The sequence below is a fragment of the Aegilops tauschii genome, chromosome 2 (genome assembly GCF_002575655.3).
Source record: "Aegilops tauschii subsp. strangulata cultivar AL8/78 chromosome 2, Aet v6.0, whole genome shotgun sequence".
In the NCBI taxonomy this organism is placed as follows: domain Eukaryota; kingdom Viridiplantae; phylum Streptophyta; class Magnoliopsida; order Poales; family Poaceae; genus Aegilops; species Aegilops tauschii.
The window spans coordinates 542,018,055-542,089,254 of record NC_053036.3 but is presented as its reverse complement, the minus strand read 5'-3'; the positions used below and the strand labels follow the sequence as shown (position 1 = coordinate 542,089,254).

General features: G+C 49.1%; 3 protein-coding genes and 1 long non-coding RNA gene across 20 annotated transcripts; all 4 read right to left on the bottom strand.

Moving 5' to 3' along the window:
* Positions 1-38,525: 38,525 nt before the first annotated feature.
* LOC109755894 (cation transporter HKT1;1) lies at positions 38,526-41,578 on the bottom strand. Its single transcript, XM_040399649.3, is given in 5 exon segments — positions 38,526-39,181; positions 39,340-39,564; positions 40,266-41,274; positions 41,277-41,448; positions 41,450-41,578. Coding segments are annotated over 5 exon segments (1,782 nt in total). The 3' UTR covers positions 38,526-38,934.
* A 971-nt stretch (positions 41,579-42,549) lies between these two features.
* On the bottom strand, positions 42,550-48,659 carry LOC109755909 (probable cation transporter HKT1;4). 2 transcript variants are annotated; one of them, XM_045233253.2, is made up of 4 exons: positions 47,672-48,659; positions 43,277-43,501; positions 42,927-43,155; positions 42,699-42,845 (listed from the first exon to the last, which is right to left on the bottom strand). In XM_045233253.2, exons 1-3 carry the CDS (start codon positions 48,583-48,585, stop codon positions 42,957-42,959), a joined length of 1,338 nt encoding a protein of 445 aa, XP_045089188.1. In that variant the 5' UTR covers positions 48,586-48,659; the 3' UTR covers positions 42,699-42,845; positions 42,927-42,956. The 2 variants fall into 2 exon arrangements, with proteins under 2 accessions (XP_020170379.3, XP_045089188.1); XM_020314790.4 differs by having other exon boundaries at positions 42,550-43,155; positions 47,672-48,658.
* Positions 48,660-63,089: 14,430 nt separating this feature from the next.
* On the bottom strand, positions 63,090-64,211 carry LOC141041762 (uncharacterized). Its single transcript, XR_012203271.1, has 2 exons — positions 64,104-64,211; positions 63,090-63,306 (listed from the first exon to the last, which is right to left on the bottom strand). It is a non-coding gene; the product is annotated as an uncharacterized lncRNA (long non-coding RNA).
* Positions 64,212-65,249: 1,038 nt separating this feature from the next.
* On the bottom strand, positions 65,250-69,776 carry LOC109755830 (uncharacterized). 16 transcript variants are annotated; one of them, XR_012203269.1, is made up of 10 exons: positions 68,974-69,074; positions 68,489-68,592; positions 68,110-68,179; positions 67,961-68,001; positions 67,250-67,324; positions 67,070-67,171; positions 66,825-66,949; positions 65,997-66,128; positions 65,563-65,714; positions 65,250-65,482 (listed from the first exon to the last, which is right to left on the bottom strand). XR_012203269.1 is itself a non-coding variant. In XM_073508970.1 (8 exons), exons 1-8 carry the CDS (start codon positions 68,978-68,980, stop codon positions 65,624-65,626), a joined length of 615 nt encoding a protein of 204 aa, XP_073365071.1. In that variant the 5' UTR covers positions 68,981-69,074; the 3' UTR covers positions 65,250-65,623. The 16 variants fall into 16 exon arrangements, 1 of the variants encoding a protein (XP_073365071.1); XR_012203262.1 differs by having other exon boundaries at positions 65,997-66,124; XR_012203258.1 differs by lacking the exon at positions 65,250-65,482 and adding an exon at positions 66,289-66,559 and having other exon boundaries at positions 65,508-65,714.
* Positions 69,777-71,200: the final 1,424 nt, after the last annotated feature.

Here is a 71,200-nt window from a genome sequence, read left to right as displayed (position 1 = left end):
GCGCAGCTGGCCACCTTCCGGCAGGAGGCCGGGTCGGAGCTAGAGGCTTTGAGGTGCAATTGCCGAGTACGCCGACACTGGCGTCTTCATCTCGGAGCGGGACGAAGAGGGCTTTGAGGTGCTGCCCTCCTGGTTCGGGTTGAACTCAGAGGAGGGGGAGGACTCGGCGGAGGAGATCGCCTCCAGCGATGAGGGAGAGGAAGATGAGGACGAGGAAGGCGAAGATGGTGCTTCTACTATGTCATGACAGCAACCGGAACCAGGGCGGTTGGGTTGGGAGGTGGCGGGTCGGAGCCGGCCGCTTCTTGCTGCATCGTTGAAGTCCCCGGGCCGACTGCTGCAATTCCCGGGCCGGGTTCTGAAGTCCCCGGGTCGGGTTCGAGTGTTGCAGCCCCCGGGCCGCCTGCCGAAGTCCCCGAGCCGGATCCGACTGCTCTGGGGTCAGCCAACACGAAGATGGATTCTGATTCCGGCGAAGGCTTGATAGACGGCTTGCGCAGGCACTAGAGTGAGACGCCGGCTGGTATTGCTTGCCGGGTGGAGCCGACCCGGGCTAGGGCATCGGCTGGTTCGTTGTCGGCCCGTGCACATGGAGGAACTCGCACCCGTCGAAGTGTCCGCTGATCTGCTGGACGAGGAAGCGGTAGCTTGCCATCTTTGCATCCTTGGTGTCCCAGTCACCAGACGATTGCTGGAACACCAAGTCCGAGTCGCCGTAGCATAGAATCAGGTGGATGCCAACCTCCTTGGCAAGCCGGAGCTCGTGGATGAGTGCCTCGTACTCGGCCACATTGTTGGAGGCGGCAAAGTGGATCTGCAGCGTGTACTTGAGCTTGTCGCCTTTGGGAGAGGTGAGGACGATGCTGGCTCCCAAACCGGTGCGCATCTTCGAGCCGTCAAAGTGCATCCACCAATGAGTGAAATCCGGCGCTGGCGGCAGGTACTGGGTCTCAGCCCAGTCGACTAGGAAGTCGGCCGGTGCTTGGGACTTGATGGCGGTGCGAGGCTGGTAGATGATGGTGTGGGTAGCCAGCTCAATGGACCACTTTGCCACCCAGCCTGATGCATCTCTGTTGCCTATGATCTCGGCAAGGGGGGCGGTGCAGACAACCGTGATGGTGTGCTCCTGGAAATATTGCTTCAGCTTCTTGGCGGCAAAGTACAAGCTGTAGCACATCCTCTGGTAGTGGGGGTAGTTCTGCCTGGAGGCGGACAACACCTCGCTCAGGTAGTAGACGTGCCTCTGGACCGGCTGTGCCTTGCCGTCTTCTGGATGCTCGACCATGATCACGGTGCTGACCACTTGGCTGGTGGCGGCGATGTAGAGGAACATGGGTTCCTTAGCAGCCGGAGCGGCCAGGACAGGCGGCATGGTCAGCATCCGCTTGAGCTGGAGAAAAGCCTCATCCGCCTTGTCGTTCCACTCGAAGCAGGTGGTTTTCTTCATCAATTGATACAAGGGGAGGGCCTTTTCGCCCAGCCGACTGATGAACCGGCTGAGAGATGCCAAGCACCCAGTGAACTTCTGGACGTCTCGTAGCCGGGTCGGCCTCTGCATCCGCTCAATGGCCTTGATCTTTACAGGGTTGCACTCGATGCCGCGTTCAGAGACAAGGAGGCCAAGGAGCTGGCCGGCTGGTACTCCGAAGACACATTTCTCCGGGTTGAGCTAGATTTGAAAACAGCGCAAATTATCAAAGATCTCCTTGAGATCCTCCAGAAGGGTGACGCGCTTCTCCGTCTTCACCACAATATCGTCTACATAGACGTGGGCATTTCTGCCAAGTTGCTTGAGGAGGCACTTCTACATGCAACACCGTGGTGCCGGCATTTCTCAAGCCGAACGTCATGGTCAGGGAACAGAAGGCTCCGAGTGGTGTGATGAAGGCGGTCTTTAGCCGATCGGCCAGATTCAACTTGATCTGGTGGTAGCCGGAGTAGGCGTACAAGAAAGACAACAACTCGCATCCGGCTGTAGATTCAATCACTTGATCTATCCGAGGCAAGGCAAAAGGGTCCTTGGGGCGGGCTTTGTTGAGGCTAGTGTAGTAGATACACATGCGCCACATGTTATTCTTCTTCAAAACGAGGACTGGGTTGGCAAGCCAGTCCGGGTAGAACAATTTCATGATGAAGCCGGCTGCCAGAAGCCGGGCGATCTCTTCACCAACAATCCTTCTCTTCTCCTCTGACAGGCAGTGGAGGGGTTGCTTGACTTTGCATCCGATATCACATGTAGCTTGTGCTCGGCGAAATTCGTCGGAACACCCGACATGTCCTTGGGGGACCATGCGAAGATGTCCCAATTCTCACGAAGGAAGTCGACGAGCTCGCTTTCCTATTTGCTGTCAAGGTTTGACCCTACGACAGCAAATCTCTCCGGGTGTGCCGGATCCAAGGCAATCTTCTTGGTTTCTTTGGCCGGCTGGAAGGAGCCCCGAGCCTCAGTATCCTTGGGGTTGGATGGCATGTCTGGCTTCTTGCCGGCCATGGCCACCACCCGGTCAAGGAGAAGCTTCTCTTCGGCAATGATGAGGGACTCGGCCAGCCGACTGCTGGCAGCGATGCACGCGAGCGACTTCTGGTAGTCGCCGGCAATGGTGATGATGCCCTTGGGACCCGTCATCTTCATCTTGAGGTAGGCGTAGTGCGGCACCACCATGAACTTGGCGAGTGCAGGCCGGCCCAAGAGCGCGTGGTAGGGGCTTTCCAGATCGACCACCTCGAACCAGATCGGCTCGTGGCAGAAATGGAGCTTGTCACCGAATAGGACGTCGATGTTGATCTTGCCGATTGGAGAGCAGGAAAGTCCGGGTACAATGCCATGGAAGACAGTCCGATTGGAGGAGTTGCTTCTCTTTGATGCCCAACTTCTCCATGGTGTCGCGGTAGAGGATGTTGATGCTGCTACCGCCATCTATCAGAATCCAGGAGAAACGGCAGGCCCGCCTCTTTGTTGAGAAGGTTGAGTCCAGCACCATGGCGTAAGCACCCGGCGATGGCATCACAACTGGGTGATCAGCACGGCTCCAGCTGATGGGCCTCTCGGACCAGTGCATGAATTCGAGGACCTCTAAAGTGACGGCGTTCACCTCCCGGTGGTGCCGATGCCGGCTGTGCTTGTCGTCGGCTTCACTAGTGAAGACGACGTAGGTGGCGTTGGCGTCGGGGAACTCATCTTGGAGCATGCCGACTGGATGGGCCGCCGGCTGCTGAGGAGGCAGAGCCAGCGGGCCAGCAGGCGGAGGCGGCAGGCCCTCGCCCTTGGCAATTCGGGTGAGCTAGTGGCATTTCCGAGTGGTGTGGTTGCACGGCTTCGTGCCGCTGTGGAACTTGCACGGGGCGTCAAGTGCTTGCTAGAAGGAGAAGGCGGGCAACTAAGCGGGCTTGTCGCCCTTCTGACGCTTGGGGACGGGTTGCCCCTCCGGCTGCTGGTCTTCGACTGTCGCAACTTGTCGGCTGTTGGAGGTCGGTTGTTGGGCCTTGCGCTTGTTGTTGTTCGGCTGCTGGCACCGACTGGAGTTACCAGCCGGCGTGTGAGGAGCCGACGGGAGCACCTTCCCGGACGTGTCAACCCGAATCTACGACTTCATGGAGGAGTCAGCGGTGGCGTACTTGTCGGCCACGATCAGAAGCACGTCTAGGGTAGTCGGCTCGTCGCACAAGAGCTTGTGCTTGAGCAAGATGCCCTCTCTGCATCTGGCGGTGAAATACTCAATGGCCTGCACCTGGTGCACCCCTTCGCAGGAGTTGCGCAGCTTGGCCCAGCACGTCAGGTAGTCCCGAGTGGACTCAGTCGGACCCTGAACACACATGGAGAGCTGGCGGGGCTTAGGGGGCCGCTTGTAGGTGCTGGTGAAGTTGCGGATGAAGACATCACCGAAGTCCAGCCAGTTGTTGACGCTGTAGGGCTTGAGGTTGTTCAGCCATGTCCGGGCTATGCCCTGGAGCATGACCGGAAGATACTTCACGACAACGCGCTTGTTGCTGTTTGCTATGCTGACGGCCGTGTAGTAGTCGACCATCCAGTCTGATACGTCTCCAATGTATCTATAATTTTTTTATTGTTCCATGCTGTTATATTATCACTCTTGGATGTTTTATAATCATTTTATATCATTTTTTGGTACTAACCTATTGACATAGTGCCAAGTGCCAGTTGCTGTTTTTTGCATGTTTTTTACGTCGCAGGAAATCAATATCAAACGCAGTCCAAACACCGCAAAACTTTTTATGGATTTTTTACAGACCAGAAGACCACCAATGGCCAGAGCAGCACCTGGGGGGTGCCCCGAGGGGGGCACAACCCACCAGGGCGCGCCTGGGGGCCCAGGCGCACACAGGTGGGTTGTGCCCACCTCGGTGGCCTCCCGCACCCCCTCTTTGCCCTATAAAATCCCAAATATTCCAAAACCATTCGGGGTTAACCTAGATCAGAAGTTCCACCGTCACAAGGCTCTGTAGACACCGAAAACAAATCTAGACCCCGTTCCGGCACCCTGCCCGGGGGGAATCATCACCGGTGGCCATCTTCATCATCCCGGCGGCCACCATGATGAGGAGGGAGTAGTCCACCCTCGGGGCTAAGGGTTTGTACCAGTAGCTATATGTTTAATGTATCTCTCTCTCGTGTTCTTGAGATGTCACGATCTTGATGTATCGCGGGCTTTGTTAATATAGACGGATCATATGGTGTTTTCCCCTCTCTATCTTGTTGTGATGAATTGATTTTCCCTTTGAGATATCGTTATTATTGGATTGAATACTTTTATGGATTTGAGAACACTTGATATATGTCTTGCAATTGAATACTCGTGGTGACAATGGGGTATCGTATGGATTCACTTGGTATATGTTTGGCACTCAACTTGTGGATTCCCGAGGTGACATTGGGGTAATCTATGCATAGGGGTTGATGCACATTCTTGTCTTTGTTTCTCCAGTAGAAATCTTGGGGCACTCTTTGAAGTTCTTTGTGTTGGATTGAGTATTATGAATATGAATTTGCTTTGGTGTTATTTTAGTACGAACTCTAGGATAGATCGAACAGAAAGAATAACTTTATGTTATTTTAGTACAAACTCTTGAATAGATCAAACGGAAAGAATAGCTTTGAGGTGGTTTCGTACCCTACAAACAATTTATTCTTATGTTCTCCGCTAGATAGGAACTTTGGAGTGATTCTTCATCGCACTTTGAGGGAAGGTTATATGATCCAATTATATTAGCACTGTTGAGAGATTGCACTAGCGAAAGTACGGACCCTAGGCCTCATTTTCAAGCATTGCATTACCGTTTTTGTGCCCGTTTACTATTTGCTACCTTGCTGTTTTTATTTATTCAAATTCTAAGAATATATGTCTACCATCCATATTACACTTTTATCACCATCTCTTCGCTGAACTAGTGCACCTATACAATTTGCCATTGTATTGGGTGTGTTGGGGACACAAGAGATTTCTTGTATTTGGTTGCGGGGTCGTTTGAGAGAGACTATCTTCATCCTACGCCTCCCACGGATTGATAAACCTTAGGTCATCCACTTGAGGGAAAATTGCTACTGTCCTACAAAACTCTGTGCTTGGAGGCCCAACACGTATCTACAAGAATAAAGTTGCGTAGTAGACATCACAGTCCTCCGGCTTCACGGAGCCGTTGTACTTGGGAGTAACTCGGGGGAGCGAGAACCCTTTGGGGAAGGGCTCGTCGCGAATGCGGGGGCCGAAACAGGCCAGGCCGATTTCATCTTCTTCTTCTACGGCCAGGGACCGAGAAAGCCGCTCGATCCGGTGGCACGCGTCGTTTTCTCCGACTCCTTCACGGGGGCCCAACCGGCCTCCAAGAGTCGGATGGTCAACAGGTGGCAGGGAAGCGCGCCTCTCTCTGGGAGGGGGAAGCGAACGGTCGTCCCGCCGTTCTTCTGCTCGTGGGCTGCCATGTTGGTCGCGCACAATCGTGAGGTGAGTGCGCGAACTACGGCTAGCAGCCGGCTCCTGGTCTTGCTGATCGCGAGCGCCGCCTGTTGGGGACCGGGAGGTCGCTCCATGCTCACGGCGGGGGGGTGGTTTTTGGCTTGCCTGCTGGATTCCACCACGCAGCGGCCCGCTTCCTACTGCGCGGTCGCCGCGTCGAGGAGCTGCTGGAGGTGCGCCATCTGGTTGCGATGCTCGTCGCCTTCCAAGTGGTCCAGTTTCGTCTGCTGCTGCCTAGGCGGCGCACAGGTTCTCCATCGGGGTAGCTTAGACTGGGCGTCCGACTCCCAGCATGCCGACGATGGCTGCGCTGCGCTGCCAAATCGTGCTGACTCGGCTGGGCTTGCCAGCAGCCGGCGTGCCGCCCGCGACGCGGTCGATCTCGCGCTGGCAGGCTTCAACGCGGCGTCTCATGGCCGCCAACTTGTTGGCACTGTCGAGGAGTGAGACGCGGAATGCTTCTAGCGTCTCCCGTCTGTGTTGGCAACAACGGGGTAGACAGGCCCTGCAGGGCGGCTCACAGCGGGTCCTGGGCTGCTTCATCAGTGTCCCCGCTGCGGGTGGTGACCATCACCTCCACGATGAGGCCAGCGTTCGCTCCGCCGGCGACAGGAGGGAGCGGGTCGTCGATGATCACCACGTTGCCAGGGAAGGCATCGGTGGAAGCCACGTCGGAGTCGATGAGCATCTCGACGGGTGGGTCGGTGGAGCCAACGGACTCCAAGTCGGAGGCGGGCTCGTTGTGGATGCAGAGCTTGCCGAGGATGTCGATGAGGCAGCTCTTAGAGCTGGCTGCTCCCGCATCGGGCGCGGGCTCGTCGGAGAGGCCGATCCCTCTGATGAGATCGGCGAGACAGCTCGCAGCGCAAGTGGCCTCCGCACCGCGAAGCACGCTGACGCAAACGCCATCAGGCGTGCCGGGCTGGCTGCGCTCACCAGGAAGGAAGAGGGTTTCCGTCCAGAACGTGTTTCCGGCTGATGGTGCACTTAGCCCACGGTGGGCGCCAAATGTTGGGGATATCTAGCGACATATGCCAGGGGGTGGCTTATCATGGATGGGGACAGGAGTACGTCGTCGAGCCCTGGAAGCGGGAGTGAGCGAGATCTCGAACGCCTACGAGTCTTACCCGGGTTCGGGGCTCTCCGTGGAGATAACGCCCCTAGTCCTGCTCTGCGGGGTCTCCACATGATGACTATCGTCAATAGGAGGCTACAAGGTTGCTTCTTGAGTTGTTCGGCTAGAGGAGGAAGAAGGGCAAGGCTAGCTCCTTTGCCTCTCTAGCTATGTGAGTGTATGATGGCTTGGGTTCTGAACCCTTTGCATGGGTGAACCTGGGGGTTTATATAGGCCTACCCCCAGTGGTACAATGGTAATCCGTCTGGGTGTAGGACCCGAATGTCAGTGTCTCTGGGGGCCGGCTTCTTTGCCGGCTGGTGGGTCCCGCCGGCTGCCTTTTACTGTAGCCTCGCCCTTGGTGACGGAGGCCTTGTCGGGGGGCGTATGGCTACAGTAGCCACGCTCCGTCTCATCATATTAATGGCGCGCAGACTGTCGGATCACGGGTTCCGGCAAAACCCTCAAGGTTCGAACACTGGGGTGCGCGCGAAGATCTCCTCCCTACCGATCCACGCCCTAGCTCTCTAAGATCTCGCGGACAAACTCGACGAACTCACAAGACAAAGACACAAGATTTATACTGGTTCGGGCCACCATTGTGGTGTAATACCCTACTCCAGTGTGGTGGTGGTGGATTGCCTCTTGGGCTGATGATGAACAGTACAAGGGGAAGAACAGCCTCATGAGGTTGAGGTGTTCTTGTGCTTGACGAACTTGTGTGGGTGAGATGCCTCTGAATGAGTCCTTGACCCGTCCCCCCTACTATGGTGGCTAGTTCTACTTATATAGGCCCTGGTCCTCTCCCCAAATATTGAGCGGGCAGGGAGCCAACAATGGCCAATTTGAAAGGGGACAAGTAGTACAGCTTATCCTGACAAAAGCGGTCTTCGCCTGCAAAAGGCTCTGGTGGTGACGCCGTCTTGGGCTCCATGGTGACCTCCGTATTGACGTCCCGCTGGTCTTGGTCTCGTTTCACTGATATGGAAACCTTTGCTTGATGCCTCGGTACTCCGCGCCTGCGCTTGCCCCCTTGGCACAAAAGAGGAAACAAGGACACTACGCGCGCTGGCGCCCGCCTAGTCTCGGTCGTCATGGCTCACGTCACGAGAACCTCGTGAGGTTTGCCTTGCCTTGATCTCTCCGCCCCTCGTGAGCCTGCCTGGCGAGGCCGCTCCTGAGGAGGTCTTGCGTCGCCCGCCTCGCGAGGCTTGGCCCCTCGCGAGGGTCTTGAATGCCTTGTTGATGAAGATGGGCTGCATGGGCCTGCTAGCTCAGCCACGCCGTGGGCCGCAGGCAGGCAAGTCTGGGGACCCCCGTTCCCAGAACGCCCACAGTAGCCCCCGGACCCAAGGCGCGCTCGGGCTTGGCTTCGAGGCGAAGCCAAAGGTCAAGCGCGGAGCACCGCGGGCCCCAAAAGCCTGTGGCCTCGGTTTACGTGTGGCGGTTGACTGGACGTGGGCGTCTCCGCTTCCCCACGCTGCCTTGGAATCCGCCTGGCTATGCGCCCCCCGCAACCTACACAGTTATTCTCCCATCACCCACGCCTTGCTTCCCCAGTCCCTCTGCTTCCTTGAGACTCTGCTCCTCCTCTCCAATCTGACCTACACTCTGCCTGCTTCATCGGCATGGCGCCGAAACAAGCAGAAAAGGGGAAGAAGCCTCTGTCTTCGCCAAGTTCGCCTCCAGCCGCCGAGCCTGCAGTCGGCCGATCCTTGGTGCTCAACAACGAGGCCATGGACAAGGTGCATCCCATGCTCGCCAACAGTTTCAACGAGTGGGGGAAGACGGTGGCTTGGCCTGCGTCTCGCGCTCGCATTGCTCGGGCGGCCACCGAGGTCCCAATCTTCATTGATGCCCTTTGGGCAGGCCTGATTCCCCCTTTCTCCGCCTTCTTCAACGCGGTGCTTGAACATTACCAGATCCATATGCTGCATCTCGACCCCCAATCCGTGACTCTCCTCGCCGTCTTCGCCTTTGTGTGTGAAGCCATGGTGGGCATCGCTCCTTCTGTGGCCCTTCTCCACTATTTCTTCTCATTGCATCTGACTGATCCCCGGCAAAGCTCGGGGTGCGTGAGCTTCCAGGCCGTGGCCGCGACGGCGGGCACGGGGATCGGCTTCGAGCTTCCTCCATCCACGAGCGAGTTTCGGACACGATGGGTATTTGTCGACACCGGTGTGCTCAGCCCTCTGCTCCACGCCCCATCAGTGCCTGCGTTTCCCACTCGGGCTGGGGCCACGAGAGGCTCGCGAGCCCCCATCTTGTCCCCATCTGGCTCAGGCTGAGGAGGCTGAAGGACCGCGGTACCGCGCCGATGGTGGTGAAGGAGTTCATCAAGCGCCGGGTCGCTCCGCTTCAGCGCCATTCTCTCCCGATGTAGACCTTGCTCAGCAGTCAGGACCATATGAGGTTTCAGGAGTCCGGGCTCCCCCTTGGGACGCAGTAAACGGTGCTCGAGGTCCTGACAGGTGTCCCTTCGCCGGACGACTTGCCTGGGAAGAACTGTCTGCTGTACCGCTGCAAGAACAAGGCTGAATTTGCAGGGAGCATGCCTCCCTTTGACGAGTGGGGGCTGCGCCCGGACGGCCTGGTGGGGTCCCGCGAGAACCCTGTCAGCGTGGTTCCCCTCTTCTCGCCGGCGCCGAGCTCGTCCCGAATGTGGGTGCAGGGGGACGAGCGCCGCCAGAGGCTGGCGGCACGAGTGCTGATGTGCGGACGCCGCCTGGGGCTCCTGGGGCGTCGTCCTCAAGATCCTGTGATTCTGGGACGTCGGTCGCTGAGACAATGCAGCACGCGGCTCCCGAGGCTGAAACTTCGAAGGCCTCGGGAAGTCACGGTGAGACGGTGCCCGACTGTTCTCCATAGCCAGGCACCCCTGAAGTTGTTCTCTCGAGCACTTCTCCGGCTGCACCCCGTACTGGCCGCCACGTTCAGCGCTTCGGTCGGCTTTGCGTGGACTTCGAGGAGCTCCGTGAGAGGAAAGGATCTCCGAGCGGCAGCGGTATCTTCGGGCCGTTGAAGCGACAAAAGTACATCGCCATCGACGAGTAAGTACTGCACCTCATGATTTCTTGATTGCTGCTTTCCTCCCTGACGCTGGATCTTCAGGACCCCCTTTGCCAGGGTTGTTGAGTCCCCCGAGAAACAACCCCCGCCTTCTTCGGCACCCCCATCGGCCTTGAGCATCCCGAGCCTGCATGCCGCGCCTGGAGCCGAGCCGGCCGAGGGGGTGCGCTCGCCTTCATGGCGCTTTGAATCTGCGGCTCCGTTGACCTTCCTCCACGGCTTGGCTTGGAGCTTGGCGGGCGTTCCCCGGACTCCTCCTCTGGTCATGGACAACAGCTGGTTGCCTTCGGTCTTCAACTCCTCCTCAAGCAGCGGGCCCCGACTGGCCGGAGCCCCTCGTGAGGTCGGGCTGGCACCTGGAGCGGCACCAGCCCCCAGCCCCCTGCTGAGAGGGGGTGCGCCGCTTCACGTCCCGCCTGCAGCCCCCGTGGCGGAGGACGAGGTGGGCCGTGCGTTGGAGTTCGAGCGCGGGCGGAGCGTTCGTCATGAACTCTTCCAGGAGGCGATGGGCACGATGAGCCGACTTGGTGAAGAACTCGCGGGTGTCGACTCGCGCCTTAAGGCTGAGGGTCTTCGGCTGATGGAGGAACGGCGTAAGCTAAGGGTGGCCATCAACCTTGGCCGCTACCAGCGTGATCTTGATAATGCGAAGGCCGAGGCGTCCCTCAAGGTTTCCCGTGAGGCTTGCTCCCGAGCCTTGGAGGAGGCTCGTGAGGCTGACCGCCATCGCGAGGTTGCGGAGAAGCGCGCGTGGGAGCTCCACGCCTGGAGTGCGTCCCTCGAGCGGCAAGTGGAGGCGTGCAAAGCCGCCCTTGCGTCGCTGAGGGGGACGCCTGCAGAGGAAGAGGAGGTCCGGAAGCGTGAGGAGGCGTTGGCTCTGGAAGCCGTGGAGCGTAGCCTCAAGCTTGAGCAACTGGAGACGAGGAAGCGTCAAGTTGCCCAAGCGGAAGATGTCGTCGGGGCTCGTGAGGCCAAGGTCCAGGAGGAAGTCGACCGCCGGGTGGCCGAGGTTCGCGCGGATCTTGAAGGTTGGCACGACCTGAAGCTGAAGCTTGCGGGAACTGAGGCAGCGAGCAGGACCGCCGCTCTTAGGCCCAGGTTAGATGAGGCGGAGAGGCATGAGGAGGCCACGGCTGCCGCCCTGGTCACGGTGCAGGCGGACTTGGCCTCCGCCCGCGCCAAGATGCTTTCTCTTCGGAAACGGGTTGATGACGCCGAGGCCGTCGCACGGCAAAACAGGGAGGAAGTGCTTCAACGGCGGACGCTGGAGCGCGAGCACGCCCCCATGCTTCAGGACCTCCGGAACAGGGCTAATACCGCCCTGGGCTATATCTGCGATGAGAACGCATCGCACCCTCACTCGAATGACTACGTCAGTCACCTGAACTTCTTCACCATCATGGTGACGCGCCTGGAAGCCCGGTCTGATAGGGCTTGCCAGCTTGTGGAAGAGAGAAGCTGGGGCCTGCTCGAGCGCGCGTTCTCCCGTGTCTTCAGCCATCTTCGGAACTCCTTCCCCAACTTCGACTTCGACGCCGCCATTGCCCCTGTACTTCAGGCCATTCGTGGTCACCTGGCGCGGTGGATGGAGGACAACGTGGACGCGCTGGTCAGGGCCTTCACTTCCGAAGACGGAGCGGTGGTAGTCGCGGCAGACGAAGGTGACGTGGTCAACGACGGTGACGGAGGCGTCGCCGAAGGTGGCGACGATGCTGGCGAGGCCGGCGACGATGCGAGTGACGCGTCCGAAGGTGATGCGGCGAGCAACATATCTGGCTGATCTCATGTTCCCCTGCTATTTTATCCTGTATGCAAAAACCTGGGCGTGGCCCTTAAAGATTGTGAGAGCATTTTGAGAGGGGGAGCCCCTCATGTAAACAAATCGCAATTTTACTCTGTTATGCCAAGCCAAGTGTGCGCCTTCATGGATCCACGAGCCTAGGGGCAAGTTTTGCTGCTGTGGCTTACCTTGGCTGGGGCGGGCCCTGAATCGAATTGCAAGATTGAGAGTTGCCACAGAGCTCCCGAAAGGCCTGCAGATTCGCCCGAGCAGGCCTCGCAAGGATCTAGCGCCAACTAGCGCGTTCGGTGCGTGTGCCGCGCCCAACCCCGCTCGCGAGGGGGAGGCAGCGAGCACGAGCTTCAGAACAAGGCGAAAACCGGATGGCAAGAAATCGCTTGAACGAGAAAAGGCACCCCCCGCGCGCATCGATGAAAACTCAACTTCAAATTAAATCCGAATCCAGAAGGCAAGGTTACAGAAAAGAGATTCAAAGCAAATGGCCGCATCCGGCACCTAGTCTAGTCTTCTTGTCTTCAAGTCTTCTCACCAGCGCGGAGCTAAGTACTGCCACTAGGCGTGGGAGGGAGCCCACGAGGCCCGAGGGCGGCTCTCCGAAGACTCCGAGGCGTGTATAGCCCCACTCATTATTACGTGAGAGTGTCACGGGCGGCGATCTTCACAGGCACTGGGCCTTCTTCACAGGTACCGGCCTTGCTTCATATCGCCAGGCGAGGGCCCCGCCTTGCGCCGCCCTCGACCACCTTTGAGTCGACTGGCAGCCAGGACGACACAAAGGGGGAAAGGGGACGCCAGCGGCGCCCTCGGCGACCACGGGTCCTCTGCCGGGGGTAGGCTTTTCAGCACCTCCCCAGCAGAGGGCCTACCTCCAGGGGGACCTTGCTCCGTGCGACGTGGCGAGGGATCTGGCCCCCGGCTTCTCTCCTGCTGCCCCCAGCGCGATCCTCCTGGCGGGAGGGAGGTCGCCGAGCTGGGGCAGCCAGCCGCTGTGGTGACCTGATTCTCCTGCGACCCATGGTTAGCATAAGCTTGCTCCTCAGGGATTAGTGGTACCCTGTATCTGTTGTCAATGACGCGGTTGGCGGGGCTCTCCGGCGGCTCCTGGAAGGCTTCAACTCCTAATGCCTCCTCCTCCCAACCTGGCCCGAGAAACGAGCCAGGGTCGTCTTCCGGCGTGTACTCCTGGTCCATCATGCGGGGCACATAGGCTTTCGGGGATGTCACCCCAAACACCTCGCCGTAGTGCCCCACACTCCACGTCGCCTGGCCCAGCGCGGCGTCCTGAGGATGATAGCGCGACGCCTCACTGGGGCCATGGGGGGCAACGCTCGTGCCCATGCTCATCGGAGGCGGCGTGGGGGCAACGGGGGCCCCGGCACCGCCGGCCGTCCTGGTGTCGATGAAGCCCTCAGGCACACCCGAGGGCGCGTGGTTGCGGCGAGGCCCGTCGTGAGGTCCAGTAGCGGCCCGGGAAGGGAGTAGATAGCAGAAAGGCGGCGCTCCTGACGCCGCCGCATCCAACAGCTCAGCGACATGTTCCAGCAGTGCGTCGCGGCCGCTCTCCATCAGCCGGCACCGCAGCAACTCCTGCGCCACCATGAGCGCGGCCCGCATGTTCGCCTGCTCCCACCGGGTGTGGGGCCCCGTTGCTGCGACGTGGCTTGCGGCCCTTGCAGCGGCTCGCGCTTGTCGTGGAGTGAGGGTGGATGATGCCTGGCTGCGCCGCTCGTTTCCCGCAGCGTTAGGTGGCGCTCGTGCTGCCTGGAGCGCGGGGTCGAGGTCTTCATGGGCAAGTGGCGCCGCCCGAGCTGGCCAGGCTGCCCAACGGTCGGAGTTGGCCCTTGGGTCGCCGGACATCGGGGCCGCAGAGCGTCGGCAGGTCGATTGGCGGGGAAGAGGCTCCGGCGCACCCCTACCTGGCGTGCCAAATGTCGGATCACAGGTTCCGGCAAAACCCTCAAGGTTCGAACACTGGGTGCGTGCGAAGATCTCCTCCCTATCGATCCATGCCCTAGCTCTCTAAGATCTCGCGGACGAACTCACAAGACAAAGACACAAGATTTATACTGGTTCGGGCCACCGTTGTGGTGTAATACCCTACTCAAGTGTGGTGGTGGTGGATTGCCTCTTGGGCTGATGATGAACAGTACAAGGGGAAGAACAGCCTCCTGAGGTTGAGGTGTTCTTGTGCTTGACGAACTTGTGTGGGTGAGATGCCTCTGAATGAGTCCTTGACCCGTCCCCCCTACTGTGATGGCTAGTTCTACTTATATAGACCCTGGTCCTCTCCCCAAATATTGAGCAGGAAGGGAGCCAACAACGGCCAATTTGAAAGGGGACAGCTAGTACAGCTTATCCTGACAAAAGCGGTCTTCGCCTGCAAAAGGCTCTGGTGGTGACGCTGTCTTGGGCTCCATGGTGACCTCCATCTTGTCGTCCCGCTGGTCTTGGTCTCGTTGCACCGATATGGAAACCTTTGCTTGATGCCTCGGTACTCCGCGCCTGCGCTTGCCCCCTTGGCACAAAAGAGGAAACAAGGACCCCGCGCGCGCTGGCACCCCCTGGTCTCGGTCGTCATGGCTCACGTCACGAGAACCTCGCGAGGTTTGCCTTGCCTTGATCTCTCCGCCCCTCGTGAGCCTACCTGGCGAGGCCGCTCCTGAGGAGGTCTTGCGTCGCCCGCCTCGTGAGGCTTGGACCCTCGCGAGGGTCTTGAATGCCTTGTTGATGAAGATGGGCCGCACGGGCCTGCTAGCTCAGCCACGCCGTGGGCCGCAGGCAGGCAAGTCTGGGGACCCCCGGTCCCAGAACGCTGACACATACTACGAGGGAAGGGAGGGCCGACTGCTAGAGGCCAGCCCGCCCTTGAGGCCGCCTGGTCGAGGTACGCCGTCTTCTAGTTGCTCGCGGACAGGTAGAGCATGCCGCCTGCGGGCCGTACTAACCGCCCGTCGTGGGAGCATGGCGCCAGCTGACGTAGGCCGCGTCATGAGTCGCGTGGCCACAGTGCCGCGCCGGGTGAGGGGTGTCCGCTTGGTATGCCTGCACTGTGGCCACGTTCCTCCGGGATTCGGGGGTGGCAGGTGCTCCTGTAGCCATGCCCCGTCCCGTCGAACTAAATGGGTGCAAACTTTGAGAGGACGCAGGGCCGCCTGCTAGGAGCCGACTCCCTTGAGGCCGCCTTCTGAGAGCACCCCGTCTTCTAGTAGCCGGTATCCTGGACTAGCCGCCCCGAGGAGCCAGTCACGCATTCGAGAGGTGCGAGGGGCTTTGAGAGCCCCGATGTCTTGAAACGCTATAGGGTGCTCATGAGGCTACCCGTGGTCAATCCCTCCGATAGTCATGAAAGAAAGAGAAATATATTCTAAGAAAATAGAGGGATTGGGAGGACTAGAGAGCAGCCAAACCAGAGGATCTTCTCATTGTTGCATCACCGACATCCACTCGAGCCACATCTTGCTGGAATCGTCCACGCCGTATTCTTCCACCGCACCACCTCTTGCTTATGTTTGCCGTCAGGACTAGCTCCTCATCTTGAAGCACAAATATGCTTGGGTATATGCCAATACCTTGCGACTTGAAATTATCTGAAACCAATAGCTTTATGGTTAGATAAAATGCATCTAGGAATATGGATTGAGGGCTCGAGTATCACACGGTAGTCCACATAATAAACATACAAGTGCAGGACTCAGAGGTTGCTTCTAAAACACATGGCCGACAGTAGAAATATCAACGCACCAACCTCATAGTTAAGGGATCCACCCTCCTGGAGACAACTCGGCTTACCGAAGACCATAATTTTGGCATACAACTTGACTGCGCCATTTGATGGGTTGAGCTCATCCAACCACATTGGCCTGCTCCCCGAAGCACAAGCCTTGCATCGCCATTCGCCGAAACATTCTACGACCCCTTCTCTTTCCTGCCATCCATCTTGTCCATCATGCTCGACCATACCCTTGCTAGCACATTTCCCTGGAAGAAAGAACCGTGTATTATAGTCATAACCATGGCATTGCTTAGCTTGGTGCTATTTGAGCAAATTATCCTACAGAACTACAACTACTGGCATATACATAATATGATTAAAAATAGGACATTTTGATGTTATGCTTTTGAATTAAACAGCACAATCACCTAGATTATTTCTTTAACAGGGAGATTAGAAAATGGACAGAACATCAGCTCTTTTTCGTTGCTAATACAACATCACTCAGAGAAATTTTAGCAAAGACATCGAATTTAGCACATACAATACAAAAGGACATTGAAATTCACTCCTGAATTTCGATAAACCGATAATCTTGCTTTTTAACTAGATCCTTATTTTTTCATAAAGTATATGCTTAAAGTTATTGATTAAGAGCGCACTGTGAGAAGATCTTTGAATTTAAGTTCAAATCCAACAAATGGAAATTAAGTAGTATTGACCCTTAATTGCCAAAAACCGCAGGAAGATAAGCGTGTCATGAAGGATATGGGAATGGACGCATATTGGTTCTCCATGAGAATTCTTCGAGGTATGATATTTTTCAGGCTGGATAAAGGTATGTAAAGTACAAGATATAACACTCACAGGGTTAAATCTACTTCGTCAACGCCCACATAGGCTGAATAATCTGCCCAGCTAGGAAATCCCGAAAGGCATTGTTATTAGACTAATTTGAACTGCGATAACTAATTCAATAGAAACACACACTAACAAACTAAATGGTGCTTTAGTGCTTCACCTCCGTAGTAATACTCGTAGGGTCAGTGTCAGCATATATGTTGGCACTCTTGTAATCCCGATGCCCTATTGTTGCCCACTGCCCTGCGGATGCCACCTAAGGGTTTGGAGATGCCACCACATCGTTAGCCTACCATTGGGTCCTGCCGAGACCTACACCACGATCCAAATTCAGACTATGGAACGCCACCATAACATCATACTGCGACACAGCCAAATGGTACAATAGACAAATGAACGCCACCATGACATCACATTAGCGAAAGAAATGAGCATGCAGAACACATTTGGCACAAACTTAATAAACAACAATAGAATTTATTTATAAACACAATTATTAGCAGCCAACAGATTTAATCTGTTTAGAAATAGGAAAGTTTGATTTCATAACATAATTGTGTTCATGAGAGGCACAAAATCCGAAGCATTTCAATCTAAACTCCAAATAACAATAGCCAACAGCATGGCTAATATGCTATCAAGGAAAAACATGAGGTTCATTTGTTTCTTTAGGCAACAAAAATATAAGATAGAATGACTTCCTGTAGATTAGCAACAGGAGGGATATAAATGAGCATACAGGTTGTACTCCAGCTTAGGTCGCATCACACACCTCCATTAGCTAAATGACCCATGGCAGTATAGTATCAGAAAAGTGAAGTACATCGAATTTTGTAAGCTACTAAGAGCACATGATAAGCTCACGTAAAAAAGTAAAGATTATGGATTTCTTGAATGTCAACAAAGTAATTGGAATTCCAACCGTATGAAGTCTTAATTATTACACAGATTAGAGAAATACTCCCTCTGTTCCTAAATACAAGTCTCTATAGTGGAATCTCTAAAAAGACTTGTATTTAGGAATGGAGGGAGTACATGACAACCATGTAAAAATTTCATGCTATTAAGTATCTTGAAAATGTTTGTACTGCAAAGCATACTATAGATGAGAAGACCATATGCAGCAAAGTTAGTGCCACTAGATAGGTAAAGTTGATTTCTTTCAAGGATAACACCCACTTCAAATCAGGGCAAACAAAACACTTAACAATGCTACAAAAATATGAAATGGATATTTGCCATAGAAATGGAATCCATCATCAGTACTTATAAGCACAATAGCACATCAATGAAATTATGAAAGCACTCCAGAACAAAGCATCACAAACAGAAGTATGTTGGAAAGAGGTTTGTCAATATTTTTAGCGGCGCATTCCGCAATAGACCAGGTCTCGTCGGTCAGCGTCGACGCCCATGACTGATAGGCGTGTGACAAAGAGGGAGGGGAAATAGTTCCTCCATCCTCCTAACAATCATACTAGCTAAAATTTTCATGTATGCAAGCTAATAGCTTATTACAAAAGCAGAATGACCTGTGTAATGGTGTTTTGGACCGCCTAGAGGGCACTATAATGGGTAAGGTGACATACAAATCTCAGAGAACCACATGAGATTCAGAGGTAGGTTGCTATTTGTAGTGTGTTTAAACAGAGGTGGTGACCTATTGTTTGGAATTTCCAAAACCAACATCATCTAATCAATGTAATTAAACTTAAAAATTATTCATTTTAAATCAGGACAAATCAGTTTATTCACTCTCTGTGATATCATGCATGTCCTTCAGTTTATTCAGATGATCATGGGCATGGTGTGTTTGGATTAAATAAGCTAACACACGAAATTATTACAACCGTATGAAGTCTTAATTATTACACAGATTAGAGAAATTCTCCCTCTGTTCCTAAATACAAGTCTCTATAGTGGAATCTCTAAAAAGACTTGTATTTAGGAATGGAGGGAGTACATGACAACCATGTAAAAATTTCATGCTATTAAGTATCTTGAAAATGTTTGTACTGCAAAGCATACTATAGATGAGAAGACCATATGCAGCAAAGTTAGTGCCACTAGATAGGTAAAGTTGATTTCTTTCAAGGATAACACCCACTTCAAATCAGGGCAAACAAAACACTTAACAATGCTACAAAAATATGAAATGGATATTTGCCATAGAAATGGAATCCATCATCAGTACTTATAAGCACAATAGCACATCAATGAAATTATGAAAGCACTCCAGAACAAAGCATCACAAACAGAAGTATGTTGGAAAGAGGTTTGTCAATATTTTTAGCGGCGCATTCCGCAATAGACCAGGTCTCGTCGGTCAGCGTCGACGCCCATGACTGATAGGCGTGTGACAAAGAGGGAGGGGAAATAGTTCCTCCATCCTCCTAACAATCATACTAGCTAAAAATTTCATGTATGCAAGCTAATAGCTTATTACAAAAGCAGAATGACCTGTGTAATGGTGTTTTGGACCGCCTAGAGGGCACTATAATGGGTAAGGTGACATACAAATCTCAGAGAACCACATGAGATTCAGAGGTAGGTTGCTATTTGTAGTGTGTTTAAACAGAGGTGGTGACCTATTGTTTGAATTTCCAAAACCAACATCATCTAATCAATGTAATTAAACTTAAAAATTATTCATTTTAAATCAGGACAAATCAGTTTATTCACTCTCTGTGATATCATGCATGTCCTTCAGTTTATTCAGATGATCATGGGCATGGTGTGTTTGGATTAAATAAGCTAACACACGAAATTATTACAACCGTATGAAGTCTTAATTATTACACAGATTAGAGAAATTCTCCCTCTGTTCCTAAATACAAGTCTCTATAGTGGAATCTCTAAAAAGACTTGTATTTAGGAATGGAGGGAGTACATGACAACCATGTAAAAATTTCATGCTATTAAGTATCTTGAAAATGTTTGTACTGCAAAGCATACTATAGATGAGAAGACCATATGCAGCAAAGTTAGTGCCACTAGATAGGTAAAGTTGATTTCTTTCAAGGATAACACCCACTTCAAATCAGGGCAAACAAAACACTTAACAATGCTACAAAAATATGAAATGGATATTTGCCATAGAAATGGAATCCATCATCAGTACTTATAAGCACAATAGCACATCAATGAAATTATGAAAGCACTCCAGAACAAAGCATCACAAACAGAAGTATGTTGGAAAGAGGTTTGTCAATATTTTTAGCGGCGCATTCCGCAATAGACCAGGTCTCGTCGGTCAGCGTCGACGCCCATGACTGATAGGCGTGTGACAAAGAGGGAGGGGAAATAGTTCCTCCATCCTCCTAACAATCATACTAGCTAAAATTTTCATGTATGCAAGCTAATAGCTTATTACAAAAGCAGAATGACCTGTGTAATGGTGTTTTGGACCGCCTAGAGGGCACTATAATGGGTAAGGTGACATACAAATCTCAGAGAACCACATGAGATTCAGAGGTAGGTTGCTATTTGTAGTGTGTTTAAACAGAGGTGGTGACCTATTGTTTGGAATTTCCAAAACCAACATCATCTAATCAATGTAATTAAACTTAAAAATTATTCATTTTAAATCAGGACAAATCAGTTTATTCACTCTCTGTGATATCATGCATGTCCTTCAGTTTATTCAGATGATCATGGGCATGGTGTGTTTGGATTAAATAAGCTAACACACGAAATTGTGTACTTGCACAACGTTAGATCACTGAATAACATCACATCGTAGCAAAATTGTTTGATGAAGTTGATTCAAATGAAGGTACCAATTACTCATTCATGAATCTAGTTCACATTATACAAAAAAATCATGTCCTTCCATATTTTTGGATGGCAGTAAAATTCTTTGACCAACCTGACATCTTGCCTTTTCTCAGGAAGCCTCCGCGTGGATCTCGTCCTCCACCATTGCAACTATCCATTTGAGAATAATCGGACCAAAGTTAGCTAGATGTACGACGAACTCGATGTAATTGGATTGATACAACTACCATTACAACGGGTGGATGCAACCGATTTACCTGGCTGCTTGTACACCACCTGCTCCTCCTGGAGCATATGAAATCTGCAAGGTACCAACAATGGCATGAAATAGGGACATTAGAAGATGGTTGCCGGACACAGTGGCAGATAACCAAGATGTTGTAAGATCGCAAAACCTATCTACTAAACCACAACATATGAACCACTCACGGGTCACAATTTAGAAAAGCATACAGGGGAACTGAACCATCATCAACCATCACTATAATTAATGCAACAAATCCCTACGTCCAAGAAGCTAAGTGCCAAAATGAAGGAAGAAGTGTGTCACTTTCTTGGTCGGCACCGGCATGTAAACCAGCGACATGCGCCGCGAGTACGGCGGGTTCATCCTTCGATCCTGCATGAAAAATCAAAGGAACCTTGATAGTTCGATGAGATGTTAACGACCATTCCATATTGCACCAATGATTCTCCACCAGATGATTTGCACTTCACTGCAATCGAATCAACAGAGACCTTTATCTCTTAATCATGTACTCAACTCGATGCCATCTCTTTGGAACTTTATTTGAGCAAACACAGCTATCCTTTAGTCAACCTATACTATAGAAATAGATATATCATCTCACAGTAAACATGGAGAAAAGAGAAGATCTACTGACACTACAACAAAAGGCATGGATACTGAAACAATACGCTAAATTTCAGTGTCAAACCAACGAAACATATCATTGTCCAGGAGAATGTAAATATTACTATGTCAACGAAACGAAGCTAGATGCTCAGTTTGTGAATAATTATGAATATAGCATCATAATTATTCAAAATACACATAAGAAATGATGATGTACCACTTTGAGTAAATGGAAGTTAGAGAGATAAATGACAATTGATGAAGCAACTTCTTGATTCCCTCCAAATCCACCACTGCTGTGATCAACAAAAAGTCATTTTCATAACTAATTCCATTAGAAAAAAATTGAGGCCATTATTCAATAGTGCAAAAGCGTAGTTCCTGATGGATAACTAAAAAACACTATTCCTCCTGTACTACAAAATTCAAAAAGGAAAAAACATAAATAATATTTGGTATATCGTCGTAGTCGTATACCAACAAGAGTCGCATCACACAACCACACAAGATTTATTTGTTCTTTTCACTTGCTTTGCCTTGTAGTGGAAATAAACCAAACATATGTTGTCAAACAAACTGCCAATATCACAACAATGTGTGATGGCCATGTCGATCACATCCTAGATTATTTTCTTCCTATTTTCTTTCACTATTTTATGTGGTAGCTCCATCGGTTCCTTGGTTTGTTCAGTTCAGATAAGTATGCCAGATGATTATCATGAAAAAGGTAGAGTCGTCCAGGTTCCCACCTTTATATTTCAGTATAGTGTCAGCTATTTTTACTGCTAATTAAGTGTTTAACTATCATTACTTTCTTCTATATTAAGTTCCATGTGCATTTTACACAGCATTTATCTTCCGAGAGATCTCTTCAGCTCGAGCAAGCATAAACCAGGTTGTGTGTATCACTTCTTATTAGATGCGAAGCTACTTCTTGTTGGGGGTCATGATGATAAGGTAAACATGCATGCGTGTTCATACTAATTACGCCAACTTGTAAGCTCTGTCAGTGTAGAGGTAGCTTAGGATTTTTATAGTTTTATTGGGATTCAGGAACTAAACATAAGAAGTAGGTAAACTCTCACATTGCAGTGTCGCAAAGAAATGTCCTTCTAACCTGAAAGCCCTAGCAATTGTGAAAACATAATGAACCTAAATCTCTTCACTTCCTTCGCCCCAATTTAAAACCACAGTTGGTACTTGAACAAACATAATAGCATGCCTTCGACAGGATTACTGCGCACGACTGCAAATCCGGAACGCTACATCTAAATAATTCTAACCAATAGAGCTACTCCAAACAACAACTAACAGGGGGGGATGGATAGAGGCACAGGGAAGATTAGAGGGGCGAGAGCACCTTGGTCGGGGCCGCCGTGCTTGTCATCCGTGCGTGGAACAGCCCATGCTATCACGTGCGATTGCAAGCGCGGTGCAGGATGAGCTAAAGGTCGTGCTTGGTTGCAGCCAGCTCGAGGCCTTGATGACGACGACCTGCGTGTTGAAACCGACCACATCAGAAAGGAAAGCAAATCAGACCTCCATGAGTAGCAACAACGCAACATCCAAATCGAATCGAATTGAACCAAGGGGAGAAAAGAGGGTCTAGTACCTTGTTGACAGTCGCGGAATTAACGTTGGAGGGAACAGTCGCGTCGTCGTCGGCCGATCAACCATCTTTCTTTCATGGATTTCTTCTTACTCTTCCTTTTCCTATGAGCATCACATCACGGATGAGAAAAGGGAATCAGGAAACAAGCACAAAGATGAACAAGATTAGGCTGCAAAACCTACTATAACAGGAAGGGTGGCACCCGTAAAAACACAGGTGCAGAAAACTCATATGTTGAACATTTATACTATCATTGCTCCTGCTAGCAACTTGAGCCTCCAACTAATATTATTGCTCCAACTTATTCGGAAGCGCAATCAATAACCGGCCAAGAATGAACGTCATCCCCATATTTTGGTTCCTTCATTGCATTAAGACAAATTATCAGAACAAACAATTAATTAACCTAGGCATTGTGATTTCTCACCATCCAAAGAACAATTTTTAGAGATAAAACAATGACTGAGAGAAAGTTGTGGAATGTGCTTCCTTTAGCATTGTCATTAAAATAGAACATGGTCCCACTAAAAATCCATTGGCTCCAGCGTTTTTCCTTCTTCCTCACCAGAACATGAACAAGAAAGCACAAGCATCAATGCTCACAAATCTGGTCATGTAGGGCTGGCTGCCAGGGAGCGCCGGAGGCATGGCAGCGGCATGGTCGGCTGCTTGCTGGTAGCACCAGAGAAGACGTGGCAGTGGTCATGCTTGCTAGCATGGTAGGAAACCAAGGGGCAAGGGCTCGAACGGACAGATCGGTGAAAGAGCCGCCTCGCACGACCTCCACCTCCACCGCATGTCCAGCCTGTCAGTCGACGATCGAGCCACCTCCAGTATCTCCCTGCCTGATGCCGCTATCTGCACTACCACCTCCCACATCAATCCATTGGAGATAGCGATCTCTTGCCTCTAAATGTCAAAGAAGGATTAGTAGGCTGATTAATTAGGTGGTTCTTCACATAAGAAGGTGTTGCCTGTTAAGTACAGATATCTCACAGGACCTTGATACTCATAACTCACAAATCAAATTACCCTTCATTTGGTGTGTTGCCCAATCAGAAACCCATAATAAAATAGGAACAGTTCTACACCAACAGACAAAACATTGTGATATGGGACAAAATTCCAACTTACCCTGCAACCAATCAACCAATCACAAAAAGGAAGAAGATAAAAGAAAGAAAAGGATCCTCACCTCATAGTCGCAATCGACCAACTGCAACACCTCCATCTTTCTAGTCAATTGGTAGTTGGCTCCCTCCAATGCCTCAGACGCGCTGAATGACCAGGCAAGAACCCTAAAAAATCAACAAGTTCAGGATGGGGCAAAACGACAAAAAGAATGAGAGGAACTACCACACCTCTGCAACTTGCCGCCTTGAGCTAGGGCCTCCGTCAGAACCTCGATGCCATGGAACATAAAGAAATGTCACTTACCCTATCTCTATCATTAGTGCCACTTGGGTTTATAGTGTCAACCGACTTCATTGCCGCCTCCCACTTTTGACAACCTTTGTTTATCTTCGACCACCAGGAGCGAAGAGATCTATCGGTGCACTCAATTTCACTCTTGTTGTGTGCGTCAAAGAACTCCTTCATCCGAAACCAATATGTATCGCTAGATTGGTCCCCTCCAACGGTGGCATCCATAGACACATTCAACCATGTATTACATAGCAAGATGTCTTCCTCAATGGTGTAGTTGCACGCCCTTCCTTTCGGTGCATCGATGATACCCTCATCATCCTCATACACTTCATACTCATGATCATCTTCATGCACTTCATTGGTTTGAGACCAATGAGAATTGTTGGAGCCAACACCCATAGTTGACATATATATGTCATCATTGAAACTACGAAGTATGATAATAAGAAAACTAATCAAGCTATCCATATGTATACATTTATCTAACAACAACAACAACAACAAAAAGAGGTAAAACCAATACCTTGTGGGCATTTCATCAAACACCTTGTGCACATCGGCCGCAGGCGCAACAAATTGCAAGCTTACCGGTGCCTGGGGCGGCGGAGGCGTGGTCGGACGCGCTGCAAGATTCTCCTTGGGGCGCCTAGAAGTGTCGTCCACTTTCTTCTTCTTTTCGGACGACGTCGCCGTCACCGCTGCCGCATTCGGTCGCTTGGAGACGGGGCCCCTGTTGGGGATCGTAGCAGAAATTAAAAAATTTCTACGCATCACCAAGATCAATCTATGGAGTTTACTAGCAATGAGAGAGGAGGAGTGCATCTACATACCCTTGTAGATCGCGAGCGGAAGCGTTCAAGAGAACGGGGTTGATGGAGTCGTACTCATCGTGATCCAAATCACCGATGATCCTAGCGCCGAACGGACGGCACCTCCGCGTTCAACACACGTATGGTTGGGAGAGACGTCTCCTCCTTCTTGATCCAGCAAGGGGAAGGAGAGGTTGATGGAGATCCAGCAGCACGACGGCGTGGTGGTGGAAGCAGCGGGGATCTCGGCAGGGCTTCGCCAAGCTCAGCGAGAGGGAGAGGTGTTACGGGGGGAGAGGGAGGCGCCAGGGGCTTGGGTGCGCAGCCCTCCCTTCCCCCCTCTTTATATAGGGGCCCTGGGAGGGCACTGGCCCCTAGAGATCCAATCTCAAGGGGGGGCGGCGGCCAAGGGGGGAAACTTGCCCCCCAAGTCAGGTGGGGCGCCCCCCACCCCCAGGGTTTCCAACCCTAGGCACAGGGGGAGGCCCATGGGGGGCGCACCAGCCCACCAGGGGCTGGTCCCCTTCCCACTTCAGCCCATAGGGCCCTCCGGGATAGGTGGCCCCACCCGATGGACCCCCGGGACCCTTCCGGTGGTCCCGGTACAATACCGGTGACCCCCGAAACTTACCCGGTGGCCGAAACTGGACTTCCTATATACAAATCTTTACCTCCGGACCATTCCGGAACTCCTCGTGATGTCCGGGATATCATCCAGGACTCCGAACAACTTTCGGGTTACCGCATACTAATATCTCTACAACCCTAGCGTCACCGAACCTTAAGTGTGTAGACCCTACGGGTTCGGGAGACATGCAGACATGACCGAGACGACTCTCCGGTCAATAACCAACAGCGGGATCTGGATACCCATGTTGGCTCCCACATGCTCCTCGATGATCTCATCGGATGAACCACGATGTCGAGGATTCAAGTAATCCCGTATACAATTCCCTTTGTCAATCGGTACGTTACTTGCCCGAGATTCGATCGTCGGTATCCCAATACCTCATTCAATCTCGTTACCGACAAGTCACTTTACTCGTACCATAATGCATGATCCCGTGACCAACAACTTGGTCACATTGAGCTCATTATGATGATGCATTACCGAGTGGGCCCAGAGATACCTCTCCGTCATACGGAGTGACAAATCCCAGTCTCGATCTGTGCCAACCCAACAGACACTTTCGGAGATACCTGTAGTGCACCTTTATGGCCACCCAGTTACGTTGTGACGTTTGGTACACCCAAAGCATTCCTACGGTATCCGGGAGTTGCACGATCTCATGGTCTAAGGAAATGATACTTGACATTAGAAAAGCTTCAGCAAACGAACTACACGATCTAGTGCTATGCTTAGGATTGGGTCTTGTCCATCACATCATTCTCCTAATGATGTGATCCCGTTATCAATGACATCCAATGTCCATGGTCAGGAAACCGTAACCATCTATTGATCAACGAGCTAGTCAACTAGAGGCTCACTAGGGACATGTTATGGTCTATGTGTTCACACATGTATTATGATTTCCGGATAACACAATTATAGCATGAACAATAGACAATTATCATGAACAAGGAAATATAATAATAACCATTTTATTATTGCCTCTAGGGCATATTTCCAACAGTCTCCCACTTGCACTAGAGTCAATAATCTAGTTACATTGTGATGAATCGTACACCCATAGAGTTCTGGTGTTGATCATGTTTCGCTCGTGGAAGAGCTTTAGTCAACGGATCTGCGACATCCAAATCCGTATGCACTTTACAAATATCTATGTCTCCATTTTGAACATTTTCACGAATGGAGTTGAAGCGACGCTTGATGTGCCTGGTCTTCTTGTGAAACCTGGGCTCCTTGGCAAGGGCAATAGCTCCAGTGTTGTCATAGAAGAGAGTCATCGGCCCGATGCATTGGGAATAACTCCTGGGTCGGCAATGAACTCCTTCATCCAGATTGCTTCATGTGCTGCCTCCGAGGCTGCCATGTACTCCGCTTCACATGTAGATCCCGCCACGACGCTTTGCTTGCAACTGCACCAGCTGACTGCCCCACCATTCAAAATATACACGTATCCGGTTTGTGACTTAGAGTCATCCAGATCTGTGTCGACGCTAGCATAGACGTAACCCTTTACGACGAGCTCTTCGTCACCTCCATAAACGAGAAACATATCCTTAGTCCTTTTCAGGTACTTCAGGATATTCTTGACCGCTGTCCAGTGTTCCATGCCGGGATTACTTTGGTACCTTCCTACCAAACTTACGGCAAGGTTTACATCAGGTCTGGTACACAGCATGGCATACATAATAGACCCTATGGCCGAGGCATAGGGGACGACACTCATCTTTTCTCTATCTTCTGCCGTGGTCAGGCATTGAGTCGTGCTCAATCTCACACCTTGCAATACAGGTAAGAACCCCTTCTTGGATTGATCCATATTGAACTTCTTCAATATCTTGTCAAGGTATGTGCTTTGTGAAAGACCTATGAGGCGTCTCGATCTATCTCTATAGATCTTGATGCCTAATATGTAAGCAGCTTCTCCAAGGTTCTTCATTGAAAAACACTTATTCAAGTAGGCCTTTATAATTTCCAAGAATTCTATATCATTTCCCATCAATAGTATGTCATCCACATATAATAAGAGAAATGATACAGAGCTCCCACTCACTTTCTTGTAAACACAGGCTTCTCCATAAGTCTGCGTAAACCCAAACGCTTTGATCATCTCATCAAAGCGAATGTTCCAACTCCGAGATGCCTGCACCAGCCCATAGATTGAGCGCTGGAGCTTGCATACTTTGTTAGCATTCTTAGGATCGACAAAACCTTCCGGCTACATCATATACAATTCTTCCTTAAGGAAGCCATTAAGGAATGCCGTTTTGACGTCCATTTGCCATATTTCATAATCGTAGAATGCGGCAATTGCTAACATGATTCGGACGGACTTCAGCTTCGCTACGGGTGAGAAGGTCTCATCGTAGTCAACTCCTTGAACTTGTCGATAACCCTTAGCGACAAGTCGAGCTTTATAGATGGTAACATTTCCATCCGCGTCCGTCTTTTTCTTAAAGATCCATTTATTTTCTATTGCTCGCCGATCATCGGGCAAGTCTGTCAAAGTCCATACTTTGTTTTCATACATGGATCCTATCTCAGACTGCATGGCTTCAAGCCATTTGTTGGAATCTGGACCCGCCATTGCTTCTTCATAGTTCGAAGGTTCACCGTTGTCCAACAACATGATTTCCAGAACAGGGTTGTCGTACCACTCTGGTGCGGAACGTATCCTTGTGGACCTACGAAGTTCAGTGGTAACTTGATCATGATCGTCATCATTAACTTCCTCTCTAGTCGGTGTAGGCACCACAGAAACATTTTCTTGTGCTGTGCTACTTTCTGGTTCGAGAGGGGTCATCTCATCAAGTTCCACTTTCCTCCCACTTACTTCTTTCGAGAGAAACTCTTTCTCCAGGAAGGACCCGTTCTTGGCAACAAAGATCTTGCCTTCGGATCTGAGGTATAAGGTATACCCAATGGTTTCCTTAGGGTATCCTATGAAGACGCATTTTTCCGACTTGGGTTCGAGCTTTTCAGGTTGAAGTTTCTTGACATAAGCATCGCATCCCCACACTTTAAGAAACGACAGCTTAGGTTTCTTTCCAAACCATAATTCATACGGTGTCGTCTCAACGGATTTCGACGGAGCCCTATTTAAAGTGAATGCGGCAGTCTCTAAAGCATAACCCCAGAATGATAGCGGTAGATCGGTAAGAGACATCATAGATCGCACCATATCCAATAGAGTGCGATTACGACGTTCGGACACACCATTACGCTGAGGTGTTCCAGGCGGCGTGAGTTGTGAAACAATTCCACATTTCCTTAAGTGTGTGCCAAATTCGTGACTCAAATATTCCCCTCCACGATCTGATCGTAAGAACTTTATTTTCCTGTCACGTTGATTCTCAACCTCACTCTGAAATTCCTTGAACTTTTCAAAGGTCTCAGACTTGTGTTTCATTAAGTAGACATACCCATATCTACTCAAGTCATCAGTGAGGGTGAGAACATAACGATAGCCACCGCGAGCCTCAACGCTCATTGGACCGCACACATCAGTATGTATGATTTCCAATAAGTTGGTTGCTCGCTCCATTGTTCCAGAGAACGGAGTCTTGGTCATTTTCCCATGAGGCATGGTTCGCACGTGTCAAATGATTCATAATCAAGAGACTCCAAAAGTCCATCTACATGGAGTTTCTTCATGCGTTTGACACCAATGTGACCAAGGCGGCAGTGCCACAAATATGTGGGACTATCATTATCAACCTTACATTTCTTGGCATTCATACTATGAATATGTGTAACATCACGTTCGAGATTCATTAAGAATAAACCATCGACCAGCGGGGCATGACCATAAAACATATCTCTCATATAAATAGAACAACCATTATTCTCGGATTTAAATGAGTAGCCATCTCGCATTAAACGAGATCCAGATACAATGTTCATGCTCAAAGCTGGCACTAAATAACAATTATTGAGGTTTAAAACTAATCCCGTAGGTAAATGTAGAGGTAGCGTGCCGACGGCGATCACATCGACCTTGGAACCATTCCCGACGCGCATCGTCACCTCGTCCTTCGCCAGTCTCCGCTTATTCCGCAGCTCCTGCTTTGAGTTACAAATATGAGCAACCGCACCGGTATCAAATACCCAGGAGCTACTACGAGCGCTGGTTAGGTACACATCAATAACATGTATATCACATATACCTTTGGTATTGCCGGCCTTCTTATCCGCTAAGTACTTGGGGCAGTTCCGCTTCCAGTGACCGTTTCCCTTGCAATAAAAGCACTCAGTCTCAGGCTTAGGTCCATTCTTTGTCTTCTTCCCGGCAGCTTGCTTACCGGGCGCGGCAACTCCCTTGCCGTCTTTCTTGAAGTTCTTCTTACCCTTACCTTTCTTGAACTTAGTGGTTTTATTCACCATCAACACTTGATGTTCCTTTTTGATCTCCACCTCCACTGATTTCAGCATTGAATATACCTTAGGAATGGTCTTTTCCATCCCCTGCATATTGAAGTTCATCACAAAGCTCTTGTAGCTAGGTGGGAGCGACTGAAGGATTCTGTCAACGACCGCGTCATCCGGGAGATTAACTCCCAGCTGAGACAAGCGGTTGTGCAACCCAGACATTTTGAGTATGTGTTCGCTGACGGAACTATTCTCCTCCATCTTACAACTGTAGAACTTGTCGGAGACTTCATATCTCTCGACCCGGGCATGAGCTTGGAAAACCATTTTCAGCTCTTGGAACATCTCATATGCTCAGTGCTGCTCAAAACGCTTCTGGAGCCCCTTCTAAGCTGTAAAGCATGCCGCACTGAACCAGGGAGTAATCATCACTACGCGACTGCCAGGCGTTCAGAACGTCTTGAGTTGCTGGGAAAACAGGTGCATCACCTAGCGGTGCTTCAAGGACATATGCTTTCTTGGCAGCTATGAGGATAATCCTCAGGTTACGGACCCAGTCCGTGTAGTTGCTACCATCGTCTTTCAGCTTGGTTTTCTCTAGGAACGCGTTGAAGTTGAGAGCAACATTAGCGTGGGCCATTTGATCTACAAGACATATTGTAAAGATTTTTAGACTAAGTTCATGATAATTAAGTTCATCTAATCAAATTATTAACGAACTCCCACTCAGACAGACATCCCTCTAGTCATCTAAGTGATACATGATCCGAGTCAACTAGGCCGTGTCTGATCATCACGTGAGACAGACTAGTCATCATCGGTGAACATCTTCATGTTGATCATATCTGCTATACGACTCATGTTCGACCTTTCGGTCTCTTGTGTTCCGAGGCCATGTCTGTACATGCTAGGCTCGTCAAATCAACCTAAGTGTATTGCGTGTGTAAATCTGGCTTACACCCGTTGTATGCGAACGTTAGAACCTATCACACCCGATCATCACGTGGTGCTTCGGAACAACGAACCTTCGCAACGGTGCACAGTTAGGGGGAACACTTTCTTGAAATTTTAGCGAGGGATCATCTTATTTATGCTACCGTCGTTCTAAGCTAATAAGATGTAAAACATGATAAACATCACATGCAATCAAATAGTGACATGATATGGCCAATATCATTTTGCTCCTTTTGATCTCCATCTTCGGGGCGCCAAGTTCATCATCGTCACCGGCATGACACCATGATCTCCATCATCATGATCTCCATCATTGTGTCTTCATGAAGTTGTCTCGCCAACTATTACTTCTAGTACTACGGCTAACGGTTAACAATAAAGTAAAGTAATTACATGACGTTCCAGTTGACAGGCAGGTCATAAATAAATTAAGACAACTCCTATGGCTCCTGCCGGTTGTCATACTCATCGACATGCAAGTCGTGATTCCTATTACAAGAACATGATCAATCTCATACATCACATATATCATTCATCACATCCTTCTGGCCATATCATATCACACGACACTTGCTGCAAAAACAAGTTAGACGTCCTCTAATTGTTGTTGCAAACTTTTACGTGGCTGCTATAGGTTTCTAGCAAGAACGATTCTTACCTACGCCAAAACCACAACGTGATATGCCAATTTCTATTTACCCTTCATAAGGACCCTTTTCATCGAATCCGATCCGACTAAAGTGGGAGAGACAGACACCCGCTAGCCACCTTATGCAACTAGTGCATGTCAGTCGGTGGAACCTGTCTCACGTAAGCGTACGTGTAAGGTTGGTCCGGGCCGCTTCATCCCACGATGCCGCCGAATCAAGATAAGACTAGTAACGGCAAGTAAATTGACAAAATCGACGCCCACAACAACTTGTGTTCTACTCGTGCATAGAAACTACGCATAGACCTAGCTCATGATGCCACTGTTGGGGATCGTAGCAGAAATTAAAAAATTTCTACGCATCACCAAGATCAATCTATGGAGTTTACTAGCAACGAGAGGGGAGGAGTGCATCTACATACCCTTGTAGATCGCGAGCGGAAGCGTTCAAGAGAACGGGGTTGATGGAGTCGTACTCGTCGTGATCCAAATCACCGATGATCGTAGCGCCGAACGGACGGCACCTCCGCGTTCAACACACGTACGGTTGGGAGAGACGTCTCCTCCTTCTTGATCCAGCAAGGGGAAGGAGAGGTTGATGGAGACCCAGCAGCACGACGGCGTGGTGGTGGAAGCAGCGGGGATCTCGGCAGGGCTTCGACAAGCTCAGCGAGAGGGAGAGCTGTTACGGGGGGGAGAGGGAGGCGCCAGGGTCTTGGGTGCGCAGCCCTCCCTTCCCCCCTCTTTATATAGGGGCCCTGGGGGGCGCCGGCCCCTAGAGATCCAATCTCAAGGGGGGGGCGGCGGCCAAGGGGGGAAACTTGCCCCCCAAGTCAGGTGGGGCGCCCCCCACCCCCAGGGTTTCCAACCCTAGGCGCAGGGGGAGGCCCATGGGGGGCGCACCAGCCCACCAGGGGCTGGTCCCCTTCCCACTTCAGCCCATAGGGCCCTCCGGGATAGGTGGCCCCACCCGGTGGACCCCCGGGACCCTTCCGGTGGTCCCGGTACAATACCGGTGACCCCGAAACATTCCCGGTGGCCGAAACTGGACTTTCTATATACAAATCTTTACCTCCGGACCATTCCGGAACTCCTCGTGATGTCCGGGATCTCATCCAGGACTCCGAACAACTTTCGGGTTACCGCATACTAATATCTCTACAACCCTAGCGTCACCGAACCTTAAGTGTGTAGACCCTACGGGTTCGGGAGACACGCAGACATGACCGAGACGACTCTCCGGTCAATAACCAACAGCGGGATCTGGATACCCATGTTGGCTCCCACATGCTCCTCGATGATCTCATCGGATGAACCACGATGTCGAGGATTCAAGTAATCCCGTATACAATTCCCTTTGTCAATCGGTACGTTACTTGCCCGAGATTCGATCGTCGGTATCCCAATACCTCGTTCAATCTCGTTACCGACAAGTCACTTTACTCGTACCATAATGCATGATCCCGTGACCAACAACTTGGTCACATTGAGCTCATTATGATGATGCATTACCGAGTGGGCCCAGAGATACCTCTCCGTCATACGGAGTGACAAATCCCAGTCTCGATCTGTGCCAACCCAACAGACACTTTCGGAGATACCTGTGGTGCACCTTTATGGCCACCCAGTTACGTTGTGACGTTTGGTACACCCAAAGCATTCCTACGGTATCCGGGAGTTGCACGATCTCATGGTCTAAGGAAATGATACTTGACATTAGAAAAGCTTCAGCAAACGAACTACACGATCTAGTGCTATGCTTAGGATTGGGTCTTGTCCATCACATCATTCTCCTAATGATGTGATCCCGTTATCAATGACATCCAATGTTCATGGTCAGGAAACCGTAACCATCTATTGATCAACGAGCTAGTCAACTAGAGGCTCACTAGGGACATGTTATGGTCTATGTGTTCACACATGTATTACGATTTCCGGATAACACAATTATAGCATGAACAATAGACATTTTATTATTGCCTCTAGGGCATATTTCCAACAGCCCCGTGGCTTCATAGTGGGCGGCGGCGCAATGCCACCCTGCGAGGTCGTCCGGGGCGTCATGAAAAGGCCGCGTGCAAGACCGGTGCTTGGAGGAGAAGGGGCGCTGTCGGCGAAGCCGAAGGTCAACCCCGCGCTAGGGTTTGCGGCGGCGACGGCGGATGGGTCGCAGGTGTAGGGAGGGGCTGGCGGATGTCGGCGCAGCCTTCCATCGGTGGAATTTCACCGGTGACGGCGCGGGGCGGGGCGGCCGGAGAGGTGAGGGCGGCAGTTGGTCGCTTGCGCGCAAATCTTCCCCGTCCAGCGCGCGGGAGCTGGCGCATCAAATAAGTAGCGCGCGATGCCATTTTCCTCAGCGCGCTGAACCAACTTACCGCGCGCGTGACATTAGCGCGGCTGCTGGAGCGTCAGTTTTGGTCCCGCACTCGCAATATTTTCGTTTTTTCCAGCGCGCGGCTAATCTAGCGCGTCTGTTGGAGATGCTCTAATAGGGCCAGTTCTTTCGGGGCTTAGGATATTTCCAACGCGGACTCTCAAACCACCAACATCCATTTGAGTAGTGTTGTCTGAATGCTTTTTGTCATTCAACACGGGTCTGTATCTGCTCATTGATAGGTATGGATGAAGTGAAGGCAAATCCTATTTGACGCCTTCAGCGCCAGTTGCAGTACATTCGGCAAACCGGCACACACACAGCCTCAGTCTGGGCTGGCCCATTTCACATTTTTGTTTTCTGCTTAAAACTCAAAAAAAAAGTCACGTGCGGGATTGCATGTAACAAACAGTGCACTGCAAACACACCGGGCAGTGTGAAACCCTTTCCCCTGTGCAGCGCTTCATGAATAGAGTGATTGGATTTTTAATTCGTTCCTTTAACACTATCATTTTCATTCTCAATTAGTTATGGGCACTCAAAGTTTTGTGGTTCATTTATCAATCTCTGATAAATACATGCTCAAGGTCAAGGGTTTTGCTAATTAAGCAACCACCTCCAGGTTCTCGCACTCCTTTTAGCGTCGCCTATTAGGGCCAGCTCTTTCGGGCCTTAGGGTATTTCTAATGCACACTCTCAAACCACCGGCATCAGTTTTGAGTCGCATCTTCAGTGCCAGTTGCAATACATTCTGCAAACCGGCGCACACACAACCTCAGCTCTCGGCTGGCCCATTTCATGTTTTTGTTTTCTGGTTAAAACTCAAAAAAGTCACCTGCGGGATTGCAAGTAATAGCCATCGAACTCGCGATCTCAACAATGCGACCGAATTGCACTAACCACCTCGCCAACTTACCTACTTATTTAATTCGATGTATTTCTATGTATAGAAGATCCCCCCTATGTTTTCTATATTATCTTTTTGTGTTTTCCTTTTCTGTTTCCTGTTTTCTTTTTTCTTTTCTTAAATGTGTCTACATTTTTCAAATCCATGATTTTGTTTTTCAAAATTGATGAACTTTTTAATAAAATTGATGAACTTTTTTTCAAATCTGATGACATTTTTCAATTTGATGAACTTTTTTTTCATTCGAGGTGAACTTTTTTTTAAAATTGATGGATTTTTCAAATCCGATAAACTTTTTTCAATTCAATGAACTTTTTTAAAATTTGATGTTTTTTTCAAATTTTATGAACTTTTTTTCAAATTCAATGAACTAATTTCCAAAATCAGTTTTTTTTTCCAATATGATGAACTTTCTTTTTAATATCAATGATTTTTTTTTCAAATTTGTGAACATTTTTCAATATCGATGAACTTTTCTTCAAACTTGATGAACATTTTTCAGTTTTTTGTGAAACATTTTTCAAAATTGATGAACTTTTTAACAAAACCTTATCAAATTCACGATTTTTCCAAATAATTCAAAATTCCAGGTGTTACAGTAGACGGTGTTGTGCAGTAAATATCGCGACCACGATCGTTCTTATACAATTGATGTTATTCTCAGGCACTAAAGTCGAGTGGTTGTAGTGATTCCTAAGTCGAAAAAGCGGTAGGCGTAAGCGAGGCGGTTGGCCTTCGCCTAGTGCCTAGGCATTGCTTAAGGCCCTAAGCGCAGCCTAGGCGGTTATATAATTTTTACTATCAAGGTGTATATGTGGTCATTATATGTGTATTTTATTAATTTAAGGCATATAAGTATGTTAACTACCAGCTACTACGATTGGAATATGGCCATTTTGGCATCTCAGTGCAAAATTCTTACTTGCTCTTACTAGCATGATTTCTCGCTTGGGTAGAGGATTTCTTACTTGCTCTGCCTAGACTTCTGCCTATGCCCTAGGCGAGGCGTTTGGCCATTGCCTAGCGCCTAGGCGTGCCTAAGCGCCTCCTAGGCACTACCTTTTCCAACAGAGGCCTAACTAGTACAAAAAAGCTACGGTGCAGGTTCGAATCCTAGAGAGCTCAACTTTTTGAGTGGTTTTTTCACGCTTAGGATTGATGTGTTGTGCGTTCTTGTGCCGGCCCAACTAGGCGCTTTAGTGAGCAGTTGGCCTCCGCGGCGCTAAAGGCACGTAATAGGAGCTCCCCAGAGTGAGGCTATGTGCCGCCCGCTGCGAGTCCTACCAAGGCTCGCCTACAAGGAACATGTGTTGGCCTAGCCCAGTAACCGTGCACCATCTGACGTCATGTTCATTCTTGTTTTTCGTGCTTAGGATTGTTGCTTTGTGCGTTCTTGTGCCGGCCCAACTAGGCGCTTTAGTGAGCGCCAGTTGGCCTCCGCGGCGCTAAAGGCACGTAATAGGAGCTCCCCGGAGTGAGGCTATGTGCCGCCCGCTGCGAGTCCTACCAAGGCTCGCTTGCAAGGAACATGTGTTGGCCCAGCCCAGTAACCGTGCACCATCTGATGTCATGTTCATTCTTATTTATTTATTTTCAGTTTTACATTCACATTTTTTGCTTTATAAATTTTTATTTATTTCTGAGTATTCTAAATACTATATTACAAAGAACCATTTAAAAAAATTTAATCGTGCATTTGAAAATGCTAAAACATGTATAGAAAAATGGTAGTCATGTGTATGTTTTTTTTTACATTTAAAAAATGTCACGTGTTTTAAAAAATGTACGTGCCATTTTAGAAAAATGTTAGTCATGTTTATGTTTTTTTTTGACATTTAACAAATGTCACGTGTTTTAAAAAATGTACGTGCCATTTTAGAAAAATGTTCATACAATGTGTAAAGAATGTTTGCATTATTCAAAAACATGTTTCGTACATTCAAAAAATGTACCTTACATTTAAAACAATTGTTTACAAATGGGCAACCGTGTTGAAGACTACCTCTAAATCTTTGGAGTACACGCCAAGTCTTCAGAATCTTCCATCTTGGCTCTCCATGGCCCGATGAACGAGGCTCACTTGCTTAATAATCTTGAGGGGTATTCGGCCCAGCCCATATGGTTGGAGCCGACGTGGCTAGCACCCTCTAATTCAGAACACCATCAAGGAGGCATCACAGATGGTAGCGGGAAGAGAGAATTTTTTGCTGAGAAGCGTTGGTGGCTGCTCAAAATTGAGAGAGCGGAGGAGATTTTTTGGTTTAACTCCTCATTTTTTAGGAGTTCACCATTTGAGAGTTTGATTGAGTGTACGTTAATTCCTTAAAAGATCTTTTGAGGAGTTAAGCCTTTTTTTAGGGTTTGGCTAGATGTACAAGGGTTTTAGAGTAACCCTACCAGAGTCGCTACATGCCCTCGTCGACATAATAACCGTCATTACGATGATTTTGGCTGAAAATGGCAGTATAGATGATCCGTTGTGACCTTCATCCTACATAATTTATGGAGCACGCTCTCTCCATATACAGTCCTTGAGACTCCATATTTGGAGGCTGGGGTGCCCATCCGCCAGTCGCTCGCGCAGGTGGGAGTTCTAGCTCGGTCTCTTCCTCCCATGGGCAGACTAGTCAATTGCGTTGTCGTTCCTATGAGCACCTCTTCCGCCCTGCCAATGCCGCAATCTCTTGTCCACCGGGAAGAACGCCAATTAATGCCCGTTGTCGCATTTCGCATCCGTTTCCCACCCGCACACGATAAATTCGTCTTCTTTTCCCACTTAAGCGCACCCATTCAAGGGTATATAAACCCCATCGCCCCCTTTGCTGGCGCCACCACACTCACCCTCTCCCCCATCCCCGTCGCCCTTCGCCCTCTATTCCGCCATCCTCGTCACCGTCATAATCACACCCATCGACCATGTCAATGTTGTTGTGCCCTTCCCACGGACCTTTCGTTGGCGAGACGAAAGAGGACCATGCCGAGATAGAGTTCTAGGAGAGGGCATGGGAATTGCAGGAATGGGTCGAGGACGACATGCTTCGTCAGGCTGAATCAGCCGACGACCATGCACGCCTCCCTGTGTCCTCGAGTACTTCGATCACATCTCAATGGCCACCCACGTGGAAATGGAAGTTGTACTCACGCCTCCCCGTTTCCATGTCCCTTGAAAAGGTGCCCCAACATGCTACAAACGGCGCATCAATCCGGTAGTTTCTCATACTTTACTTTATAGATCTGGCGTGCACCATCTCGGATCATAGACACCGCATTTTTCAAAGGATTTTGTCACATTGATTCTAACCCAAACACGAAAGAAGTTTCCCGTGAAGTCTTGGGACTAGGGCTCGGTGAACAAAACTTCACCCACCTTGGCAGCTAGCTGTGGGACTAGATGAGCGTACAAATCGGGAACGTCATGAATTTGGATCCATATTTCTATGGTGTCAAGCCTGATTGTGGATGGTTTTGTCACCCCGTCATAGTCCTTATGATCACGGCGTCGCCCCGGAAATGCCATGGCCCACCCTGCATGACTCTCTCCCAATCCCCCAAGCACGAGAATTGAATGGTGTACAGATTGTACTCCAGAGGCCTGAACTTTGCTTCCTGTGCCGGATCCCAGGCAGCTCGCATGTTTCTATAGAACCGGCTATAGGTTTTCTCATCAGCATGATCCCTAGCCTAATACACGGTTGGGCCATATATGAACAAGCCCAGACAGAATAGACCGGCCTCCGTTTCTTGCAACCCTCAAAACTGAAAAAAGCCCCGGCGACGGAACTGCGGAAGCCGGATGTCCGTGGAGCCGGAAAGCACCTGGGAGGCGCGGGGGCTCGGTCTCCCTCGCCGAAGGGGCCGTCTCCTCTGCTTCGCATCCCGTCCCATCCCATCCATATCCAGGGTGACGAGCTTACAACATTACAGCTAATGCTATGAGCATCCCTGGTCTTTTAGGGTTGCTATAATACATTCTCCTTTGATCACGCCCAACGCGGTGCCACTTAAGCCGATCTACACGCTCAGGGTCCATCTTATGCAGGTTCCTAATTTCCAGCCACCTCTGGCCTCTGATGTGGTGTTCCACTTCTACATGGATGCACATTCAGGGTTTTCTTCCCTTTGAGGGTGTACGCCTTGAACCTCCCGAGGAACATCACCAGGATGACGATCAGTCTCCCTTTGTCGCTCCACCTGCCGACGAACCCGTACGAGGCGTCTCTGCACGCGGAATCAGGCTTCAGTAACTTGTCGCAGATGTAGCCGAGCGAGTATCCTACATTGCCGTACGCGCTGCAAAAAGAGAAATGTGCATTATTGTTTTTGAACCAGCACACTCGGTGTTCATAAGCCCCGATGGCAAGATTAGCTCAACCTTTTCTTATGCTGCTAGTTCATATTTATCCATCTATTATTTCTACAGGAAATTGCGCATAAGGATGTCAACTTGCCTGATCACTTCGAATACCACGCTGAAGATGCTGAAATTGAGTGGATCGGCAGTCATTGACTTCCTCTCAGTTATACATGCCAAAACTGTGAATATTACTAAACAAGTACGCTTGGTCATGGCAAACTTCTTCCACGTTGCTCTGCCATTCGGATTTTCCTTTTTATCTGCTAAACTTCGGATATCACCATATGTAGCGAGGATTGAAGTACCAGAAGGAAGGTACCTGCAAATAAGCCCATGATCTGTTATTACCACAAAAGGAAGATACAGAGGTAACACAGCGGCACTTGTTCTAGAAAAAACTTCTTTCTCCATCGGCACTATTATATCCTGGTGTTGAAATTTGGTTGTCATTTTGAACTTCTTGGTTTTCCTGAACCTGTTGCTCTGAAATGAACTATATTTCTATCTTTGCTGAGCTCTGTATAGTTGTTTTGATTTCAGCCTAGGTGTGTCATCAGTTTTGAGTGAACAATTTCTTATTTTGGTTTGATCTTTGTAACCCCAGCCTCCTAGGAGGATTGTACTATCCCTTCTCTTCAATGCAATGAAACGTAAAGATCTTTGAATTTCCCGATTTTTTTTGTTATTTTGGTCTAGTAGAATAAGGCATGTTCAGCTGCTAATGTGTTATTATCTTTCAAACCCTTGCGAGAATGTAAGACTGGTATGTTGCAAGCTATGATAACTAGTTTTGCCTTATTTTCTCAGTAATAGCTCTTGTCCACTTCAGACCATAATTAAGGTACAGATTTGATCTTGGTTCAGATTTATGCTGTTTTGTTATTGTCATTGTTCAGAAAGTCATGCAAAATAACTAAATAAAGGTTCAGATAGTCATATTGCTCCAGGTAATACGTGCTATCAGTAAGAGCTAACCTAAGTATGCTATTGAACTTAAGTAAATTATTAAGGGATACTCACATGGCAAGTGCAAATATCACCATAATCGGTGGAGAAAGGGTCGAGATGTTAATGACAGTTTCACCAGCGTGTCTTGAATCGGCACTCTGGAACAGCGAGCCTATCAATTTCTGGAACCATCCCATTCCCTCCAAGGACTTCGAATCCCATTCGAAATAGCAAATAAGCATCGCTTGCAGCAAAATTAGCATCACTCCAGTCAGAACCAATTTGACAGAATTCTTATAAGGTTGCAAATGCCTGTATCCAATCTCCTTTGGGTGCTGAAGGATGTAAGCGTACTCTTCTCTGCTGCTCACCTTTCCCAAGGTCCATATGCTTAACCTCAACAGTGGTGCAAACAAAGTGTTGCCTACAAGAATCTGTGGGGTAACTAGAAGAAGGAAAGTCGGGTTATGTTTGAAAATTGCCATGCTATCATTTAACGGAGTGAAGCCGCAGTTTGCAAATGATGATACTGCTGTGAAGATTGAGAATGTCCACATTTTGATATGTTTACTCTTCAGTAGATGCCTTGCATAGGAATCAATCCAAAGGAAGATGGTGATGACAAGAGAGCTGCAAACTATTGCTGCTATGAAATAGCCTGCTACTACATGAGCCAAAATATTGCGAGATTTATGATTCATCCCTTTGCTTTCCTGTACCTGATTGTGCGGCATGGTTTCCTCTGACTGGATGCCTTCCATATAATTCTGACTGCTGTTGTTGAAATCATCAGAGGATTCGATGTCCCTGCTTATGAAAGCCAATCTTGTCTGGAGAGCATCCTCAGTGTTGGCCCGAGCATTTTTGAAGTGCAGCCCTACCATAGAAGTGAACACTTCTCCTCCCAATATCATCAGTATGATGAAAACCCAGAGCTGCTGGCCAGAGAAGTCCTCCATCTCAATTGTTGCCATGCTTGACACCGTCACTGTGGACACAGAGGTGAATATCAGATCCAAGTTCCTTGGAGATGGCTTATTCAGTGGCGCGAGGTTCTTCAGAGCAAGGAAACCAGCAAATGCTGGACTACCAAAGGATTGCTTTTGAATACCAGAAACAAGTAAGAGCGTCTGAATAAATCTGCTGTACACTTGGAGAGGGAACCGAGCCTTCTGGACACAAACTCATGGAAATGCTTCACCATCTCCTTGGTGACTCTAAGCGCTTCCAAACTGAATAATGGGAGCTTCAGCCTTCATGGCTGTACGCGATGGCAGATTCTGCAGGATAACTAGAGCTGAGCTGAATCGATGCATCGAGGTTTGTGGGCTTTTGAGTTCAGACATGGAAGTGCTGGACCTGGCAACTGGAAGCTGTGTTTTCATGGTGTCTTATGGGTTAAGTATTCCCACCTGCAAGCATTGCCCAACACGATCAAGTTCTGGTGCTCAATATGTAGGGTGGAGTAAGACAAGTGTGTCCACCTGTACAATCATGATGCTGATTGTGTCCACAAGGGCCCGGTCACAGGTACAATTGATGCATGGACACGCATGTGCCTCTATTATTAAAACATTCAACTACTTTATGACCCGATTGAAACGATTTTGGGCAATTATCATCCTTCATTCAACAATTTTTGGATCTGAGGATATTGTTGATTTAATTTCAGCACTTTATCTTCGCACTGATTTTATGTTCAGTTATTATTTTACACTTGATCCTGCAAAGTAAAGTTGCATTATTTTGGTTTGGCACTACTTTTCTAGCTGTATTCACTAGTGTATTGTGATGCTGAAATTCACTACCCTGTAAACGCGCTACTGCAATATGATCTATCTAGTGTTCTGTAATGCTCCTCGGAGGAGACACGACTGCAATGACTGAAATAAATGCCGATTGTGAAGTTGCGTTGCAACATTTGCATTCTCTTGGTTATAGTTTCAATTATTAGTGCGGGTTGGGATAAGTGGATGTATTTAGTCCATCTGACAGAAAGCGCCACACAGGACAAGACTGCATTGATTGAAATACATGACTGGGATTTCAAGTTGAGTTGCAAAATTTGCATTACTTGATTAGATGTTCAATTATCAGTACATGCTGGGATTTTCTGGGCTGGTTTTTATTGCGATTTTTTTTCCTACAACTTAAATTCAATGATCATGTTCCGATAGACACATGTGTGTACACCGCGTCGTGCAAAGGAATGTTCAAGCGAATACAATCGTAGTGGGACTTTTCTTATCCTCCTTTCCTTTCCATTTCTTTCAATGTGGCACAATCTAGTCGCACACGCGTGTTATTCCTTTTTATCTCTGAGGAAAAGTGTGTGGTTAGTGAGGTTGCACGAAGATAGCAATATAGTTCTTTTCCATTAATAATTATCTGTGGCCTCAGATACATCCGGACATCCAATGTGAGCTGAGCACCACTTGACTGGAAAATCTCCCTGTACACACGAGGATGTGGTGTATCTGCAGCTCCAGATCTGTGGCTGCCAACTTTTTGGAACAAGTGACTAGCAAACCACCAAGCCATGCTTGATTTTTTTCTTTTTTATGATTTAACTTTTCATTCACCTATGTGATACTAGCAGAACTTGCAGGTGAATCTGTACAAGGATGGCAGGTGGAAGGTTTCCTTGTGCACCTTATATGAGTACACAAAGATGGAAGGTAAGAAAATGAAAAAAGGGGAAGAGTCCATTCACAAAACAACATGACCACCCACCTGCAGTGCAATGGCCACCTGGTGCTGCATCTAACCAAGCTTCCAGGCTTTGCCACCTTTCATGCCGAACTTCTTGAGCCTCCCGAAGAGCATGACAAGAATGAGGATGAGCTTGCCAGAATCGCTCCACCTCCCGACGAAGCCGGTCCACCTGTCGGTGCACAGCCGGTCCGGGCTGATCTGTCTACTGCAACTGTAGCCCATGGAGAACCCCACATTTCCATACGCACTGCAGAATGTGAGGCTAAAATATGTCAGCTTCCATGAAGGAAACCAATAATGCCGGAACTAAGTTGCAGTTATATTTGTTATTCGTTTCAGGGTTTTGCTTTGCTTTCGAGGGGGCTTGCCTGGCGACTTCAACGACGATGCTGAGCAAGCTGAAGTTGAGGGGGTCTTCCTCGAGGTTCTCCCTTTCGGTGATGCAGATGGCGATGATGAAGATGGCGAGGTAGGAGAGTTGTGACAGAGCCGTGCTCTTGAGCAACCTGCTCCCCTGGGTCTCCTCCGTGGGATGGTCCTTCACGCCCGAGCTCTCCTCAAATGGAAACCATGTGGTGTATGGAGGCAGGTACCTGGAACAGAAATACGATCAGAGACCCTTCCGTGCAATACTCTCTGAAAATCTATTATTGGAGCATGCATGATTAGGTGTTGCCTGAATTTCCCATGCCGTGCAAGAGCACTAATTCAGTTTTCTTTCAGAAAATGAAATGACGCGGCAAGAGAAGCGACGGACATATATAAATAGCTGCAGAAGTTGGCGATTGACAGGTTGCGTCTCATGGACCAGTGACAGTGAGTGATATATGGATGGGCGTTGGCTGCCACGCTGGAGAAGTTGCACGTACGGCCCGCTCGCTTATCAGCTGCTTGGCTGTGAGCCTAGTGATTGATTGATGATGCTGGCCCGTGGAGAAGCAACAGCAGCGGCGTGCTGACTGGGCATGGGCATGGGCATGTGAATGATTGGCCGGCTCTAGATGCTCTCTGGTTTAGTGGCTAGCATGAGCACGCGGGAAAACCCGACTGCCGGATGCTGATCAATCAACCACAGACTGTATGTATGCAGCCCATCCACGTCATGGAAGGAATGTGGAGCCGACGCGCCGACCGTTTGGTCGTGTCGCCTCCTGGATGGCCGGCCCGTCGCCGTCGGTGAGTGATCTGGCCGGCGTTACGCGGTTTTGCCGCGGAGCCTCACTGATCCGGTCCAACCACCTTCGCAGAGAATTGTGGAGTGACGGCGGCGTCTGCATGCGTCGTGCCACTATGGATGGATCTTCATGTAAGCCAAGGCAAGCCCTATTTACATCTTTCGCTTTCACTTATGGAATGACTTAAGGTACTCGAATTCGACGAAAAAGGGTTTCCCCCACTTTTGGAATGACTCAAGGTACTCAAATTCCACGGCCCTAGCAAACGGTCTATTAATTTCCGGAGAAATTCCCCTAAGGCTCCGCTTGGTATCGGTGTAACATTTTACACCGTTCATCAGAGATGGGCACGCGAGTGAAGATGTCGAGAAAATTAGTTTCTCCGCCCGTCCGTCACATGCATGCCTCTGCCAACCTAAGGCCAACTCCAGCGCGCGACCCCATCCTGTCTGGGTGCATCCGTTTGGGGCAAAAGGGACAAATCAGACGGCCCAGCGCGCGGGCGCAAACGGACTTTTGTTCGTTTTATGTCCGCTTTCGACCCATCCCCGGCCCAAATTTGCGCCGCTTTTGGGGTGAAACGGACAACGCGCGGACAGGCGGGACGCGCGCGCTTGTCCTCCCTTGGCCCGCCCGTCGGTGGCACAAAGCAAACCCCCCCCCCCCCCACCCCGCGCCCCATTTGGCGCTATTTCCTCCCAAACCCTCCCACGTCCCGCCTGTCCCCCCACCCTCCCCTGTCCATGGCCGACGCCCAGCCGAATTCCAGCGGCCTGGCCGTCGACCCGCCCGGAAAGGTGAAGAAGAAGGCGGCCAAGGATGCAAGGAAGCCGCGGTCGGAATGCACGCCGGAGGAGATCGCCAAGTTGGACGCGGATTCAGTGAAGAGGAGGAACCGGAGGGCGGCCGTCAAGAGCAAGACCGCCGCGGCCAAGTTCGCCGCCGAGCGCGATGCGATTGAGGCCGCGCGGCGCAAGGCCGAGGTCGAGGAGAAGGAGGCCATCGTCAACAAAGCGCACGCCTTCCTCATGCTTGGCATTTGCCGTCCGACGGGTTTCTCTACAGCAGCCGTCGGCCCGGCAAGCACAGGCTCGTCAGTCGCCAGGCCTCCGCACTGCCAGTCGCCGACGTCGCGGACCACGCCTATGTCGCCCGGCTATCCCCCACCAAGGCACGACGGCCAGACCCGTTTTTCGGGGTCGCCGGACGTTGGCATGATCGCGCCGTCCACCCCGCGCCCCTCGGCCGTCATCGACCTCAACGTCACGTTGGGGTCCAGTAGTGGCGGCCAGCCGTCCGTCGAGATGCAAAGAAAGCAAGCACGGCCGCCGTTTACGGGCACCATGCCGTCGCCCCGCGTCCTGTTCGACGGAATGCCAACACCAACGCCAACGCCAACGCCAACACCAACGGTCGACGACCCCTTCTACAACCAGTACATGCAGAATGTTATCTACGAGGGTGGGCATGGCGGTGCCTACAATCCGGACGAGACCCAAAGTCAGGATGGCCGCGCCCAGTACGTTGCTGATGAAGAGCCCCACGATCGTGCTGACTACGACCATGCTGACTCGTGGCATGAAGACGATGAGCTGATTCGAGGCCAGGCAGAAGGAGATGTTCGACGCCGACGACCTGAACTAGGTCGTCCGATCGGCCGTGGCCGTTCTTTTTTGGAGGCTGGCATGGGTGCCGACCGCTGGCTGTGTGCCGGCGAGAAACACATTCATTTTGGAGGCTGGTTGTGTTGCCGGCGAACAAAACTATTCATTTTGGAGGCTGGCCGTGTTGCCGGCGAGGACGTGCAGGCCGCTGGCTCTGTTGCCGGCGTGAACTAGGGCTTGGTATTTCGAACGTTGTTGTTTTTAAAATGGAGGTGGACAAGATGGAGCCAAAGGATGCGGCCGCGTGTTGGGCGCACAGCCACCGCATCTCAGGACAAGTCCAGACATGACCCTATTTTGCCCTACTCAAACGGATCGAATACGGGCAAAGCGAATGTCTGTTTGGGGAGTTGGTCTAAGACACATCCACGGGATAATTAATGGCCATGGAAGCTTATAATAATGTAATTCACGGGTCCAGATACTTTTTGGCCCTACCGCGTGGCGCTTGTCTGTTTTTGAGAGAATAGCTCGTTGGCGCTGGCCCGTTGTACGCACAAGGTGTACTCCTGCTCAATGATTCAACGTCGTTTTGTACTGCCCATGCGAGCCTCGCTATTGCGAAAAAGTACATTGATTGATGCCACTTGTCAACAGAAGCCAGACACAATGTCGCTATGAGCAGAAGAGGCACATGGGGTTTTGGCTTGGAGCACATGAAGAAAGCTTCTAGCTGGTCAATTTATATTGTATGTTGCACAGTATAGTCAGCACTGGTCAAGGTGTAAAATATGGTACTCGAGACCAAACGAAGCATGCTGATTTGCTCTTATTTTGTGGAAGACTTGTAGCTACGGTGTATGGTTATTAAGGCGGAAAAACTAACGCCCACACGTGGGGCATTTTGCACATCGCCCACACACCTTCATCATCACTCGTTTTGCCATGTAGAAATAGATGACATCAGCAGGATTTTTTTTTGTTTTCGGCTTAAAAATGTTTTATCTCCTAATTAAAAAATAAAAAAAACCGTTTTCATCATTAAATCCGTCTCGACGAGATCTTCAAAACTAGACCCCATGTTGATATATTTCGACGAATTTTTTTCCCCAAAAGTTGCCATGATATTTACACTGTAGTTGCCATAGTGTTTAAACTAAAGTTGCCATGTGGCAATTTTAGTTTGTAGAGCACGGCAATTTTAGTTTTTTTATGATGGCAATTCTAGTATTTTGACCATGGAATTTTTTTTTTATGAATCATGGCAATTTTATTTTATGTTTCATGGCAAGTCTAGTTTCTTAATTTCCCGTTTTATAATATGTCAAAATTTATTTTTAGATGTAGAAGAAAATAGTTGAAACATGTCATGGCAACTTCAGTGTAAACATCATGGCAATTCATGTGCAATAGACATGGCAACTTTTAACTCAAAAAAATCGTCGAAATATATTGATATGGGATCTAGTTTCGAAGATCTCGTCGCGAGGGATTTAATGGTGAAAACGGATCTTCAATCGGATTTTTCATTTAAGAGATACAACATTTTAAAAACCGAAAATCCAAAAAGATTCTCCAATGCATGCATGCGGTGACGTGGCGCAGGCCGTGTGTTATAGAGCGTGTGGGCGGTTTTGACTCCCACCACACATGTGGGCGTTAGCGTTGTCCTATTAAAGTTGTGATAGACTCCAAAGAATTCACGTCTGAATTCCTTGTTCGGGTCGATTCTAGCTTCAGCAAAACATTTTCTCAAAAAAAATAAGGAAAAGGGGTGTTATGCAAATCGTCAACCACACGTACACGCCCTGCTAGTATGTGCTAAACTGCACCAACCATAACAAGATCAGAAAGGTAAATTCTTCGGTTTTAATGACATGCAAATATGCAATGCAGAAACGGAGAAAAATAAAATCCTAGCTAGGAATCATGAAGGGAAACAAACTGTGAACTTAGCTGATTTGGTGAATGAAAAAGGACTCACATCATGAGCACGAAGAGGACGAGGATGGCAGGCGCCAGGGTGGAGAGGTCGAGGGTCGACTCGCCGGTGTGCCGGGAGTTCACCGCCACGAACAGCGCGTTGGACACCTTCTCCCATGGGCCCATACCCCGCAGCGCGCCACCCCACTCCATGCCGCACACCATGCACACCTGCACGGCGACGAGCCCGGCCACCGTTGCCGCCAGCATCGCGCACCGCCGCGCCGGGAGCAGGTGATAGTACCCCGTCAGCTCCCTGCCGTTTCTCGCCGTCATCTCCACCAGCTCCGGCCTCCGCGTCGCTTCGGCAGCAGCGCGCACGCACACGGCCAGCAGCGTCGGGAACAGCGTGTTCCCCGACAGCGCCAGCGGCACGAGCAGCAGCTGCAGCCCGGTGTCCCGCCTGAACGCCGCCATGTTCTCGTTGTTCGGCATGAACCCGCAGTTCGAGAACGTGGAAACCGTCGTGAACACGGCGAAGGTCCACACGCCCAGGGCCTTGCTCCGCAGCGTCCGCCTCGCGCCCGGAGACGCGTAGACGTAGGCAGCAATGGCGGCGCCGCCGAGTACGTGCGCCGCCACGACGATGGCGAGGACGACTAGGGACAGCGAGCGCACGGCCTCGCGCCGCAGCCACTTCGCGTCAATCGGGCTTTTGCTCGTCTCGTCGGAGTTTCTCGTCCAGCTGTCGGTGTCGGTGGCGTTAGCTACCTGTGGCGTCGTCTCGAGCTCGACTCCTTCGTCGTCGTGGCTCTCGACGCGCTGTGATATGCTTATAGTACCTTGTTTCCTCAGCTTGGACCACTTGGACGCGAGGCCTACAAGCGACACGAACACCTCGCCTCCTGTGAACATGAGCACGGTGAGGACGAAGAGCTGGCCGTCGGAGAACACCTCCATCTCGACGGCGGACATATACAGTGAGACTAGACGCACGGTGCGGAAAACAGTGGAGACGTCCGTCACGTATATATACAGGGAGGACGAGAAGTTCACGGTGTGTAAGTGCAACGTACGGTTGGAAGTCGAACGGAACCTCGATGGCCGCGCGCCGCCGTCGGGGAAGACGCGAGACTAGACGCCCCATCTTCAACCACGAACACGAAGATGCTTCTTTTCTTACCTTTGATTAGTGGTGCATAGATTTGGTGTTTCTCCGCTGTTTAGGAAATTTTTCTCATTCCAAAAAAGGCAAAAGTTACGTGAGCATTATTGTCGAGTTCAAAGTTAAATTTTCCGCACGATGCAACTCTAGTTTAAAGAACAGGGTTGCACATCTCTAACTTACCGTTGTATGCAACTTTAAAATGTCCAGGAACTGAATTTTTGTTGGACTACGAGTCGAGGGAATCCTCGTCGGACCCCAAAAAACCTCTCCCTACTCTATTTCAAGAGCACCGTCACAAGCACGCATTGTGTTTGGACTTTGGAGTATATCCTAGCTGTATATCTAAGTAAGTAACAAGTAAGTGATCCCATTTAAGGTGATGAATCAATTCTTTTTGAGGAAATGGTTGTTGAGGTTGGAAAACACTAATGGAGTTTGGCAGAAGTTGTTTGAAAGAAAATACCATAGTAAGAAAACCCTATCAGGAGGGGTGATGATGGTGGTGGCTCACACTTTTTGCAAGGTGTGATGAACATTAACCATACACTTCAAAAGCTTGCTAGGAGGGTTCTGGGAGATGGATCTAAAACTCTTTTTGGGAAGATGTCTGGCTTGGCGATAAGACACTGGCTGAGAGATTCCCCTGATTGTATAACATATCTTTCTCTAATTCATCACTGTTCAGTCTGCCAAAACTAGAGGCTGGGATGGTTTTGAATTTAGGAAGACACTCTATGGGGAGACTGAGCGGCAATGGATTGCTCTGAAAAAATTGCTATATGAAGTGGAACTCTCTAATGATAAGGGTAGCGTAAAGTGGACGCTGAATAACAAGAATAATATTGTTGTGAGAGACTTGTACCTTCATTTTAAGGCTGCTACATTAGTAGGTTACAGATTTATCTTGAAACTTAAAGATCAGTTTTTTTTTGGGTGTGGCTAATGCTGAAAGGCTGTGTTCTCACTAAAGACAATTCGCTCAAAAGAGGAGGGATTGGTAACGATCAGTTCCATTTCTGTGAGCAAAAATAGAATATGGAGCATTTGTTTTTGTGATTAGGAAAAATTGTATTGCATGCGACTCAATTCATTGATCACATGCAAGTACACATATATAGGTACAAGGGTGCACAACCTCGACTTGTCTCCCAAGCTATACACTGTACGTAGGAGAGAGGAGGCGTGACAATACATGACCCTAACCTATACGTACATACACGTTCAACACCCACCTACAGTCGAAACGTCGCCGGCGATGCAAAGATTGGACCGAAACTCCTCGAAGGTGGATGTCGGAAGCCCCTTAGTCATAACATCGGCGAACTGTTGAGCGGTGGGAACAATGCAAAACGCGGATCCGTCCAAGTGCAACCTACTCACGAACGAAGTGTATGTCGAGCTCAATGTGCTTTTTCCGGTGATGACGAACAGGGTTGGTGGATAGGTAGACGGCGGAGACATTGTCACAGTACACGACCGTGGCCTTATGGACATCGCAAAGCAACTCCCGAAGGAGTTGGCGAAGCCAAGAGCACTCAGCGATAACGTTAGCCACTGCCCGGTATTCCGCCTCAGCGCTCGAGCGGGAAACCGTGGGTTGTCGTTTAGACAACCACAAGATCAGCGAGGGCCCATGATAGGCGCAGTAGCCTGATGTAGAGCGTCGAGTATCCGGACAGCCAGCCCAGTCGGCTTCCGAATAGGCCACGAGGTCGGTGGAGGAGGACGCCGTCAGCGTGAGCCCAAGAGCCATGGTGGCGTGAATGTATCAAAGGATCCGCTTCACCAGGGTTCAAGAGCATGCATGTGAAGGCACACTTGCTACACGGCATACAAGAGATCCGGGCGAGTAAGCGTCAAGAACTGTAATGCACTGACGATGGAGCGGTAGAACGCCGCATTCGGTGCAGGTGAGCCGTCAAGTACAGAGAGCTTGGCCTTCATGTCAACAGGCGTGGGGCAGGCTTGCAGTTAAGCATGTCTGCGTGCAGGTCATGAGCATACCGTTGCTGATGAAGAAAGAACCCGTCAGCGCGCCGTGCAACCTCGATGCCGAGGAAGTAGTGCAGAGGCCCCAGATCCTTGAGGGCAAACTCATCTCAGAGACGAGCAGTGAGCTGATGAAGAAGCTTAGTAGAGGATGCCGTCAGGACGATGTCGTCGACGTAGAGCAAAAGGTAGGCAGTAGCAGCGCCCTAATGGTAGACGAACAAAGAAGCGTCGGAGCGGGTGGAGCGAAAGCCTAGCCGCTGGAGGAAGGCGGCGATGCGCTGGTACCACGCGCGGGGTGCCTGCTTGAGCCCATCGAGGGACCGAGAAAGCAGGCACACGTGATCCGGATGAGTGGCGTCGACGAATCCGGTGGACTGCTGGCAGAACACCTGCTCGGCGAGATGGCCGTGAAGAAAGCGTTGGAGAAGTCCAACTGATGCACATGCCATGCACGAGACACCGCGAGCTGTAGGAAAGCACCTGTTGGGAATCGTAGCATAATTTTAAAATTTTCCTACGCTCACCAAGATGCATCTATGGAGTATACTAGCAACGAGGGAAAGGAGTGCATCTACATACCCTTGTAGATCACGAGCGGAAGCGTTCCAATGAACGTGGATGACGGAGTCGTACTCGTCGTGATCCAAATCACCGATGACCGAGTGCTGAACGGACGGCACCTCCGCGTTCAACACACGTACGGTGCAGCGATGTCTCCTCCTTCTTGATCCAGCAAGGGGGAAGGAGAGGTTGATGGAGATCCAGCAGCACGACGGCGTGGTGGTGGATGTAGCGGGTCTCGGCAGGGCTTCGCCGAGCTTCTGCGAGACGGAGAGGTGTAGCAGGGGAGGAGGGAGGCGCCCAAGGGTGTAAGGTTGCTGCCCTCCCTCCCCCCCTTTATATAGGCCCCCTGGGTGGGGGGGCGCCGGCCCTGGAGATGGGATCTCAAGGGGAGGGGCGGCGGCCAAAGGGGGGAAGGGGGTGCCTTGCCCCCCAAGGCAAGTGGGAAGCCCCCCTAGGGTTCCCAACCCTAGGCGCATGGGGAAAGGCCCATGGGGGGGCGCCCAGCCCACTAGGGGCTGGTTCCCTTCCCACTTCAGCCCATGGGGCCCTCCGGGATAGGTGGCCCCACCCGGTGGACCCCCGGGACCCTTCCGGTGGTCCCGGTACAATACCGGTAACCCCCGAAACTTTCCCGGTGGCCGAAACTTGACTTCCTATATATAATTCTTCACCTCCGGACCATTCCGGAACCTCTCGTGACGTCCGGGATCTCATCCGGGACTCCGAACAACTTTCGGGTTTCCGCATACACATATCTCTACAACCCTAGCGTCACCGAACCTTAAGTGTGTAGACCCTACGGGTTCGGGAGACATGCAGACATGACCGAGACGCCTCTCCGGTCAATAACCAACAGCGGGATCTGGATACCCATGTTGGCTCCCACATGTTCCACGATGATCTCATCGGATGAACCACGGTGTCGAGGATTCAATCAATCCCGTATGCAATTCCCTTTGTCAATCGGTATGTTACTTGCCCGAGATTCGATCGTCGGTATCCCAATACCTTGTTCAATCTCGTTACCGGCAAGTCTCTTTACTCGTACCGCAATGCATGATCCCGTGACTAACGCCTTAGTCACATTGAGCTCATTATGATGATGCATTACCGAGTGGGCCCAGAGATACCTCTCCGTCACACGGAGTGACAAATCCCAGTCTCGATCCGTGCCAACCCAACAGACACTTTCGGAGATACCCGTAGTGCACCTTTATAGTCACCCAGTTACGTTGTGACGTTTGGCACACCCAAAGCACTCCTACGGTATCCGGGAGTTGCACGATCTCATGGTCTAAGGAAAAGATACTTGACATTGGAAAAGCTCTAGCAAACGAAACTACACGATCTTTTATGCTATGCTTAGGTTTGGGTCTTGTCCATCACATCATTCTCCTAATGATGTGATCCCGTTATCAATGACATCCAATGTCCATAGTCAGGAAACCATGACTATCTGTTGATCAACGAGCTAGCCTACTAGAGGCTTACTAGGGACACGTTGTGGTCTATGTATTCACACATGTATTACGATTTCCGGACAATACAATTATAGCATGAACAATAGACAATTACCATGAACAAAGAAATATAATAATAACCATTTATTATTGCCTCTAGGGCATATTTCCAACGGTCTCCCACTTGCACTAGAGTCAATAATCTAGTTACATTGTGATGAATCGAACACCCATTGCGTCCTGGTGTTGATCATGTTTTGCTCTAGGGAGAGGTTTAGTCAACGGATCTGCTACATTCAGGTCCGTATGTACTTTACAAATATCTATGTCTCCATTTTGAACACTTTCATGAATGGAGTTGAAGCGACGCTTGATATGCCTGGTCTTCCTGTGAAACCTGGGCTCCTTCGCAAGTGCAATAGCTTCAGTGTTGTCACAGAAGAGAGTCATTGGGCCCGACGCATTGGGAATCACCCCTAGGTCGGTAATGAACTCCTTCATCCAGAATGCTTCCTGTGCTGCCTCCGAGGCTGCCATGTACTCCGCTTCACATGTAGATCCCGCCACAACGCTTTGCTTGCAACTGCACCAGCTTACTGCTCCTCCATTCAAAATATACACGTATCCGGTCTGTGACTTCGAGTCATCCAGATCTGTGTCGAAGCTAGCGTCGACGTAACCCTTTACGACGAGCTCTTCGTCACCTCCATAAACGAGAAACATATCCTTAGTCCTTTTCAGGTACTTTAGGATATTCTTGACCGCTGTCCAGTGTTCCATGCCGGGATTACTTTGGTACCTTCCTACCAAACTTACGGCAAGGTTTACATCAGGTCTGGTACACAGCATGGCATACATAATAGACCCTATGGCCGAGGCATAGGGGATGACACTCATCTTTTCTATATCTTCTGCCGTGGTCGGGCATTGAGCCGTGCTCAATTGCACACCTTGCAATACAGGCAAGAACCCCTTCTTGGACTGATCCATATTGAACTTCTTCAATATCTTGTCAAGGTATGTACTTTGTGAAAGACCAATGAGGCGTCTTGATCTATCTCTATAGATCTTGATGCCTAATATATAAGCAGCTTCTCCAAGGTCCTTCATTGAAAAACACTTATTCAAATAGGCCTTTATACTTTCCAAGAATTCTATATCATTTCCCATCAATAGTATGTCATCCACATATAATATGAGAAATGCTACAGAGCTCCCACTCACTTTCTTGTAAACACAAGCTTCTCCATAAGTCTGTGTAAACCCAAACGCTTTGATCATCTCATCAAAGCGAATGTTCCAACTCCGAGATGCTTGCACCAGCCCATAGATTGAGCGCTGGAGCTTGCATACTTTGTTAGCATTCTTAGGATCGAAAAAACCTTCCGGCTGCATCATATACAACTCTTCCTTAAGGAAGCCGTTAAGGAATGCCGTTTTGACGTCCATCTGCCATATCTCATAATCATAGTATGCGGCAATTGCTAACATGATTCGGACGGACTTCAGCTTCGCTACGGGTGAGAAAGTCTCATCGTAGTCAACCCCTTGAACTTGTCGATAACCCTTAGCGACAAGTCGAGCTTTGTAGATGGTCACATTACCATCCGCGTCCATCTTCTTCTTAAAGATCCATTTGTTTTCTATGGCTCGCCGATCATCGGGCAAGTCAGTCAAAGTCCATACTTCGTTTTCATACATGGATCCTATCTCGGATTTCATGGCTTCAAGCCATTTGTCGGAATCCGGGCCCGCCATCGCTTCTTCATAGTTCGAAGGTTCACCGTTGTCTAACAACATGATTTCCAGGACAGGGTTGCCGTACCACTCTGGTGCGGAATGTGTCCTTGTGGACCTACGAAGTTCAGTGGCAACTTGATCCGAAGCTTCATGATCATCATCATTAACTTCTTCCCCAGTCGGTGTAGGCACCACAGGAACATCTTCCCGCGCTGCGCTACTTTCCGGTACGGAAGGGGTGACTATCACCTCATCAAGTTCCACTTTCCTCCCACTCAATTCTTTCGAGAGAAACTCCTTCTCCAGAAAGGACCCGTTCTTGGCAACGAAGATCTTGCCTTCGGATCTGAGGCAGAAGGTATACCCAATGGTTTCCTTAGGGTATCCTATGAAGACGCATTTCTCCGATTTGGGTTTGAGCTTTTCAGGTTGAAGTTTCTTGACATAAGCATCGCATCCCCAAACTTTTAGAAACGACAGCTTAGGTTTCTTTCCAAACCATAATTCATACGGTGTCGTCTCAACGGATTTCGACGGAGCCCTATTTAAAGTGAATGCGGCAGTCTCTAAAGCATAGCCCCAAAATGAAAGCGGTAAATCGGTAAGAGACATCATAGATCGCACCATATCCAATAGAGTGCGATTACGACGTTCGGACACACCATTTCTCTGAGGTGTTCCAGGCGGCGTGAGTTGTGAAACTATTCCACATTTCCTTAAGTGTGCACCAAACTCGTGACTTAAATATTCTCCACCACGATCTGATCGTAAGAATTTTATTTTTCTGTCACGTTGATTCTCAACCTCACTCTGAAATTCCTTGAACCTTTCAAAGGTTTCAGACTTGTGTTTCATTAGGTAGACATACCCATATCTACTTAAGTCATCAGTAAGAGTGAGAACATAACGATATCCTCCGCGAGCCTCAACACTCATTGGACCGCACACATCGGTATGTATGATTTCCAATAAGTTGGTTGCTCGCTCCATTGTTCCGGAGAACGGAGTCTTGGTCATCTTACCCATGAGGCATGGTTCGCACGTGTCAAATGATTCGTAATCAAGAGACTCCAAAAGTCCATCTGCATGGAGCTTCTTCATGCGCTTGACACCAATGTGACCAAGGCGGCAATGCCACAAGTATGTGGGACTATCGTTATCAACTTTACATCTTTTGGTATTCACACTATGAATATGTCTAACATCACGTTCGAGATTCATCAAAAATAAACCATTGACCAGCGGGGCATGACCATAAAACATATCTCTCAAATAAACAGAACAACCATTATTCTCGGATTTAAATGAGTAGCCATCTCGAATTAAACGAGATCCAGATACAATGTTCATGCTCAAAGCTGGCACTAAATAACAATTATTGAGGTTTAAAACTAATCCCGTGGGTAGATGCAGAGGTAGCGTGCCGACGGTGATTACATCGACCTTGGAACCATTCCCGACGCGCATCGTCACCTCGTCCTTCGCCAGTCTCCGTTTATTCCGTAGTTCCTGTTTTGAGTTACAAATATGAGCAACCGCACCGGTATCAAATACCCAGGAGCTACTACGAGTACTGGTAAGGTACACATCAATTACATGTATATCACATATACCTTTGGTGTTGCCGGCCTTCTTCTTGTCCGCTAAGTATTTGGGGCAGTTCCGCTTCCAGTGACCACTTCCCTTGCAATAAAAACACTCAGTCTCGGGCTTGGGTCCATTCTTTGACTTCTTCCCAGTAACTGGCTTACCGGGCGTGGCAACTCCCTTGCCGTCCTTCTTGAAGTTCTTCTTACCCTTGCCCTTCTTGAACTTAGTGGTTTTATTCACCATCAACACTTGATGTTCTTTTCTGATCTCCCCTTCCGCTGATTTCAGCATTGAATATACCTCAGGAATGGTCTTTTCCATCCCCTGCATATTGTAGTTCATCACAAAGCTCTTGTAGCTTGGTGGAAGCGACTGGAGGATTCTGTCAATGACCGCGTCATCCGGGAGATTAACTCCCAGCTGAGTCAAGCGGTTGTGCAACCCAGACATTCTGAGTATGTGCTCACTAACAGAACTATTCTCCTCCATCTTACAGCTGAAGAACTTGTCGGAGACTTCATATCTCTCGACCCGGGCATGAGCTTGAAAAACCAGTTTCAGCTCCTCGAACATCTCATATGCTCCATGTTTCTCAAAATGCTTTTGGAGACCCGGTTCTAAGCTGTAAAGCATGCCGCACTGAACGAGGGAGTAATCATCAGCACGCTGCTGCCAAGCGTTCATAACGTCTTGGTTCTCTGGGATTGGTGCATCACCTAGCGGTGCTTCTAAGACATAATCTTTCTTGGCTACTATGAGGATGATCCTCAGGTTCCGGACCCAGTCCGTATAGTTGCTGCCATCATCTTTCAGCTTGGTTTTCTCTAGGAACGCGTTGAAATTGAGGACAACGTTGGCCATTTGATCTACAAGACACAGTGTAAAGATTTTAGACTAAGTTCATGATAATTAAGTTCATCTAATCAAATTATTTAATGAACTCCCACTCAGATAGACATCCCTCTAGTCATCTAAGTGTAAAACATGATCCGAGTTTAACTAGGCCGTGTTCGATCATCACGTGAGACGGACTAGTCAAGATCGGTGAACATCTCCATGTTGATCGTATCTTCTATACGACTCATGCTCGACCTTTCGGTCCTCCGTGTTCCGAGGCCATGTCTGTACATGCTAGGCTCGTCAAGTCAACCTAAGTGTATTGCGTGTGTTCCTAGGCCATGTCTGTACATGCTAGGCTCGTCAACACCCGTTGTATTCGAACGTTAGAATCTATCACACCCGATCATCACGTGGTGCTTCGAAACAACGAACCTTCGCAACGATGCACAGTTAGGGTGAACACTTTCTTGAAATTATTATAAGGGATCATCTTACTTACTACCGTCGTTCTAAGCAAATAAGATGCAAAAACATGATAAACATCACATGCAATCAAATAGTGACATGATATGGCCAATATCATTATGCTCCTTTGATCTCCATCTTCGGGGCACCATGATCATCTTCGTCACCGGCATGACACCATGATCTCCATCATCATGATCTCCATCATTGTGTCTTCATGAAGTCGTCACGCCAACGATTACTTCTACTTCTATGGCTAACACGTTTAGCAACAAAGTAAAGTAATTTACATGGCGTTTATTCAATGACACGCAGGTCATGCAAAATAATAAAGACAACTCCTATGGCTCCTGCCGGTTGTCATACTCATCGACATGCAAGTCGTGATTCCTATTACAAGAATATGATCAATCTCATACATCACATATATCATTCATCACATCTTCTGGCCATATCACATCACATAACACTTGCTGCAAAAACAAGTTAGACGTCCTCTAATTGTTGTTGCAAGTTTTTACGTGGTTTGTAGGTTTCTAGCAAGAACGTTTTCTTACCTACGTATGACCACAACGTGATTTGCCAATTTCTATTTACCCTTCATAAGGACCCTTTTCATCGAATCCGTTCCGACTAAAGTAGGAGAGACAGACACCCGCTAGCCACCTTATGCAACTAGTGCATGTCAATCGGTGGAACCTGTCTCACGTAAGCGTACGTGTAAGGTCGGTCCGGCCCGCTTCATCCTACAATACCGCCGAAACAAGAAAAGACTAGTAGCGGCAAGAAGAATTGGCAAACTCAACGCCCACAACTGCTTTGTGTTCTACTCGTGCATAGTAACTACGCATAGGCCTGGCTCTGATACCACTGTTGGGAATCGTAGCATAATTTTAAAATTTTCCTACGCTCACCAAGATGCATCTATGGAGTATACTAGCAACGAGGGAAAGGAGTGCATCTACATACCCTTGTAGATCGCGAGCGGAAGCGTTCCAATGAACGTGGATGACGGAGTCGTACTCGCCGTGATCCAAATCACCGATGACCGAGTGCCGAACGGACGGCACCTCCGCGTTCAACGCACGTATGGTGCAGCGACGTCTCCTCCTTCTTGATCCAGCAAGGGGGAAGGAGAGGTTGATGGAGATCCAGCAGCACGACGGCGTGGTGGTGGATGTAGCGGGTCTCGGCAGGGCTTCGCCGAGCTTCTGCGAGACGGAGAGGTGTAGCAGGGGAGGAGGGAGGCGCCCAAGGGTGTAAGGTTGCTGCCCTCCCTCCCCCCCCCTTTATATAGGCCCCCTGGGTGGGGGGCGCCGGCCCTGGAGATGGGATCTCAAGGGGGGGGGCGGCGGCCAAAGGGGGAAGGGGGTGCCTTGCCCCCCAAGGCAAGTGGGAAGCCCCCCTAGGGTTCCCAACCCTAGGCGCATGGGGAAAGGCCCATGGGGGGGTGCCCAGCCCACTAGGGGCTGGTTCCCTTCCCACTTCAGCCCATGGGGCCCTCCGGGATAAGTGGCCCCACCCGGTGGACCCCCGGGACCCTTCCGGTGGTCCCGGTACAATACCGGTAACCCCCGAAACTTTCCCGGTGGCCGAAACTTGACTTCCTATATATAATTCTTCACCTCCGGACCATTCCGGAACCTCTCGTGACGTCCGGGATCTCATCCGGGACTCCGAACAACTTTCGGGTTTCCGCATACACATATCTCTACAACCCTAGCGTCACCGAACCTTAAGTGTGTAGACCCTACGGGTTCGGGAGACATGCAGACATGACCGAGACGCCTCTCCGGTCAATAACCAACAGCGGGATCTGGATACCCATGTTGGCTCCCACATGTTCCACGATGATCTCATCGGATGAACCACGGTGTCGAGGATTCAATCAATCCCGTATGCAATTCCCTTTGTCAATCGGTATGTTACTTGCCCGAGATTCGATCGTCGGTATCCCAATACCTTGTTCAATCTCGTTACCGGCAAGTCTCTTTACTCGTACCGCAATGCATGATCCCGTGACTAACGCCTTAGTCACATTGAGCTCATTATGATGATGCATTACCGAGTGGGCCCAGAGATACCTCTCCGTCACACGGAGTGACAAATCCCAGTCTCGATCTGTGCCAACCCAACAGACACTTTCGGAGATACCCGTAGTGCACCTTTATAGTCACCCAGTTACGTTGTGACGTTTGGCACACCCAAAGCACTCCTACGGTATCCGGGAGTTGCACGATCTCATGGTCTAAGGAAAAGATACTTGACATTGGAAAAGCTCTAGCAAACGAAACTACACGATCTTTTATGCTATGCTTAGGTTTGGGTCTTGTCCATCACATCATTCTCCTAATGATGTGATCCCGTTATCAATGACATCCAATGTCCATAGTCAGGAAACCATGACTATCTGTTGATCAACGAGCTAGCCTACTAGAGGCTTACTAGGGACACGTTGTGGTCTATGTATTCACACATGTATTACGATTTCCGGACAATACAATTATAGCATGAACAATAGACAATTACCATGAACAAAGAAATATAATAATAACCATTTATTATTGCCTCTAGGGCATATTTCCAACAGGATTGTGCCTGGTTTAACAATCGAAGTGAAGGTGTCGGTGAAAGTCAACTCTGGCGCGCTACCGAAAACCAGACCACCCATCGCGCTTTGTAGCGCTCAAGAGAACCGTCAAGGCGGGTCTTGTGACGGAACACCTTTTGCCGGTAATGACGTAGGTGTGAGGGGGCCGCGGCACAAGTTTCTACGTGCGGTTACGCTGCAACGCGTCAAACTCCTCTTGCATCGCGGCGAGCCAATGAGGGTCGCGAAGAGCAGCGCGAGCTGAAGAGGGAACCGGCGGTGGTGACAATGTCGACGTGGTGCATGCGTACTTGTCAGATGCATAGCGCGTGCTGGGACGGAGTACACCGGCGCGAGCACGAGTCATCATGTGGTGGGGCACCACTAGAGGAGTGACGGGCGAAGGTGGTGTCGAGCTCGGCGTGGATCCAGAACCCACGGGCGGCGAGGAGGCCACACCCGAGGTGACCGGCAAGGCAGCCGACGAGGCGGCCAACGAGGTGGCTGCGTCCGAGGAGGCTGGTGAGAGGGCCGGCAAGGTAGTCGGTGAGGTGGTCGCGCTCGACGAGGCCGGTGAGGTGGCCGCGCTTGAGGGAGGTGGCAAGGCGGTCGCGCCCGTAGCAGTGGCCCTCGTCCGTCTAGGACACCAGGACTGGAGCGCTTCAGGAGGGGGCGGCGAAGATGTCGCGGCCGGTGGTACTTGGTGAAAGGGAAAAACTCTCTTGTCAAAGTAAACGTGTCGCGAGGTCAACACGTGGTGGGAGACGGGATCATAGCACCCGTAACCTTTGGTGTTGGGAGGATACCCGAGGAATATGTAAGCGAGGGAGCATCGTGCGAGCTTGTGTGGGGTGGTGGAGGCGATGCTAGGGTAACAAAGACACCCGAAGACACGAAGCTCATCATACGAGGGTGGAGTGCCGAAGAGGAGCTCGTGGGGTGCATAGTTCCAGCGAACACGACACGGACGTATGTTAAGTAGAAGAGATGCGGTGGCGAGTGCGTCGGGCCAAAACCGAGGAGGCACCTTAGCATGAAAGAGAAGGGTACGGACGCAATCATTGAGAGTGCGTAGCACGCATTCAGCGCGTCCGTTTTGCTGAGATGTGTATGGACATATGAGGCGAAAGATGGTGCCATGTGATGCGAGAAGTGTGCAAACGGCAAGGTTGTCAAATTCTTTTCCATTATTGGTTTGGAGTACATGTATGGGACGACCAAACTGTGTGGAGACGTAGGCATAGAAAGCCGTAAGAGTCGCGAGTGCATCAAACTTGCGACATAAGGGAAACGTCTGCACATAATGTGAGAAATCGTCTAAGATCACGAGGTAATAAAGATAGCCAGTATTGCTCGCGACCGGAGATGTCCATATATCACTATGAAGTAATTGGAACGGAAACAAAGATATGGTGGTGGATGCACTAAATGGAAGACGAACATGCTTTCCAACATGGCAAGCATGGCAGGTATGGTCATCGATCTTATTACATGTGAAGGAGAAACTCTAAAGAATATGACGAAGTGCGGCTGAATTGGAATGACCTAAACGAGCATGCCAGAGGTTGACACCAGCGGAGAGGGCGACAGGGGTGGCGATGGTGGTGGAGGATGAGTGCACCGGGTAGAGCTCGTCTAGGTTATCGCACTGGTGGAGAACCATCGGGTACGGGCTTCCTTAACAGAAAAGCCAATTTCATCAAATTCAACAGTGACCAGATTTTCACCAGTAAAAGAACGAACAGAAACAAGATTCTTGATTAGTGCAGGTGAGACAAGGATGTTAGACATAGATAATGCCATGGATGTAGAAGGAAAAGAACTATGACAGATATGTGTGATAGGTAAAGGAGTTGTCGCTAACGATGATGCGAGTGGATGTGTGAACTGGATAGGAAGAGATGACGTTACCAAGATGTGCTGACATGTGAGTGGTAGCGCCCGTGTCCATGTACCAATCATCACCACCGCCGGAGTTACTCGGTGAAGGAGGCGAGTACAGTGCCGCAATACTTTAATTTTCATGTCTTACATACACTCCATTAGCACTTTGTATCTTTTGTCTTCATTGTTACCGTGTGAGAAGATTTCTGCCACTTATGTGTACGCTAGGCTGAATCTCATGCTTTCGTCATCTATTACTGGCATGCTCTTTTCTTAACTAGTAGTCAGTGCTTCCATGCTCCCTACTACGTTATTTGTCCATCTAGGGTTGATAAAAGTTTTTGGCAGTTGTTCCACCATTGTTGTATCGTCCATTACCTTAAGTACGTGACAACAATGTATGCCATCCCTTTGCATCTTCTTGAAGGTGCACTTGTATTTTTCCTTTTCGTCATCTACATCTACTCTGAATTCTGACCTGTGGAATTCTTCACCTTGGTACGGTTTCCCCCTATCGTTTCAATCCTTTTTAAGAGATACTGTCTCCCTTGTGCCACGTCATGGTAGTATGTTCTGTTCTTTAGCTCTAACTGGAAGTTTCTGAATATATCGTTTGTGTATATTTGGCTTGCTTCTCTTTCGATTAGGAAGCCAGTCTCTGTTGATGATGTCTTCTCTATTGTTCTGTATCTTTTCTTGTCGCGGGTGGCAAGGTAATTTGTTGAATGTACTTGTAAGCCTCAACAAAGTTTTTTTATGGTGTCTTCATGGTTCACGTAATTTTTCCACAGAGTTTGTTCTCTCGTTCTGTGTAGTTGTTGTTGAGAATGGGTAGAAGTAGTCCTTGAAGTAGGTTGGCACCCAGAATGAGCAGAGTTTCATGGTGGGTTAAAGTGTTTGTTTCCTTCTGCTTTATATCTTAAAATTGCTGCTTTGCAAGATCTTTTGAACTCATCTGAATCTAGGAGTTTTTGCTTATTAGAGTGAGTTCTTCACACATTGTTGGTTGTTGTGCAAATCCTTCATGTTCTTTCTAATACTAGATGACCTGGTTGCGCCAATGGCGCAAGAAGCGAATTAGAAAGAATGTTAGTAGTGAGTAAGTAGGAGATGTAACTGGAAATATAATGCAATGTGGATTGTATTACGTCATGTATTAACCACAAATCATGAAATCAATACCAAAGAACCAAATAATGTCACCACCTCTGTACTAACAATCAACATTGTAGCATAAGGAGTATCACAGGAGTGTTTACTTGCACATCAGGAGTATCACAATCACAACTAAAGGGCATAGTCCTCACTGCTGTCCCTGAGCCCTTCACAAGGAGAGTTCCAAGCCTCGCAACTTCTTCCTCCAGCTCTGCACATGACCCTCAGTTACGAACCTCGTCCCTCAGCTGTGATTATTTCAAGATGAAATCAACATGTATTTCTCTCACATGGAACATGTTCAGAATTTAGTCAGTCTCACTAATCTTTCAGCTACAAAGGCAGAAAGAAAAATGGCATGATCAATAACTAAAAAAAACTGGAACAATAACGCTTGTAGCATTAAAAAACCGAGAAAGTGAATTGAGGACAACAGAACAATTATTTGTAACAACGGCAAGCTTGGCTGATGCAAAATGATCACTCAGAAACTATATCTTTAGAACCAAATTAAAAAGGAACAAAATAATCTAATACTCCCTCCGTTCAAAAATAATTGTCTCAACTTTGTACAAAAACATCATGTATCTTTAGGACCAATTTTTAGACCATGGTACCACATAAATCAAGAATTAGACATATCAGATTGCAACGTATTCATGGTCAGTTACCAATCATGTCACACCAAGGATTTGCACATATAACTTGAAATAACTGCAGCTAGCTTGAAGTCTGAAATCTACCGGGTGACAGACAAAAGCAATACCACCAAACCTTATTCTTATTGGACGAGCACAAGATTTATGAGAAGATAACACATAAAAAATCCTATTTGGTTTCTGGATGCATGCACTTTCTGGATTGTGCACATCAAAGCATGGAAGGACATTCCTAAGAGAGCCATTGTAGCACAACGAAGTAAACCAAAAATCAAAAAAGAGAAGTGCCTTTGTATCATGTAATTTAGCAATGTATCAGCCCATATCACCATTTATTTTTCAGAGACCAAAGAAAATGACAGAAGTTTCCCTATTCTTTCCTGTACCTTTCTACCAGAATGCTCTCTATTTACGAGCGCCACACAGACTATTTCCACTTGGCGGCAGGTTGGACACAGCAATCCTCGCCGCGAGCTGCAGAAGAACCACACACGCACATACGTCAGGCTAGGAGACACGAACACGGGCACCGTGAGGGGGGAACGGAATGGACCGGAAGGGGAGAGACAGATCGAAAGAGGGAACGTACGGAGGCATAGTCAGGCTCGGAGACGTGGAAGGCTTTCTCCTTCCTAGCAGTTCTTGAGGGTTTCTCCTTCCTAGAGATTTGCATAAATGGACAACATAGCCATGCCCTTCATTTGGTGGGCATGTTTTTTTTTTCAAAAATTGTGTTGCTGGTGCTCTCAAATAATTAAATGGATTAGTTTGAAATTCCAGATTAATCTAATGAAACTCCCAAATATATCTATAAATATTCCAATTTACCGAAGCTTAGCTTTGAGCCATAGGTTTTACATAACATTTCAGTAAACGTTCTTTTACACAACTTCCATAGTATACATGACTTAAAAATAGCTTGAACCGACAATAAGTTTTCAGCCCAAGATAAAGAAACACACAAAAAGTACTATGAGATCAATGGAAACAACATATTGGTGTATAGGTTAATAAATAAAGAATCGTCTACTCAAAAGGAAAAACATGGCATCATTATATGGATGTGAAAAGCGTAGATAGGATATGTATGTTAGTTAACGAATCTCGAAGGTGACCTAGTAAATACCAAGAGGCATATGCAGAAACAACTCAAAAAAATTCTTTTAGTAAATTATGTATGGATGTAGATCGACACTTTGGGTGAGTGTGTTCCGGTAATCAGTTGCAACACACCGAATCAAAAATCATGAACTGAGAAGTAGGTGATCTAAAATGCATTTGTTTAAACTAAGCCAGCAAGAATAACACATTAGATTTTAATCTGGATCCTTCATGTAAAGAAATAACATAAAAAGAATCAAGAATTTCTCAATTTATTCAACAAAGAGCAGTGAAAGTGAAACATAGCAGGCACACCAAATAAATCTGGGCACATATAGAAACATTCCTAACATTCTCACACATAAAAAAGCAGCTAACCACCCGTTGCAAAGGGCGACAGCAAACCAAGCATTCAAATCATGCACGCAAAATTTGTTTAAGGACTGATAATAAGATCCTTAATGTATAAAGAAATAGATACTTAGGTAGCATGTTAATACATAGTGATATATGTTACAGTGCATGCTAGCATGATAGCCCAAAACAAAGTTGTCAGCAGTTCATGATAGGAAAGCAAAGCTATACAGGTAGCCTGAACCATGATTGGACTTGGTCCAGTGGGGTTTGTATAAGCAGCATGCCCAGCATTTACAAAAACATTAGCCTACAAAATAAAAAAGCTATAAGAATACTTAAACCTTGTGAATCACTTGTGTGATAGTGACATAGTAGAAAAATGTATACAGGAGATGGCCCCATTCTAAGCGTCCAAGCTCAAAAAGCATAGCCCCCAGATGTTGTATCGCTACTCCCAACTCTGTCGACTCATTCTGGATCTGGCTTCGCACAGATGTATCACCAGTGGCAGCATCTCTCTGAATACATTGTGCGAGATGCTGAAATAGAAATCAGGTGAATGGAGGTAAGTATACACAAAAGTACGCATTTAGCTCTTCCGTTGTCTAATAAATTATTTGTGAGTAAAAAATAATTTAGAAGACACAAAGCTACATCATAGCACTGCATAATCAGTTGCCGAAAAACAAAGCATGAAATTCTAACAGCAGAAAAGCATCAACAGTCCTATGAGCATTGTGTTCAGAGAGTAAGATGTGTTATCAGGAAAAAACACATAAAACTGAAAGAGGCATGGTTGTATATAGATAGATCGATACAACCTTGTACAGTCGGTCTTCAGGCAAGCATCGCCTGCAGGTTCACTTCAATTACAGCGCCTCACATGAAACCAACGATGAAAAGTCTACCATCAACTGCTAAGCTATCCAGAGTGCCTTGGAGATAAGATCTGCCTACGTTGTCCAGAATGACATCAAGGTCTTGTAGAGATATTCCACATATTACAGTTAGAATGTATATGAAATTGACGGGTATAACTTGGTAAAGCCAAATAATTTTATTTTACTTTTGCATCAGGGCATCAAGCGTCACAAGAGGATGGCAGGATAATACCATTTCCATTAGTTTCTTCTTCGATACGTGCTACAAAGGTTTTGTAGTTTCTGCATATATCCACACCTTAAACGTCGCAAGCGGTTAGTTTCTCTTTGGCTTTCTAGAGCGGCATAACAGAGTTGCTTCCAGAAAACAACTTTGTACCATATATACTGTATCTATCTGAACCAATAAACCTGCAGTGACAAAAACCTTGATTCCAAGGCGCTTTGCAATCTGTATAGCAAATGTGCCAATTCCGCTTGGTCCACTGTGGATCTGCATACGACTGGAGATAGGTCGACATGGAAAAAAACATAGGCATGAAAATTCCGTTCCAGTTCAATTCTCACAACACCAAATTGTGCACCTCTTTTTGCATACAAGTGATTACTAAATCATTTCATACTCCATTCGAGTAGCACCATTCAATACTTTGTTGTTTTTCAGTTAGTCAGAGCATGTCAATTTGGTGATGACTAAGGAAGATTCACGTTCTGCAATCCTAACAAACAAATTAGCTAGATAGATTTTCCTAAAGGGAAGGGATTCACCTGGGGAGATGGCTGGTCATGAAGACGTGCAGGCCACCTCGGGCAAGCCGGCGGCATCGGTCAGCAACGCCCTCTCTAACACCGGGAGCAACAGCCTCGGCGGCACCACCACCTTCTCCATGTACCTGCGTAAGCAACGAGAGCAGTTGCATGACCTCAAGCCAATACAAAATATTCAAGAAATCAATCAATCAATCAGTACACAATATTCTCTTAGTTGTCCCAATCAATCAGGAATTGTGTACCTTTTGAACAGTTATAGGAAAATCCTCTTCTAGCCACTTTGTATCTTTGATGACTTCTTTTACTGGCCTCCCATTAATTTTGGCATTCAAGAAATTAGGAACCTACTCAAGTGGAAATCATCAAATCAGTACTCCAAAGCACTACCAACAGAGTAGCCATGTTTGTAATCATATCTTCACCTGAGTTGTTGAATGGTTACCCCAAATAGTCATATTTGTCACTCTGTTATAAAACACATCAGCTTTTAATGCTAGCTGCAAAAACATTGTGAATGACAGATTAGTCTTGTCATTTGTTGAAATTAGAAATAATTAAGATTCATTGAGAGTATAACACAGCAAGCAAATGGCTGTGCCTGGTCCTTTCAACTATCTACTATTTTTTTTACTGACGGCACAAGTCATAAGTTTCTTTTGCAGCTAGATGAACATACACAAGTTATCTGTTGGCCTACATATGACAAAAAATTTAACATATGGCAGAAAAATTAACATTAGGACCAAGGCAGAATAAAAGGACTGGAACTTGTAGTTTTGGGAACCTGGCTGGCAAAGACTAATGCAAACTTTATCCATGACTGCAGGATAAAGTTGGCAGTGGATAAATTCAAGAGATAACAGAGTCTCTGCATGGCAGCTCAGAAGCAGGTATACACCATTAACCTGTCCGTGGAAATTGATAAGCGTATGATTATTCGAAACAAGTGTATGATCATTGGTCACATAGCTGACACAAATTTGATTTTGCAAAAATGGAGGGATATTAGGAGATAAAGTTTCAGTTTTTTTTGTCACACCTAACCTTCTAATTCAGCCAGAGCAAAGAGCAGAGCATGAGAGACTTGAAGAGTCGGAGAGGAGCGGCGCTCTTGTCCTGTAGGTGGTACTGACCTCCATTTCCAGATCCAGCAATCTCCTCTCTCGTCTCCTCACTGAAGAAACCAACATGGCCATGTAAATGCTTCAGTTTTGAGAATCAGTGCACATGAACTGCACATGTTCGCTTGCATACTGAAACTGAACAAAAGGGAGGGTGCTACCTGCAGCAGGGAAGGGAGCAGGGACCTTGTGCGGTGCATTGTGCGGGACATAAGAGTATTGAATATTGTGCTAAAATATGGAACATTGGATAATCTGATGTTAACATTGCACAGCAAAGAGGAACCATCACAGTTTTAGTGGTACACCACTGAATTTCTACTTCTGAATATTGACAGTACAATATACTCAGAAGCTTAATTTCTGCTACTGAATATTGACAGTACACCAGTATTCAGTTTATATAAACAACAATATATTCTCTGAAGTTTTAGTTGCTTTCTTCAGTCAATCTTACCCGATGCAGTCAAAATTTTCAGTTTTGACAAGTCTTGCGATAATTCTAGCAAATTAATTGTCAAGATTGATGGCACTGCTTACCATCTCTCTCGGGAGCACATTGTCTTCTGCTTCCTTTGCAGTTATTTCAGATATACCCACCGGCATTGACGAACATGACACATTCATCTTCATGAGAGTAGGCACTGAAAGGGTAATAAGAACAGGGAGCAGTATAAGATGAAGGTTTCTTCGCAGGGAGCAGTACACAAAAATGAACCTGATCGGAGGGAACAAAAATGAAGGCTTTTTAGCAGGGAACAAAAACTTCAGTCATAGCGTGTGAAATAGCCTAAGAAAGGTTAACTCTAAACCTAAATCAGGGCCATTTTCAAGCAGGGGAGCAGCCAAGGCTAACTCTGAACCAACTCAAGGATTTGGGGGCTGCACCATTCCTAGTGCTTATCAATCCGAGCCAACTCAAGGATTCCTATCCAGATTCTTATCAATCCGACTTTATGAATCCACTTGTCAACTCATGGACCGCAACAGCCTAATCCACGGCAAGACCAGCGAAGGACGATAACTTGACATGGCGGAGAGCACGACCCGCGCGGCCGTCGGCTCGCCTCAGCCCGGAGACGGCGACGCGCGGCCCGGAGACAAGCATCATGGACTCCGCCTCCACCTTCTGCGGCGCCGGGTTGGTCGGGGTCGGGGTTGGCGTTGCAGGCTGGCGGCGCCACCTCCCAGCCCGCGTTCCAGGCGAAGTCCATGGGGTGGCCGACGGATCCGGCGACCCATCGGCTCCTTGGACCGAAAGCACAACCTTTTCGGTGGCAAGCCGGAGCAGAGCGCGGTGACGACAAGCCAGAGCAGAGCGCGGCGAGGATGAGCCGGAGCAGAGCGCGACAGAGGCGAGAGGAGCAGTGCGCGGCGTCGGCGAGAGCCATCCTCCTGTGTCTTGTGACGAGAGCTCTCCACGCCGTCCACCTGCTAGCCTGAGGCGCGGCAGACGAGAAAGGCAGAGGTACGATGGCACAAGAGCAGGACGGAGCCGGCCGCCTCTGCGTCCCGCGCTCCTCCTGCTGAGGACGACAGTGATAGCGCCGTGGACCACCGCGGGGAGAAGACTGGAGCTGCGGTCTCATCCCGCAGGACGTACCCGCAAGCGCCGGCCGGCGTCACCTATCCCGCTTCACCGCGCACCGCTGATCTGCTTCTCCGGTGCCGATGCCTCACCACCGCGCACCCCCTTCTCCCATCTCCTCTGCAACGGCTCGCTCCCTCCTCGATCTCCCATCCTTTTCTTTGCTACACCATCATCGATCCACACCTCCCCTGCCTCTGAACTCCGACGCGGGATTGGGATGGGGGCTCCTCCGTCGGCTGGGAAGGGCTCGAGATGAGGAGGGAAGGGAAGAGGCGGCGGCTGTGTGGGGGGAGGGTGGGGAGTGGATAGCGGGGGAGGAGGATGGATGCGGGGCTCGAGGAGCACGAGGGATTGGCTGATAGGGTTTCACCCCACGTTCTCGTCGTCCCCACTGCAGTAAAATTCCCTCACGTACGCAAAATCGAAGCAAAACCACCTAATTCTCTCGACCCCACAGCCAATGAGCCCCACCCGTCACTGACCTATGAAGCTGCTGCTGATGTACAGAAGGACCAATGGTTGACCAAACGCCAGCAGACAAAATCGATGAACAGTAAAAAATTGAACGGACGACGAAGCTCAGCGCGCGCAAGGCCTCCAGAATGGCGGGTTGCCTGGGTTTATATGTTTAATGTCACCAGCAAAACCTGTGCCTGGTGTTTGGAAGTGCGTTCTCTATTCCTTCTTCACCGCCTTATCTTGATTTGTTATTATATTTTGGTCCGTTTTCTCCCATCGCCTTGACTAATATGCTTAGAGCATCTATAGCCGGGCTCTCCAAACCCTCCTCAAAAGCCTGGGCGAGCCGTTGGTCACTGACCGGTCATGATTTTTCGACCCAGACGGACGCCTCAAACGGGCCTCAAACGCCCGGGCTGACCGACACCCCTCATATTCAGCCCAAATATGTGACAGATATAGTGACGCCCGGGCATGCCCGTCACGTCGGACCAGGACCGCGCTGGCCCACCCGACCCCGCATATATTCGTTCCCATCCGCTCGCCGGAGCAAACCCTAGCCACTTCACTCCACTCCCCTCTGCCATCCGAGCTCACCTCCGATGGTTTCCGGCCTTCTCCGCCATGGCATGCAGCGGATCGGACTCTGACCAGTCTGGATCCGTCGATTGGGGTGTCATCTCGTGCGGGTTGGAGGAGGCAATGGCAGTTCACATTGCACCCCGCTGCTCCCGGGAGGACAGCGCCTGGCCGACGGACGGATCTGTCGACCGCGACTCCATAGCTTCGGTTCACCGAGCGTTCAGGTTCCTCCGAGGCTGGATCCTCGTGGTCATGGCAGCCGGAATTCCTCTCCTTTCCCATCACCGGTTAGGCAGACTATGAGTCCCACCGGGACCGGGCGGCCCGCCGTGGGAAGGAGAGGATAAGGGCCGATGAGGCCCGTATCGCGACGGAAATGGCGACGGCGGCGCGGGCAGCTGCAGAGGAGGAGGCCATCCGCGCCCGCATTATGAAGAACCGACAGCGGAGGAACACGCGTGCCCTCGCCCGAGAGCAGAACCGGGCGATCCGTGCCATGGTCGTACTGCCACCGAAGGAGGAGAAGGTGGAAAGTGACGGCGAGGACAGTGATGGCGACGAGCAAATCCGGCTCGACCCGTACTGCGTGTTCGACCGGTAATTCCGCGAGAAGGACAGCA

Excerpts from the sequence above, each read along its gene's own strand:
- LOC109755909 (XM_045233253.2), bottom strand. The coding sequence starts at position 48,585 with ATGTCCGCCGTCGAGATGGAGGTGTTCTCCGACGGCCAGCTCTTCGTC. Across the intron at positions 43,502-47,671 it reads GTCCTCTTCGTGCTCATGAT|GTACCTGCCTCCATACACCA; the intron begins GTGAGTCCTTTT and ends TTTCTGTTCCAG. Across the intron at positions 43,156-43,276 it reads ATCGTCGTTGAAGTCGCCAG|TGCGTATGGAAATGTGGGGT; the intron begins GCAAGCCCCCTC and ends CACATTCTGCAG.
- LOC109755830 (XM_073508970.1), bottom strand. Across the intron at positions 67,172-67,249 it reads GTAACCATTCAACAACTCAG|GTTCCTAATTTCTTGAATGC; the intron begins GTGAAGATATGA and ends CCACTTGAGTAG. Across the intron at positions 66,950-67,069 it reads TTCCTATAACTGTTCAAAAG|GTACATGGAGAAGGTGGTGG; the intron begins GTACACAATTCC and ends TTGCTTACGCAG.